The 72089-nt window shown below is 42.6% G+C and overlaps 1 protein-coding gene across 2 annotated transcripts; it reads left to right on the top strand.

Annotated features, from left to right (window-relative positions):
* The first annotated feature begins 32638 nt into the window (after window positions 1-32638).
* On the top strand, window positions 32639-68651 carry CNMD (chondromodulin). Of its 2 annotated transcripts, none has more exons than XM_009191987.4 (7): window positions 32639-32934; window positions 33389-33529; window positions 39224-39364; window positions 47964-48077; window positions 59199-59352; window positions 63355-63521; window positions 68133-68651. In XM_009191987.4, the coding sequence occupies exons 1-7, from the start codon at window positions 32782-32784 to the stop codon at window positions 68343-68345; spliced, it is 1083 nt and encodes a 360-aa protein (XP_009190251.2). In that variant the 5' UTR covers window positions 32639-32781; the 3' UTR covers window positions 68346-68651. The 2 variants fall into 2 exon arrangements, with proteins under 2 accessions (XP_009190251.2, XP_003913966.2); XM_003913917.5 differs by having other exon boundaries at window positions 68130-68651.
* Window positions 68652-72089: the final 3438 nt, after the last annotated feature.

The raw sequence follows: 72089 nt of genomic DNA, 5'->3' as shown, positions 1-72089 counted from the left end.
GAATCTAAAATAAAAGTTGAAATTACACACACACACACACACACACAGAGAGAGAGAGAGAGAGAGGAGAGAAGAGAGAAAGAAAGATTTCTTTTAAAAGGAGAGTTCTTGTCTAGGTTCCCAAGTTTGCATATTTAATTTTTTTTTCTCCAAAAGCAAACCAACCTCTTATGTTCAAAAAGAGAATTCTTGTCTGAGCCTGGGGAAAATTTGAGGCCAGAGATCAATCACTAAAGTCTAATATCATACCTGTTTGTATTGAAGAAAAGAAAGGACAAATCCTTACCCATGAAATGTGGATAATTCCTCCAGACAAATGCGCTGTCCTTAAAGAAGTCATATGCTGATGAACAGTCAGCCCCATCCAACCCCACCGTCAGCGTTCTCTCTCAGAGCCAGGCAGCTTGAAGGCTTCCTTCGGGTAGAAAAAATTACATTGGCCTTGGTTCAAGCCTCCTCATTTTCTTTAGCTGACGAGTCTTAAAAAGAAATCAAGAACCAGAAAGAATTAAAGGTTTGCCTATTTTTCCTCACAGTCAGAGGCGGTGCTGCTTCTAGAATTCATCTTGAAGCTCCATTTTCAATCTCTTTCTCCCTGCACAAACACATCAATAATCGTCCCATTATACACACACCTGAACTATATTTACAGAATGCAAGTAGAAATTATCCTGCAAATTGTATTAACACTGTGAATAAATTTAAGGATGTTCATGCGAGACAGAAAACCAGCCTGTTTCTAAACAACAAATACCAATGTAAAATCTATTCAAGTCAGTTCAGTCAAGAGCCTGGCTAGGTGCTGAGTGCTGAGGAGACAGCAGGCTAGGCTCGGTTGAACTGCTGTTTTTGTAGGAAGAAAAAGGTCAGATATTGGCAATTTAATGTGGTCAGCCTTATACAAAAATAAGTCACACAAACCCTGGGTGCAAGGAGTTTACAGTTCAGGAGAGAAGACTAATATGTGAAACAACCGAGGTTGAAACAAGGACCTAAAAACGTACAGTGTGCTAAGGAGCTGAGGGAGGTAACCAGGGCAGGTGCTTTCAGGAAGACTTTTTGCCTTTTATGTTAACAAAAAAATCAAATATGATACAAGTATTTTATTTATTTATTTATTTATTTTTAGATGGAGTTTCTCTCTTGTTGCCCAGGCTGGAGTGCAATGGCGTGATCTCAGCTCACTGCAACCTCCGCCTCTCGGGTTCAAGCGATTCTCCTGCCTCGGCCTCCCAAGTAGCTAGGATTACAGGCATGTGCCACCACGCCTGGCTAATGTTGCATTGTTAGTAGAGATGGGGTTTCTCCATGTTGGTTAGGCTGGTCTCGAACTCCTGACCTCAGGGGGTCCGCCCACCTCAGTCTCCCAAAGTGGTGGGATTACAGGCGTGAGCCACCGCACCCGGCCATACAAGGATTTTAAAAAGAAAACTTCCCCAGAGTCCTTCCCTCCAGAGATAATTTACATTATCAATAGTTTAGTGTATTTTAGATTTTTTCTTTGTCTACACTTTTATTTCTGCTTCTTTAAAGAAAAGTTGGGGCTAGGCATGGTGGCTCATGCCTGTAATCCCAGCACTTTGGGAGGCCGAGGCAGCAGATCACTTGATCCCAGGAGTTCCAGACCAGCCTGGGCAACATGGTGAAATCCCATGTCTACAAAAAATACAAAAATTAGGGTGTGGTGTGTGCACCTGTAGTCCCAGCTACTTGGGGGGCTGAGGTGGAAGAATCACCTGAGCCCCAGAGATAAAGACACAGTGAGCTGTGATCGTACCAGTGCACTCCAGCCTGGGCAGCAGTGGAAGACCCTGTCGAGAGAGAGAGAAAGAGAGAGAGACAGAGAGAGAGAGAGTGAGAGAGAGGGAAGGAGGGAAGGAAGGAAGGAAGGAAGGAAGGAAGGAAGGAAGGAAGGAAGGAAGGAAGGAAGGAAGGAAGGAAAGAAGGAAGGGAGGGAGGGAGAGAGGGAGGGAGGGAGAGAGGGAGGAAGGAAGGAAGGAGGGAGGGAGGGAAGGAAGGAAGGAGGGAGGGAGGGAGGGAAGAGAAAAATTCCTTTATTTCCTTTACTTTCTTTTTTTTTTTTTTTTTTTTTTTGAGAGTTCCTTTACTTTCTTAATAAACTTGCTTTCACTTTCCTCTCTGGACTCGCCTCAAATTCTTTCTTGCGTGAGATCCAAGAACCCTATCTTGGGGTCTGGATTGGGATCCCTTTCCAGTAACAATACTGCTGATGTCATAAACGCCCCTTCACCAATACACTTACACACATATGTCTCTTCCATGTCGTCAAAGGGTATTAACTCCCTGGGCCTCTCTAAGGTAGCAGACGGAACCAAAGTCCATGTTGGATAATCATTTAATCATTTATGAAGTAATAGAGCAGAAAGCGCTTCAAGTTGACAACTGTAGTTTGGAAATCAAGGAGGCTGTGATGGGAACGGAAGTGGAGGTGGTAAAGGCTTCGGCAATGGTGATGGAATTGATAAGGACTGGTAGGTGGAGGCCTACCGAGGCCCCTTTTTTTTTTGCTTGGCGCTGTCTTCTCTGAAATTTGAAGGTAGAGAAAGTGTTGAGAGAGAAAAAAGTGCATCAGACGCAGATAAGAATTGGAGAGATAAAGGATGTGTGAAGAGCAACCACCTTCAGACCGAAGAACTGGAGCCCTGGGGTTATGCAGAGACTTTCCTAAGGACACAGGACACAGATGGTTCTGGAGAATTAAGTTCCACATCCTCCATTTCCACGCATTAATTTGCCTCGGGATGTGTCTGCAGCCAAAGGTCCTGGAGATTTGCCTTCCCCGCCTCCCCCTTCACAAATCCAACTCCCACTGCTGGCTGTTATTTGGTTTGTTGTTGTTAACCATTTCCTCAGTGCATATATTTTCTATATTGTGGCACAATTTTGCTCAGAGGAGAGTCTCACAAGATGCCCTAGGGAAAGCAAGGGAAGGATATGATCTATAAATGTCAAGAAACCAGGAGCGGTTTTCCGACATCCTGTGTGTGATGAGAGATAGCCAGATCAGGGCTTTTATTACACTCTGTCTGATCAGTGTATCAGATGGGATCCTACCACGCGCCGGGCTGCATTCTGTAATCGATGGCAAGTTGTCAAAAATGATTTTTTTAATGAATTGCTTAGACTACACTGTGCCTTGAGAAAAATGGCCCTGTATTCAGAAAATCTCATTTTTTTAGAGAGGCAATTTTAGTAGCTAAATATTTGAAAGTAGTTAAATATTTATGGATTCACAATGTTAAATATTCACATTACCTCTGGTAGGCAGATGTTTCTTATCATCAGTCATAGACTCACAGATTCATATGTCTCTCATTACCCGCTTCTTCAGTTATTCTTCCAAGTCCTTTCCAGTGATCTAATTGCTCCTGCAACCAGGACATTTTTATCGTCTTCTGTTAATTAAAAGGCTCAACTTCCAATGTGCCATGCCTAAACCAGAATTAGTAGTTGAGAACTATAATCCTTCTTGGAGTGGCTTGGCCATTCACCCACCCTGCTCCCTGCTTCCACCATCATAACCAGCCATCTCCAGCTCCAGCTCTCTGATACTTGTTCCTTGTGACTCTCTTGTCTTAGTCCCTTTGAGCTGCTAAAACAAAATGTAATACCTTAGACTAGGTGGCTTATAAATAACAGAAATTTTGTGCTCACAGTTCCAAGAAGTCCAAGATCAAGACACCAGCAGATTTTATGTCTGATAAGGGCCCATTTCCTGTCGTCCTTCATGGAAGAAGGACTAAGCCAGCTCTCTGGGGTCGCTTTTATAAAGGCACTTATGCAATTTATGATTAATTAACCTAATAACCCCTAAAGGCCCCATCTTTTAATACCATCACCCTAGAGGTGAGGATTTTAACATATGAATTTGGAGGCAGCACAAACATTCAGACCACAGCATTCTGACTCTTCTGTCCATCTGCAAAAGGAAAAGTGAGGCTGCCCCTGTGGGTCTGCAGGAGCTACAGAAAACAATTAGGGTCAATATGGCTGGATGTCTTCTCATAAATCTCACAGTTTGGGCCAAAAGCACTAAGACCAAGCTTGTTCATTCACTTAATCCCCTTATTTGGTCATGTATGACCCAGGCAAGCCCACTCCGTACTCATTCATCCTTCTCACTACTCATTACCTCCACTATTATCTTAATGCTAACTCCCAGAGAGAAATCAGTAAGAGATGCAAATAAGGTCTGTGCAACACACAGCACTGTTGGTTCTAGTCCCTAAGGTTCCCTTTCTCTTCAATTCTGCAAACTCAGGTCCTTCCAGTGAGTCCCTTTCTTGATTAAACTAGTTTGGGTTGGATTTCTGTTTGTACATCCCAGACTGCAATCATGAACAATGTATGCAATGTATGAACTACTGTTGCTTTACCATCACAATGGTAGCTTATCTAAAGGGTCTCAGTTCTATCAGTTCTATTTTTCCACAAAACAAGAAGATCCATATGATATGTACTACATGCCAGGAATGCGCAGATGGATGAGCTGCTCCTTCCCCAGAGTCAACAGACATTATCTGGGTTCCTGATGTAAGTCACTGGCCTCATGAGCTTGCTATCCAAAGAGAGTGCTCCCCTCTAATTATGACAATTGTCATAAGAGAGGGACAAAATACTTGCTATGGTGGCTCAGGTGGGAACAATGATACCACCATTGTGGGAGCAGGAAAGGCTGATGATTGATGACGCATTTTAGCTGGGTCTAGAAGGATAGGTAGGGTTTCAGCCGGCAAAGATCATGAGAAGGAACTTTTCAACCAGAAAGCCAGGAAAAGCAAAAGCAGAGAAGCAATAACATGCAGGGCAAGTTTGCAAACCAGCAGTACCCAAGCTGGCTGGAATGTCGGGTGTATGAGCATGAGCTATGTGAGAAAATACAGGGAGGGAAGACGTAATCACGTGGTGGAGGGGGTGCCTACCTTGTGCTAGGCCAAAAGTGCTAGGCCATTTTTTTTATTCAAAAAAATGAATTTAATTTATTAAATTAAATTCTCTTAATTTAATAAACAATGGAAAGAACTCTCAGAACGTTTCTGAGTCAAGGAATGATGCGATCTGAGCTCTACTTTAAGAAGATTAATCCAGCAGCATTATGTGGGATGATTTCAAAGACAGAGAGAATGGGGGCAGAGAAACTAGTAAGAAAGCAGATGCAATAAGCTTAGGCAAGAGATAATGAGGGATTGAACTAGGACGGTAGAGATGGGAAGGGGGAAATTGATGGACAGGAGAGATACTGCAGAGGTAGAAAACCGACATGATTTGACAATTTTTAGTATGAAATCCTTCACAAACGTGTGTATCATTCTTATTTGGTGTTACTTAGAGTAGTCAAGATATGCAGACCATCTGTCACTGATGCTAATGAGGAAGTCAGATTTTATCCTCATTTGAAGCAGGCTGTCAGAAACCGAGAGACCCCAGGCTCACATGACTGTGTAGTAAGGGAATATCACAGGGCCAGTATTACAAGGACCAGTCACCTATTTAGTGCAATGCCCAGAACAATACCAGGTTCCTACACCCCTAACACCTCCCCAGGTAGAACACCTTGACAGGTACCTGAACTATCACTACCTTCATGAACTTTCCCAAGGTCCAGTAGGACTGTGTTACACTTGGAGGCAAACCTGCTTCAGAGCACCTCCCAATCCCCCAAGCAGGCCCAGGGCTCCAGGTAGGGACAGAGAACAATCTTTAGAGTCAGGAAGTAGGACTGCCTGTTTCTCACCTGCATCTGCAGCACCCAGCACAAAGTCAGCATGTAGCATTGCACAGGAAATGGATGAAAGAATGATTCAACAACGAAATGAGGCTGGGGATAGTGGCTCACTCTCATAATCCAAGTGCTTTGGGAGGCCAAGGCAGGAGGATTGCCTGAGGCCAGGAATTCAAGACCAGCCTGGGCAACAGAGTGAGACCCCCATTCTAAAGTTTTTTTTAGAGACAAGGGTCTCACTCTCTTGCCCAGGCTGGAGTGCAGTGATGCCATCTCAGCTCACTGCAACCTCTGCCTCCCAGGTTCGAGAGATTCTCATGCCTCAGCCTCCTGAGTAGCTGGAATTACAGGTGTGCACCACCATGCCCAGCGAATTTTTGTATTTTTAGTAGAGACGGGGTTTCAGCATGTTGGCCAGACTGGTCTCAAACTCCTGACCTCATGTGATCCACCTGGCTTGGCCTCCCAAAGTACTGGTAGTACAGGCATTAGCCACCATGCCCGGCCTACAAAAAAAAAAATTTTTTTTAATTAGCTGGGTGTGGTAGTGCACACCTGTAGTCCTAGCTACTGGGGAGGCTGAGGCAGGAGGATTGTTGAGCACAGGGATTTGAGGTTACATTGAGCTATGATCACAACACTGCACTTCAGCCTAGATGATAGAATGAGGCCTGTCTACAAAAATAATCTTAATAATCATGATCATAATAATTGACCGAATTACAGGATTTCTAGAATGTCCAAGCATCCTATGGAGGCCCCAGCAGCTGCCGCCCCTCTCCCTCCACCAACATCATATCCCTGCATATCTTCTGAAGCACCCCAGAAAAGCTGAGTTCTCCGTGGCTTTCGGCTGTAGCCTGCAAGGTGGTGGAACATGACCCCAACTTGCAGGAGACAGGGGTGGGTGAGGAGGGCTTTGCAGAGTTATGAATCCACTCCTGCTCCACCTTCACCGACTTGGAAGGCCATAATGTTTGTTCTCTCAAGGGTGGGCGAAAGAGTTGAATATATTAAACAATCATTTTTTAATTTAAGTTGGTGAAGCATTTGGGAATATCAATGGTGTGAACAATTCTCACAACCAAATAACATTCAAGGCACCCACCACAGTGACTACTTATGTCTCAACACTTGTTTCTTTCCTTATCATCCCTCTATTGCTTCAAGCCATGATTTGATGAATCTCAGTGCCAGAAAAAAAGCAAAACTTATTAAAATTGTGCTATCAAACTGTTGTGATTTTACTTCATCATGCGTTTGACTGTTTAAAAACAAGGTTCCCTCCCCAACCCTTGAGCCCTAAGCTTGGAAACAATACCCGCCTCACGTTCTTCTGCTTCTTTCTTGCACAAACAGAAGTTTCTCCTGTAATATTGGGGTCTATAAAGGTCCAGAAAGGGAAATCTCTTGTTGTTCCCCCTTCCTTTAACTACATGTGGGTTGTCATTATTGTACACATGTGGCATTTTGAGATTGAAAAATTACAGCAATCAGAATTCTGCCATGCCATGCCCCAGGAGGATCCCCTGGAAAAGGTCTGAGCAAAAGGCCCTGATCTCTATTAGATTTTTGTTTGTTTATTTTTTTGAGACAGAGACTCGCTCTGTCACCCAGGCTGAAGTGCAGTGGTGCAACCTTTCCTCACTGCAACCTCCACCTTCTGGGTTCAAGCAATTCTCCTACCTCAGCCTCCCAAGTAGCTGGGATTACAGGTTTCTGCCATGATGCCCAGCTAATTTTTTTATTTTTAGTAGAGATGGGGTTTCACCATATCGGCCAGGCTGGTCTCGAACTCCTGATCTCTAGTGATCTTCCCACCTTGGCCTCCCAAAGTGCTGGGATTATAGGCGAGAGCCACCACACTCAGCCATCTATTGGGTTTTGACCACATCAAGGACCTGGGCCCTGCAAATGAGCTGAATGGGGTAAATTCAGCAACTCTCGAGGTGATCCTACAAGATCCTAGACCTTGGAAGGTATGGGATCATCCAGTCTTTTCAGGTGAGAGAAGGCCATTATCAAGGGTGATGGCTCCCTTCCTGGAGACCTAGTGGCCACTGGTGAGCCTAGGCCTTTGTGACCAACTACGCTAAACCTACCCTTCTTGAATCAGCCTCAAAAAGAAGCTGGTGAAAGTGTCTCTGTGAAATCATACCAGGAAATGCTGGGGAAAAAAACAAGCTGTTTGGGGACCTGGCCAGCAGTGGCACCCAGACTAACTGGTGACAGAACTTTCGTGAAACTAAAGTAAGGAATCAGCACTCTATGATCACAATCATTTCCTCCCTCTTGTATTTCTGTGTTGTCTGGTTTGGATTTGTTTTTCCAGTGCATTTTCTAGTAAGATTTCCTTGGGAAAAATTCAACTTTACTTCAGCTGAACCATGGGCAGAAAGGATGCAGACACCTGGACCCAAGTAATGAACAAAGATCAGTCCACCTCCCCGCGCTGGTGCTTGGAGGAGTGGTGACTAAAGCTCAAGTGGAAACGGGAGGGCAGGCAGAAGACGGTGGGGTAACCAGGAGAGAAAGCAAAATGTCAGAATCAGGAGCTAGAGACCCTCCTGGGCTCCTCCTGGGGCACTCTCTCTCACCCTCTTTAGCTCCTCCAGTCTCTCACCTACACTGACTGCACTGAAGAGCATGGGCTGCCGGCAGGGGAGAGAGAAGAATATTAAGAGCACAGACTTTGCACTCAGACATGCTTGGGTTCAAGGACTCGCACTGCCACACTTGGCTGTATGACCTTGAATGTGACATTGAATATCCCTAAGCCTCTTTTTTTTTTTCATTTGTTAAAACAGAGTAACTAAAGTACTGCTACTGCATGATAGGTTGTTGCTGGAATGACATGAGATGACACATGCAAACACTGAGTGGAATCGTGTGGCTCACCCAGCCCATCACCTCTGCCTCTTCTGGGAAAGCATCCTTCTTCTCTTGGGGAATTACCCTTCCTCCCCCAACTTCACCATAGCAATCCAAATGGGAGTTGCTGCCTTTTTACATGACCTTGAAGGCAGTGACAAATCAAGAGGTGATCACCCATTCCAAGTTATGCCAAGCACGGTACACACCCCATAACTACCCTCACTGGTCGAGGGATGGGTGTGTGTCCTAAGCAAGTCAATGAGACTCTTCCAAAGGAACCTAGACGGCAGATATTGAAGCCCCTGGCTCCAGTCACCCGGACCTTCTGTAGTTGGCTATATGCTAATTCGAATTGTGGTTATGCACCATACAGGCAAAAGGATCCTGTAACAGCCAGAAGGGGGTATTTAAAGTAACAGAGCCTGAAATGTGGAACTGGCTGAATTAAGGATGTGGGGGTTTTGACAAACATCTGCAAACTCTGTAACACCCCTTCCATCAAGAGGTAGAGTCTCTGCTCCTTCTTGAAGTTGGGCAGGTCTTGGTGACTGCCTGGATTAACAGAATGTGGTAGAAATGACACTGTATGATTTCTGAGGTTAGGAAAGAAATAAGCCATGGGGCTTCTGACAGTTTTCCTTGGGACTCTCACTCTGGGAGCCTTCAGTCACCACAGAAGAAATTCACATCCCCGAGGCTGCCATGTGGACAGACTGCGTAGAGGGGGTTGCCTGAGAAGCCCCAGCTGTTGGAGTCTTCCCATTTCAGTCACCGCCTTCATGGGATGAAGTCTTTGCAAGAACCCCTTAGCTTCTGTCTGATACCATGAGTAACGCTTCCCTCGCTGAGCCCAGTCAACCCCCAGAATCGTGAGCAAAATACATGATTGTAATTGCTTTAACCACTGTTTTGGGTGATTTGTTGTGCAGCAACAGATAACCAGAATAGCAAGTGAAGGCAGTCAGGACTCCTTCTTTCTGATAGCAATCTTTGGTAAGAGTCAGTTAAGCTCTTTGTTAAGTGATTACCTGCCGTGTCTGGGGACTCAGCCCACTGAGACTAGAACTTTAGAGATTCGGGCAAATTGAGAGTACTTAAATGTATCATATCATCTATAAATTGCAAGATCCTAAGAAGCTTCTCCTGGAACTGATGAAAAGGAATGAACGTCACCAATGATGTGGTTGGGTATACAAGATATATATGAGTTAGATATGACTTTGAAATATTTCAAGATGCTGAGGAAATAAGTAAGCATGTAATCTTTCCATGAGATAGTTGCATTAAATTGGACGAGACATTTCTGGAAATGCCTTGAAAGGGCTGTGAGAGTGTGTGTGTGTGTGTGTGTGTGTGTGTGTGTGTGTGTGTGTGTGTATGCACATTCATACCCAGGCACTGAATAGCCAAGGGTATGGACTGTAATGGATCTATTTTTCTCTTTACCCTGCATTATTCCCTTCTAAATACAACCCTTTCTCTGTCTTCTCCTCAGGTTTACCCTCAGGAGAGCCATCCCTCCTGTCCATTCACTAGAGGATCTGAAGCTGCCATTATCTTAACATGATGGGTTAGGAGGTAAAACCTGGCCCATGCTGGGCCTCCCAGAGGTCTTCCCAGCATTGCTGACCTGAGCAGGAAGGCAAATAGGGGGGTGAGAGGGAGAGACCCTTCGCGCTCTGCACTTGAATCTGTAATAATGAAAGACCAAATCTGAGAGCGGAAATGCTCCTAGCCTCATGCAGGATGAAGCCAACACAGAGAGAAAATAGTTGGTGGGAGACCAGAAAAGCCCATGTGGTGCTTGAGTAGCTACCTTTGCCACCACTGACTTACAGCAGCCAAAAATTCACGGCCAACACTGTTTGATTTAATCATCAGCAATCAACAGAATCTTTTAACACAGTTCCAGGGCCATAGAAAGCACCCAATAAATGCTTTTCAAACCTGTTTTCTACTGTTGTGCTTCAGCAAGAAGGAGAAAAGTCAACTATGCATGAGAAATGTGTTCAAAGCCACACTCCATTGGGGCTCAGTGGGCCACGAAGTCAGCTCACTCCATCAGCCTCCTGGAGAGCCGTTAAAATATAGCAGTGCCCAGATCCCACCCCGGATCCCTGAATGAGAATCTTTAGGGATGGGGCCTAGTGCCTGTGTATTGTTAAAAATTTCATGGGTGGATCCTGACTAAGTAAACACAGGTGCTTATCTCCACTCCTTCCTAAAACCACATAAAATGACAGCAAAAAGAATTAAGGAGCTAAAAATATACAAAAGCAAAAAGAACAGAAGTAGAGCCAACAGCAGATGAGAAATGTCAATAACATTTTGTACCATGGAAACTGCATGGAAGAGTCAACAAAGAAAACCGAATCTAAATGCCCACGGGAAGATAAACAGAGGCAAGCCTGTTTGCACACAGGACCCCAGAAAGGCCCAGAAATTGATCATATGTACCAGGTACCCTGAAAGACAGAGGGGCAAAGTTGGGTTGAAAACAGGAGGATTGGTTACAACCCTGTGCAAGAAGCAGTTTGTGCCCCGATAAATGTCCCACCCACATTGCCAGGCAACAGCCCTTCCTTCAACAGGCAGAAGATAAGGTTCGTTGTCTAGGGAGGATCAACAAGCCAGGTGCTAGAATCTGGGACTCAGGCACAGGTGAGGGCAAGAGGAGATGTCCCTAAGATTAGGAGAGTTAAAATATCGCAGGCTGAAAGGAGAGAACCTCCATCCCTCTTCCCTTCCTGCTTCCCCAGTGCTGGAACTAAACTTAAACCTTCAAGACAAGAGCATAGAGGAATCCTCCCAGAGAAAATTGATAGGCCCTAGAGAAAGACCCACAAGTAAAGACGTTTGGGTGTCCCCATCAAAAAGCCAAATCCCCACCCATTGACCATATCAGGTCATGATCCTACCCATGTGCTCCAGGCTTCCATTTAGCTTTTCAGAGGCTTACATCTAGATATGAATGACAGCCGATGATCCCCAACACGTGAGGAAAACTACTTCAGGAAAAGAGACCAAAACCGTTACATGGGACAAAGATGCCTGGAAGAAAAAAGGCAATGCAGGGAGTAAAAGAAAACTTCTTTAAAAATTGTAATTAATCTGCTCACAGACAGAAGATATTACAGCAATGAAACTAAAATAAAATGCTATTTTTAAGAACCATTTGAGAACAAGAAAGATTATGGCAGAATAAAAGAAGTAAAAGATAAAGTCGCAAAAAGCTCACAGAAATTAGAATTTTTAATGGAAAATAAAAGAGAAAAGATGAGCGGCCATTCAAAAAATATTCCAAAAAGTGAAAACTTAGAGGAAAAATTTAACCCCCTCAAAAAAAACTACAAGAAAAATTATTAGAACTAAGGACATGCATTTCTCTTTTATGATGGCAGGAGGTAGAAACTCCAATCTCAAAACCCAAAACCACTGGTTAACTGCTCATTTTATCTCTACAAACTTACATTCACAGGAAATACATGGGGATAATAAAATAATTACTACTTACTGAGAACTTACTCTATGCCCAGTGCTTGCTGTGTCTTACATGCCTTATATCTCATTTAATCTTCATAGCAATCCTATGAAATTGGTGCTATTATTTTTCCTGCTTGCAGGTGAAAAAAATAAAATTCAAAAAAGTAAAGTAATTTAGAGGCTATAATTCAACCCAAGACTGCCTGTCCTAACCTATTCTGCTTCCTGCCTGTTAATACAAACTGCATATATGCACACACACACACACACACACACACACACACAGATCCTTACCGGTGCCGCCCCTTGCTCTTACCTCTTGGGTAGCTGCTAACCAGTTTTGTTACTTGCTTTCTTTTGTTATTTTACTTTTCATAAAGACTTAATCCTTTTTGCCACTTCACATTCTCAATTTTTAACTAAATTGGCCATTTTCTGCTTTTTCATTTGGGAGCTTTGCACACAGAAATGTGAAAAATAGCTCAGTCCTTGGGCTTGCTGTACCAGCTCATATGGCCCTTTAACCTCACAGTCATTCTTCAGAAGTCAAAATCCCCTGAAAAAGAAAAATCTTCCTTTTGTCCCTATTTGATTAGGTAAGAGCCTGCTAAGGAAGGACTTTGCAGAGATGCAGAAGAGTTCACATCCCTCGTGAAATGCAAAGACCAGCTGGGAGACAATATTGATAGATCTTGGGATAGGAACAAGACCGCCTTTCACCAAGGACTGCTTTATTTGAAAGTGTGAAGATAATGTCAACAGTGTCTGTCTTTGGGCTCCTCTCTAAAGAAAGGGTATGTATTCAGCTGGGCTGAGCCGGCCCACTCCGAATAAAGGCAATGACAGAATCTTTCAAGGCACGTTGGCTCTTATGTGAACATTATGGTACATTGGCACTGAAAGCTTATAAAATACCTCAAAGGCTACAATGTTACTGCACAGCAAGGAGAGATTTCTCTTCAAGGATGCACACATGCAATTTCTTCAGTCCTATCTGTCTATCTAGGTATTCTTTTATTTTTAAATTTTATTTATTTATTTGTTTTTGAGGCAAAGTCTTGCTCTATTGCCCAGGCTGGAGTGCAGTGGCATGATCTCGGCTCACTATAACTTCTGCCTCCTGGATTGAAGCAATTCTCCTGCCTCAGCCTCCCAAGTAGCTGGGATTGCAGGCATGCACCACCACGCCCAGCTAATTTTTTGTATTTTTAGTAGAGATGGGGTTTCACCATGTTGGCCAGGCTGGTCTCGAACTCCTGACCTCAAGTGGTCTGCCCGCCTTGGCCTCCCAAAGTGCTGTGATTACAGGCGTGTGCCACCACGCCCGACCTATCTAGGTTTTTTATTTATTTATTTATTTATTTTTGAGGTGGAGTCTCACTCTATTGCCCAGGCTGGAGTGTAGTGGCACAATCTCCGCTCACCACAACCTCTGCCTCCTGGGTTCAAGCGATTCTCCTGCCTCAGCCTCCTGAGTAGCTGGGACTACAGGCACATGTCACCATGCCGGCTAATTTTTGTATTTTTAGTAAAGACGGGGTTTCACTATATTGGCCAGGCTGGTCTTGAACTCCTGACCTCGTGATCTGCCCCCTTCGCCCTCCCAAAGTGCTGGGATTACAGGCATGAGCCACCACGCCCAGCCCTATCTACATATTTTTAATGTATCTGTTTCCATAGTGGGTCAGAGGCTCTTCTGTTCCACAAAAACTGTGTGACTAATGCTGACTTTTTAGCAGGGACCATCTCTTCCAGATTCACAAAGGGCGAAAGGAATAATGAGGGAACTAGGGTTAGCTCCCTAATATGTGTCATCACTGAAGCAAATAGAGAGGTTAGAAAACAGATGATATCCACCACCAAAAGGAGAAAAGGTAGGTACAGTGACGGGTCGACTTTCAAGACGGGATTGTCCTGTGAGTCGTTGAAAACAATTCCATAGTAACAAGAGAACATCATTTTGCTAAGCCACCAATATAATTATGCCTTTGGCTATTTACGGGATTATGAAAATCTTGAAAATCACCTGTAGATCAAATTAAATGAATGGCAGCATTTGACAAGATATAAAAATCATTAAATTATCCCAAAGTTTATAATACTTAGGGCATTCCACTTAAATATTCTTAAATTAATTTGAAAAAGAGGCCAAGCATGTTGGCTCATGTCTGTAACCGCAGCACTTTGAGAGACCAAAGTAAGAGGATCACTTGAGTCCAGGAATTCCAGACTAGCCTGGGCAAAATAGCAAGACCCTGTCTCTATAAAAAAAAAGTTTAAAAATTAACCAGACATGGTGGCACTTGTAGTCCCAGCTATTCTGGACGCTAAGGTGGGAAGATTGCTTAAGCTAGGTGGTCAAGACTGCAATGAGCTGTGATCACATTGCACTCCAGCCCAGGGGATAGAATGAGATCCTGTCTCAAAAAGAAACCAAGAAGAAAAAGAAAAAGTTGTTAAAATAGTATTTTGCAGACTACCCAGTGTTTTTCACATCATTTTGTTTGGAGCTTTAAGATACATTTTTGAGATGGATATGTCTTCTGTTACTCTCCTCATTTTACAGAGAAGGAAACTAAGGCTCAGAAAAGCTAAGAGATTTGTCCAAGATCACACAACTAGTAAGAATAATGGCTAAATTACTATAGTACTTTACAAGACACTAAGTGCTTTTAAATTCACCATATCCTGTGGAACTCTCCCTATAGTCCTATTAGAACAATGTTTACTAGTAGGCCCATTTCTCAGAAGTAAACTGAGGCTTTGATAAGTGAGAAAGTTTTCCTTTTCAAGGTCTCACCATTGGTAGGATTGGTCAATTCAATACCCACATCCCAGATTCCAAATCTCACTCTCTATCTACTAGAATTCAAATCCAGGTCTACTGACTACGAATCCATTGCGCTTTCTGCTGAACCACCTGGCCTTGAAGAGAATAGAGAAATAAATATTCTCCCCTCTTAACTGGCATTTGTTGGGCTGGATATTTTGAAATCCTTAGCGTCCTTGGGCTCCATGTTGATTATTTCAGCTCATTGGGTATTACAGCAATTGTCTACCCAACAGCACTTTTAAACTGATTTACGAATAGAAGATGCCTTAGAAACTACAGAAGTCTTAACATACGGAAGTACGGCTATAGTACGGCTATAGTTTGGATATTTAACCCTCCAAGCTTCATGTTGAAACTTGACTTTCAGTGTTGGAGGTGGGGCCTATTGGAGGTGTTTGGGTTACATGAAAGGCTTGGTGCTGTCCTCACTCTATTATTCCTGTGAGAGCTGACTGTTGAAAAGAGCCTGGCACCCCTCTGTGTTTCTCTCTCCCTTCCTCTCTGGCCATGTGATCTCTACACATGGGCTCCCCTTCCCCTTCTGCCATGAGTGGAAGGAGCCTGAGGCCCTCATCAGAAACAGAGGCTAAGGCCATGCCTTTTTTTTTTTTTTTTTTTTTTTTTTTGAGGCGGAGTATCATTCTGACACCCAGGTTGGTGTGTGCAGTGGCATGATCTCAGCTCACTGCAACCTCCGCCTCCCGGGTTCAAGTAATTCTTCTGCCTTAGCCTCCTGAGTAGCTGGGATTACAGAAACCCGCCACCACACTCGGCTAATTTTTGTTTTAGTACAGATAGCATTTCACTATGTTGGCCAGGCTGGTCTCGAACTCCTGACCTCAAGTGATCCACCCACCTCGGCCTCCCAAAGTGCTGGGATTACAGACACGAGCCACCGCGCCCAGCCCGGGGCCATGTTCCTTGTACAGCCTGCAGAACTGAGAGTCAAATAAACCTCTTTCTTAAATAAATTACGCAGCCTCAATAATTCCTTAATGGCAGCACTGAATGGACTGAGGCAAGTACATTCATATATAGCATGATATTTGAAATTTTACATTGAAACCAAGACCTATGATTTTAGAAGACCTAAGCATGCCTCAAAATGCCATCACTAAGCCCTCCACCAGGTCAATGTGTTGAATTGAAAGCATGCAGTAAGGTAGTTTCAAAGCAACACCCACGCGGCCACCTACAAAATACCCTGTTGTTCTGAAGACCCTAAACACTCCTCTTAGAGTAATCTAAATCTCACCAGGTCCAACTGGGAGACAACAACGAATCTGTTAACAAAGTCCAAAGGTTATTAGTCCTAACATAGCGTTCTGTCACTTTTCTTCTCTTTTTAATTCAAAATTAACTTTATTTTGGCATTGATTTTGGTGTCTGGTATAATTTCATTTTTCAAGCAAAATTTAAAGACTGTCATTTCCACACACTTGCACCCAATGAGAAACAGCTTTGGTGACAACTTTTTTTATTAAAGTTCCTCATGACCAAACAATAGTGCTTCATTCATCTGAATTGAAAGACAAGGTTGTCAGAAAATCTGTAAACTGTTTCCACACAAATCCCCAAGCACTATGAATAGTGCCTCTGTCCAACTTTTTTCAGAGGTCTGGCTTCAGCACAAAACTTGGCTCAGTAGGTTTCATAAAACCAATCTTCAGATGCCACAAATACCCAGCGGGTTTTCTGTTGACTCTGAAAATATCATATACTGTATTTAATCTCTTCATGGGGCACGTTCATTAGTTTAGTTTCCACGTTTCTGATCTATTCGAAGGTTCTTACATGCTCAGGGTATAGTTTTAAGAAATCAAAATGGTTTATTGCTTTTTATGTTTAATACAAAATAATAGGTGTCACTTTTTCTTTTCAACATTTTTACTTTCCTAAACAAAGTGAAGGTAGGGATGAGGGGGAAAAAAAACTTAATAGTGTGTTACAAAAGTCCATCATTTTTCTGTTTTCATTTCTGTAATTCTTATGTAACTATGTAGATAGTCTTTGAATTAATACCGAATCTCAATGTCAGTGGAAATCTTGGTCCCGAGAGAACTGCCAGGGATTTAAAACAGAAAGTAGCTCACATGATATATGTAGCTGGCATCAATCTAAGAAACCAGCTTATTAGGGAAGCTTTTCTTTGAAATGCAGCACGAAAGGCTTAACTCATTGCTGCAGATGAGATCTTTCTTGGCTTCGCAAGAGAAGGTAGAGCAGGTGCCTATGGTGATTCTCAGATTACGTATTTGATTTTTTTTGCAATTAAATTGAAAGTTAGGAACCTCTTGATTGTTCACATTTGTTTTTGCTACAGTTGCTCCCAGGAGAAACAGTATTTCTGCCATTTGTAAATTGGCAGTAACTCCCAGCTTTTCCTTTATGTCGTGGCATATGTTATCAGCAGTCTTCTGTTTCTATGATATTGATATGTTCTTTTTAATCCCTGCTTAAAATTCACTTTTCCTGTGCTTCCATTGCGCCACTCTGCTACTACTGTGCATCTTCATTTAACTCAGCACCTATTACATGCTGGCCACTCTCACTGGGCATCTCCACACGTTAGTTCATTTCTATGCTCTCAATAACTTTCAGGGATAAGTGTTTTGTTTTTTTTTTGTTTGTTTGTTTGTTTGAGACAGAGTCTCATTCTGTCACCAGGCTGGAGTGCAGTGGTGCAATCTTGGCTCACTGCAACCTCTGCCTCCCGAGTTCAAGTGATTTTCCTACCTCAGCCTCCTGAGTAGCTGGGATTATGGGCATGTGCCACACGCTCGGCTTAGTTTTGTATTTTTAGTAGAGATAGGGTTTCACCATGTTGCCCATAGGGATAAGTTTTGATGTTCTGATTCTACAGATGTCAAACCTGACATTCAGAGATATAAAAAGTAACTCGTCAGGCAGGCTCAGTGGCTCACATCTGTAATCCCGGAACTTTGGGAGGCCAAGTCAAGCAGATCACTTGAGGTCAGGAGTTCAAGACCAGCCCAGCTAACATGGTGAAACCCCATCTCTACTAAAAATACAAAAAAATTAGCTGGGCGTGGTGGCGCACGCATGTATTCCCAGCTACTTGGGAAGCTGAGACAGGAGAATTGCTTGAACCCTGGGGCAGAGGTTGCAGTGCGCCGAGACCGCACAACTGCACTCCGGGCTAGGCAACACAGCCAGACTCCGTCCCAAAAAAAAAAAAAAAGTAGGCCGGGCTCAGTGGCTCACGCCTGTAATCCCACAACTTTGGGAGGCCAAGGCGGGCTGATCACCTGAAGTCAGGACTTCGAGATTAGCCTGGGTAACATGGTGAAACCACATCTGTACTAAAGAAAACCACAAAAATTAGCCAGGAGTGGTGGCGCGGTAATTCCAGTTACTCGGGAAGCTGAGGCAGAAGAATTGCTTGAACCCAGGAGGTAGAGGTTGCAGTGAGTCGAGATCGCTCCATTGCACTCCAGCCTGGACAATAAGAGTGAACCTCCGTCTCACAAAAAAAAAAAAAAAAGTAATTCATCTACAGTCACAAAGTTCATCCATAGGAGAATTGGGATTTGACCCCAGGGCTAGTGTACTCCAGAGCCTGGCCAGTCCATGTCAGCATGTTGTTCCTTAGATGATGTGTTACATCTGCCTGGAGCAGTAAAAGAGCTATGAATACTGACAGCGTCTACATGTGTGTATAAAGGTCACATGGATCATGACTTAGATTCCGCAGGTCTTTGAGATCATCTCTTTCAAACTTCTACACCCTAATAAGCAATTCCCTCTACAACATTCCAAGTAAATGGTTTCTCAGTCTGTGCTTGAGCTGTTTTTAAATGAAAAAAAAATGTAGTAAATGGCTGTGAATATGATCACACTTACATATAAATATTCATCCCGTGGTTGAGTTTCTGCAGCAACGCTCTACTTGGGAGCAATTGTGCAAACAGCCATGCTCAGGGTGGATCAGAGAATTCCCACCAGCAGAGCCAGGCACCCAGGAGAGACCCAGCAATGAGGTATAATCAAGAACTACAGTCCTTGTTGTTGTTTATGTGCCTTCCTGGGACTGACAATCTTGAAAGTTGTCCCCAAAAGGGCCAAACAGCATCCTTTTAAGATGGCACAAACAAGATCAACATAACACAAATTCAGAAAGAAGGGGGATCCCTTACAATCCCACCGGCCGAACTCATCTGTTTCCATTCTTCTTGCTTCCAATCCTTACCCACATGTAAACATGATTTTTAGAGTTATAATCAAGTATACTTGCAATTTGCTATTCCACTCTGCATGTTTAACATTATATCATCACATTTTATGACGCTACGCAGCCTGCATAATTACAATTTTTAGTGACTATATGGTAGTCCATCAAATTGACACAATGTAATTTACTTAACTACTCACTCTTGAGTAGTTTCTGGTTTTTCTTTATTATGAATTACTCCACAATGGTCATTTTCATTGTTATTGATTTGCCTCTTATTTTGGATGATTTCCTTGGAGCCAAAAATCGGTATCTTCTTTTTTTTTTTTTTTTTTTTTTGAGACGGAGTCTTGCTGTGTTGCCCAGGCTGGAGTGCAGTGGTGCAATCTCGGCTCACTGCAAGCTCCGCCTCCCGGGTTCACGCCATTCTCCTGCCTCAGCCTCCCAAGTAGCTGGGACTACAGGTACCCACCACCACGCACAGCTAATTTTTTGTATTTTTAGTAGAGACAGTGTTTCACCGTGTTAGCCAGGATGGTCTCAATCTCCTGACCTCGTGATCCGCCCACCTCAGCCTCCCAAAGTGCTGGGATTACAGGTGTGAGCCACTGCGCCTGGCCAAAATCCGTATACTCTTTAAAAAATAAATGTAAATGGATTCTGTTTTAAATTTTGTAACACACCAAAGATCCAAGGCCTTAGTGGAATTAACATCATGTGTGGTTATTTTTTTGCATTTTATTTAGTTTAGGTATCTAACAGATTTGTGCTGTAAATAGATAAAATCCTGTTCTCGCGGAGCTTACTTGCTAAGAGAAAGTACAAAGAGAATTTTTTCAAGAGTAAAATAATTTCTAAGTCTTCCCAAAAGAAAGGGTTTGTTTTTTTTTTTTTCACTTTTGTTATCTTTCTGCCTTTTGTTATCTTTTCTCTCTTTTTAAAATTTCAACTTGTATTTTAGGTTCAGGAGTACATGTGCAGGTTTGTTACATGGGTGTGTTGTGTGATGCTGCAGTTTGGGGTACGAATGATTCTGTCACCCTCGTAGTGAACACAGTACGCAATAGGTAGTTTTCAGCCCCCTCCCCTCTCTCCCTCCCTCCTCCCTTGAGTCATCCCCAGTGTCTATGGTTCCATCTTTATCTACCAACACTATAAAAATGCTAGAAGAAAATCTAGGAAATACCTTCCTGGACGTAAGTCTCAGCAAATAATTTATGATTAAGTCGTCAAAAGCAATTGCAACAAAAACAAAAATTGATCAGTGGGACCTAATCCTTTCTATTTTTAAAGTCTGCCACATTCACCTCACATGGCTCAGCAAACATTGGTTTTTAAGTAGGAGGTTTTTGTTATTGGACTTGTTGCCAGAGAGGGCCCCAAGGTGAGAGGAGGCCTGGACAGGGTGGAGGTGTAGCAGGGGTCCAGTTAAGAGACCACAGCAATATCCATGCTCACAGGATGAAGCCCTGTGAGGTATATGTGGAGATGTGAGGACAGGAAGTAGGGATGGTCAGAAGGGTGCAAATGCAGGTGACATTTCTCAGAATGGTCAGGGGTTGAAGATCAACTAGGTGTGCAATTGGATAAGTATGCTTGTTTGGCAGTTCATTTTCTTTTCTTTTCTTTTTTTTTTTTGAGATGGAGCCTTGCTCTGTCACCCAGGCTGGAGTGCAGTGGCGCGATCTCGGCTCACTGCAAGCTCCGCCTCCCGGGTTCACGCCATTCTCCTGCCTCAGCCTCCCGAGTAGCTGGGACTATAGGCGCCCATCACCATGCCCGGCTAATTTTTTGTACTTTTAGTAGAGACGGGGTTTCACCGTGTTAACCAGGATGGTCTTGATCTCCTGACCTCGTGATCCGCCCCCCAAAGTGCTGGGATTACAGGCATGAACCACCGTGCCTGTCCTGGCAGCTCATTTTCAAATGATCCTGCCCCAGGCTTAGGAGCAAGAACAATAGATACCTGCAAACTCAGGTTCATCTGAAGTATTTCCAAATCTCTGAGCTCACCTGCCAAAAATGCTGCCCCAAGGGAGTCATTTGTTTAAGGTGACATCCCACCTCCCCATCAGCCTCTAGTTACACTGCAACCCACTCCTGAGTGAATGACATATTATTATATCATCCACAAGGTGGACCTGAGGAAGAAGCCACTAGGCTAGGGAGTCAGGGGACCTGAGTCCTAGTCTTTGCTATATTGTTGTGGTAAGTCCCTTGATCTTGCCCAAATTCAGTTTAGTATCTGTACAATGGGGGTAGTAATGACTATCTGCCTGTTTGACAAGGTTTTGAGCTTCATGTGAAATCTTGCATGTGAATTCTCTTTGTAAACTCTGATGTACTACAGAGATGTTGGAGGCGTGAGGGAGCAGAAAGGGGAGGCAGGAAGCTGGTCATATCCCCAGCTGGATGGTGGATGGTAGAAAGCAGAGTCCTAAATGAATAAGATACAGGATAGGTAAATTCTGATGAGTGAGCCTGAAAATTTGCCTTAGTTTGCTCAGGCTGCTGTTATAACAAAATTCCATGGACTGGATAGCTTAAACAGCAGATATTTCTTTCTCACAGTTCTGGAGGCTATAAAGTTCAATGTCAAGGTGCCAGCAGATTCAGTTCCTGATGAGGGCTCTCTTCCTGGCTTGCAAACAGCCACCTTCTCACTGTGTCCTTACATGGTGGAGAGGGTGGGCTCTGGTTCTCTTTCTCTTCTTACAAAGACATGAATTCCATCATGGGCTCTCCACCCTCGTGATCTCATCTAAACTTAATCATCTCCCAAAGGCCCCACCTCCAAGTACCATCACATTGGGGGTTAGGGCTCAACATATAAATTTTAGAGAGACACAAACATTCGGTCTATAGCAAGGGCTAACATTTGAGGACAAAGCACTGAGGGAAACAGACCTGAATGGGAGGCTGATGGGGCTTCAAGCACCCAGGACAAGAGGATGCCTGAGGATCCTCTTGGTGGTGAACAATGTTGTGAATCCTGCTTCTGTCACTTTCTATAGTTGTACAAGCTGGACAGGTTACCAACTCTGCCATACCTCAACTACCTGTTCTAACATGGAGACTCATTTATTCACTCACCAGATATTTATTGAGCAGCTACTGTGTACCAGAAACTGTTCTCAGTGCTGGGGATTATAAAAAGGTGATTAAGACAGACTAAGTCCCTGCTTTTATGAAGCAAACATTCCCATGAGATGTACCAGTGCCCTGCGGGGGTCTCATGCAATCTACATGGCATGGGCATAGTAAGTGCTCTAGAATTGCTAGCTGTTATTATCATCTATTTCACCATTTTTCCTGGGGCTTGTCCTGTTAAGATGCTACGTGAATAGAACAAATGCATAGAAAGCCAGGGTATTAACCCAGAGGTCCATTCATATATTGCATCTGTTTGTATTTGCTTTGTGGATAGAACTTCCAGGGTCACCCCCGCACTGCTCATCTCACTGGGTAGCCAATATCTGTGCTATTCAACCACTCTCTGGGCTCTCTTCTCCAATGTGTCCAGAAGGGCATCGCTTATTTAGGAAATGACATGTTCCGAGTTATTAATACATTCCAAATATTAAAATTTCAGCCGAAGCACTGGGAAAATCATGGCAGGATCATAATTTAGGGAGGCCAGGTGGCTAATGAATGCTTGGTGCCCAGGAATATCTTGATTCCTCTGCCCCTCTCTCTCAATTAACAAAAGCGCTGATGATCTCGGGGCTGTTTCTGGCCAGCTGGGATAAATCAGCCCTCTGGCAGCTGCTCAAATGATGTATTTTAAGGGCACAGGCCATGTGGCTCACGATTGCAAAGCAATTGGGGTCACTGTGTTTGCATATGGATTAACTTGCTGTGCAGGGATCCTACCCGCTTACTGTGCCCGCTGTGGGTTGACACTCAGTAACTATTCAACAATGATAAAGAGGAGCCGGACCTAATGACCCTTCAGAACGCTCCCCATCTTCATTTCTCTCCATTCCTCTTTTTATTACTTGCAGTACAGAGAATTCAGTCGGCTTTCCTATTTTCACAGTCCTTATTCTTCTTAGAAGTTTTCCACATTTGACAGGAAAAGGTATCTGGGTGACTATGGTTGGGAAAAAAACATACTGATAGGTTGAAAATTATCGGCCTGGCCCATTCTCCTTGGTGATTCCAAGGCAAGTTGCAAAAGTTAGAGTCGTTTTGAATAAACTATTAATTGGATGTGCTGTTCTCTGGGGAAATCCAGGGTAAGTCCCATTGATGGGCTTAGGTGGTAATTGCTCTGTTGTGAACAGTGTCTAGAAGTTCCCGAATAGTCTGCCTCCAGTCCCCTGAGCAATCATCTGTGGCACCAAGGAGGTAACTGACTTAGTCCCTATTTAGCCATTTAGTAAACATCTACCAGCAATCTACTGCATTCAACACACCATATTAAACATGGGAAGGTTCCTACGATGTAGAAGACAGTCCCCAGCAAGCCAAGAGCTTGCTGTCTTACAAAAGGGATCACGAATTCACAAAATAAACACAACACAGTTCATACAGTTTAGGCAACAACAGTTTCATGATCATTGTGATGTGTGATCACAGGTCCTGGATTTTCTGAGCTCATTCTAATACTTCATTTTCTCTGTTATTATCCCCATAAATCATTGAAATATTCCAAAAATTCCAATCGTTAAAAATCCAAACTACATTTCTCAGACTACCTCTACTATTTGAAAGCAAGACAAAAATCCTCTGTTAAAGCAGAAGTTCTGGTTTTTACCTAAAATGATGGCCACTGGCCACCTAAGTATTCTTACCATAGGTGACTGGCCCATTGATGATTCTGCGGTGGTGATTAACAAGGAACATGAGCCTCTTCAGCAAGCTCTTCTGTACAATGACTTGGCACACGTTTTCAATGGTCCTTGTCCCACTTTCTTTTCTTTTTCTTTCTTTTTTTTTTTTTTTTTTGAGATGGAGTTTCACTCTTGTCACCCAGGCTGGAGTGCAGTGGCGTGATCTCAGCTCACTGCAACCTCCGCCTCCCGGGTTCAAGTGATTCTCCTGCCTCAGCCTCCCGAGTAGCTGGGATTACAGGCGCCCACAATCACACCCAGCTAATTTTTGTATTTTTAGAAGAGACAGGGTTTCGCCATGTCAGCCATGGCTGGTCTCAAACTCCTGACCTCAGGTGATCCACCCACCTCGGCCTCCCAAAGTGCTGAGATTACAGGCGTGAGCCACCGTGCCCGGCCCACTTTTCTCTTCATGTATTAATTTACTATCCTTCTGCCCAACGAACAACAGTAAATAAGACGCAGACCTGAACTCCCAGAAGCTTACTTGATGGTCTAGTGGGGACAACAGGCAATTAAACAGGTCAAGAGGAAAGCAGGGAAGGGACCGGAGCTTCAGATGTGCTTCAAAGGCATTTGGACTTGACTCTGATGGAACTAGGAGACACAGAAGGGTCTTGAGCAGAGGTGCGAGTGGATGTGAGTTGCACTTCAGAAAAGGTGATGTCACCACAGGGGAAGAGATGAAAAGGAGCAGGACTGAAGACAGTGAGGAGGTTCTTGTGTCATCCCAGAGATGACTGCCTCATAAAGCTCCACTGAAAGCGGTTTGAGTTCTTGAGAGCGGAAGGGTGAGATGGAGTCCACAAGCCAAGATACAGTCGCCGTGAGGGGTGCAGGGGCAGAGCATAGCTCCAATTATTTATACATAGTCTTGTATCACTATGCTCTGTGCAGGTCCTGCACACTCTGGTATTTGAATGAGAAGGAGGAAACTTAGAGACACTCGGTAAAGATAACTTGAAAATACCTATCTGTGTGGACTAATATACTTTTAAAAGGCTCAAAATTTGCTAAACTAAAGGGAAGAAACCCTGTTTTGATGATTCCAAAAGGCAGATAATAAATGAATACCTGGTATTTGGCTTTAGAATATGACATTATTTTTTCTGGAGTGTATCTGTCATCAGTGCCATTTTTTTTTTTTTATTTTACCAATGTAAAAATATTCCCTGCAGTAACTCCAAATAGGCTAGACAACAGGAAGTAGAAAAGGAAAAGCAAATAGAGCCCGTGGGCCACAAGGATGTAGGGTCTGTAATAATGCACAAAAAGTTAATTGCCGGGCTGGGCGTGGTGGCTCACGCCTGTAATCCCAGCACTTTGGGAGGCCAAGGCAGGTGGATCACCAGGTCAGGAGTTCAAGACCAGTCTGACCAACATGGTGAAACCCTCTCTCTACTAAAAGTACAAAAATTAGCCAGGCATTGTGGTGGGCACCTGTAATCCCAGATACTCTGGAGGCTGAGGCAAGAGAATCACTTGAACCTAGGAGGCAGAGGTTGCAGTGAGCTGAGATTGTGCCACTGCACTCCAGCCTGGGAGACAGAGTGAGACTCTGTCTCAAAAAAAACAAACAAAAAAAACCAAACAAACAAACAAAAAAAGTTAATTGCCTATGACAGCCAGACATCAATGCCCTCTCACCTCCCCTCCACCTAGGTTGTAAACATCAGTATCATCATCAGAAAATTCTAGAGATGCTTCAGTTGCTTGACTGGAGTAATTATGTTAGTGACATGGTGAAATTCCCTTAAAGGCTCTCCTTTATCTTTAACCACTTGTCCCTAAGCACCCTCCTTCTCCTAATCTAAACGCCGAGGTGTTCAGAAAGCTGTAGTGATGGAAAGCTGTATGTAAATGTAACTACAATAATAGTGCCATGAATTGGAGCTCTCCACTGCTCCCCAACCCTTCTGGAAGACAGAAGCTCTATATGGATTCCCAGGAGACAAGGGACTGTTTCTGGTTCTCCACTGTCCATTCCAGGACTTTGTTCCAGCACCCTCTATCTGCAAAATCTCTTCTGACATTCATGCATCCATTCGTACTACCTTCTTCTCTCTCTCATCTCTGGCTAGGGAGTTCCACATAGAACATACTGCCACTCTGTCACAATTTCTGCAACTCCCTCACAGGTTTTTTGGTTTTATCCCTGTCGGGTCCCTATCATGCCCACAGCAACTGCTGTGGTGTAAATGTTTGTGTCCTCACTGCCACATTCATATGTTGAAACCTAATCCCCAATGTGGTAGTACTGGGAGGAGGGACCTTTGGGAGATGGTGGGTCATACGGGCTCCTAGAATTAGTGTCTTTTTAAAGAGGACTGAGGGAGCTTGTTTGCTCCTTCCTCCGTGTGAGATGCAGTGAAAATGTTCCATCCTGAACCAGAGACTGAGCCCTCATTAGACACAAAGTCTGCTGGTGCCTTGGTCTTGCACTTCCAAGCCTCCAGAACTGTGATCAGTAAATTTCTATTGCTTATATGTTACCCCATTTAAGGTATTTTGTTATGGCAGCCTGAATGGATGAAAACAACAACTTCAAAATGCACGCTAATTTCAACACCTTTCCTTCAATATCCTCAACTCCTAGATGTGTCATGATCTCCAAACCTTTGTTAGTAAGTCCACACTTTAGACCACATTTTTACGCAAAATTGGTCCACCCCTAAAATCTCAAAGTCTGAGTTCTCCTTCTCTGATTACAGACTTCTTAATTTCTCCCTCTCCTGTCCCATCCAGACACCATCATCATGCCAGTCCTTCCCTATTCCTGGTTCATGAACCTTTCCTTACTTCGTGGACCTACCTTCCCAGCCCGTGTTCTAGAATCACCTAGCCCCTGACTCTCTCTCCTTCTCAAGACAGCCTTCAATATCCAATACCCCACTGGGCACGGTGGCTCACACCTGTAATCTCAGCACTTTGGGAGGCCGAGGTGGGAGAATCACTTGAGGCCAGGAGTTGGAGACCAGCCTGGCCAACATGGAGAAACCCCGTCTCTACTAAAAATACAAACATTAGCCAGGCGTGGTGGCATGCACCTGTAGTCCCAGCTACTCGGGAGGCTGAGGCAGGAGAATCGTTTGACTCCGGGAGGCAGAGGTTGCAGAGAGCCAAGATCACGCCACTGCACTCCAGCCTGACAGAGCGAGACGCGTTTCAAAAAAAAAAAAAGGCCAGTACTCCTAATATCTTCCACGTTCCTCTAACCTGCTCTGTCCGTTCAGTGCTGATGGGGAGTCTTGGCTCCTTCATGCTCTCCAGCCCCAAATGGTTGCTGCTCTTATAAATTCTTATTGTATTTCTCATGCAACTGATATCAACTTCTCCCACACTCCCTAAACCCTGCTGGCTGCTCCAGCCTCTTTGTCTCAGCAGATGGTCTTCTTGGCTTATTTACTGACACTATCAAGTACAACATCTGCACTTGAATTTTCACAGCTCTTCAACTTAACACGTCCAAAACTCATCCAGTCATCCTGACTTCCTCCCTCACTCACCTCACACTCAGCCAGTCTCCAGAGCATGTTGATTCTACCTCCTGCAGCATGGATCTGAAATCCTAATGGACTCCTTCGGATTAATATTTCTTCCCATCTGTATCACTTATAATTATTCTAGTTCAGACCAACATCATCTCTTGCCTGGACCACTGCAAGAGCCTCCTAAAGGGTCTACTCTTGGCCAGGTTCAGTGGCTCATGCCTGTAATCCTAGCATTTTGAAAGGCCAAGGGAGGAGGATTGATTGAGGCCAGCAGTTCAAGACCAGCCTGGGCAATGTAACGAGACACTACCTTTACAAGATAAATATATGTGTATATTAATTAAATTAATCAGGCATGGTGCATGCCTGTAGGAAGCTGAGGCAGGAGGAACACTTGAGCTCAGGAGTTCAAGGTTACAGTGAGCCTTGATCCCACTACTATACTCCAGCCTGGGCAACACGGCCAGACCCTGGCTTTAAAACATTAAAATAAGGCCAGGCACGGTGGCTCACTCCTGTAATCCCAGCACTTTGAGAGGCAAAGGCGGGCAGATTACCTGATGTCAGGAGTTCCAGACCAGCCTGGCCAACATGGTGAAACTCTGTCTCTACTAAAAATACAAAAGTTAGCCAGGTGTGGTGGCGAGCGCCTGTAATCCCAGCTACTCGGGAGGCTGAGGTAGGAGAATTGCTTGAACCCAAGAGGCAGAGGTTACAGTGAGCTGAGATCGTGCCACTGTACTCCAGTCTAGGCAACAGAGAGAGACTCCATCTCAAAAGAAAAAAAAAAAGTAAAATTAAAAAAAACTACCCCTTCTATTTCACCCACTCCAGTTTGATTATTCTACTCCACAGTGGCCAAAATGATATTTTTAAAATGCAAACCAGATCATATCATTCCACTGCTTTAATCCCCTTAATGACTTCCCAATACTAAAAGGAAATTTTTCAAAATTCTTAACATAGCCTAGAAGACTTTATTAGCCGAGGTAACTGTCTCTCTCTGTAGAGTCATCTCTGGCCACTCTTTCTTTTATTCTCTACAATCTAGCTTTCCCTTTTTCCAATGCCAAACTACCATTTCATGGCCTTCTAATACACTGTCCCTCCACATTTCCCACACCCTTTCACCCATCTCCTTTCCCATTTGGAAAATTCCATTTCCCATCTGGAAAATTCCTCTGCTCTCAGTTTTCAACCTAAATTACACTTCTTCAGGTACTTTCCCCCTTCCCCACTCAGGGTAAATTAGATGTTATATGATCTTAGTGTAGCCTATGTTTTTTCCTCATACTGTGTGTCACAAATGCAATGATATCATATTTTGTGATTACCTGCTTAATGACCATGTTTTCCACTATTCTATAAGCTCATCAAGAGCAGGAGCCATGTCTCATTTGCTCAATACTGTGTGCCCAGACCTGGCACAGTGCCTGAGAGCAGAGTTGGGTTATAACCTCCAGAGAATGAGCCTATGGGTGGGCCCAGCAGCAAGGTGGGTGGAGGAAAGCAAGCCTGTGAAAGGGGGCACCCCTTTGATTTCATTCTTCACGAGTGTCTAAGTTCATTTTGTGCTGCTAAAACAGAATACCACAGGCCAGTTAATTTATAAACCAAGCTTATTTGGCTTATGGTTCTGGCAGCTGGGAAGTCCAAGAGTAAGGTGCTGTACCTGATGAGGGCCTTCGTGGCAGAAGGTGGAAGGGCAAGAGAACACATGCCCATGTGAGAAAGGGAAAGGGGGCCGAACTCCTTTTATCCTTTTATCAGGAACCCACTCTCACAATAACTAACCCACTCCTGCAGTAGTGGAATTAATCCTTTCACACAAAGGCAGACCCCTCATGACCTAATCATCTCTTAAAGGTCCACCTCTCGACACCTGCATTGGGAATTCAGTTTCCAGCACATGAATTTCGAGAAACACATTCAAACCACAGCAGTGAGCCTCCCAGTCTTGCTCCCTTACTGCTTTTCCTACTGCCTTTTCATTATCTATAACCATCATCATGTGAACACACCACCTTAAAGTTGTTGAAAATATGCCACTTTAGGAGAATGTGCTCAGAGGAGGCAACTGATCTCCATACCCACTCGTCACCCCTCACGCCCTGATCAGCTACTTTCTGTATATTATGTGTTAAAAATGTATGAATGAGACAAGGTCTTGCGTTTCCCCTGATTCCTCGACCTCTCGTCAATGTCTGTTTGGCCCCAAAGTATCCACTCACCACTCATTCCCTCAAGTCCTTCTCTCCTTCTCAAGGTTCATCAAGGGAAGGTGGTACCTTCCTTGATCCTCTAACTCCCCTCATCTAACCTCCTTAGATTCATCCTTCTTCCCCTCAAGTTGAAAGTTCTTGAAAGAATTGTCTCCATTTGTAGCATTCACTTCCTCCCCACCTACTCACTGTTATTTAGTGCTTTATTCACACAATTCCTGAGTAGCTAATACGTGTTCACAACATAGAATTCAAAACATTCCAGAAGGTTCACAGTTAAGCATCTTCTTTCTACTGTTCTCCCCAAGCTTCACATTTTCCTCAGTGGCAGCCCCCACTACCAGCATCTCGTTTGTCTTTCCAGAAAGCATATACTTATATTTATTCTTGTTTGTGTTTCTTTATACAAATGGAAGCATTTCTATGCATTTTCTACCTTTTGCTTTTTTCACTTAGAGAGTGTTTTTATCTTAGAGAGTGTTCTATCTACATCACGATATCCAAAGCTGCCTCATTCTTTTAAAGGGCTGCCAAAGCCCCATGGTGAGAATGGATCATAAATTCTCTACTCTGGACATTGAGGATATTACTCATGCTTTGTTCTAACAAACATGCTGCAGTTAGCATCGTTGCACATACAGGATTTTTCCACCCTTGTGAGTGCATCTGTAGGATAAATTCATAGAAACGAAACGGCACTTTGCATTTTGGAATCAAATTGCTCTCCATAGAAGTTGTACCAATTCACCCACTACAGTAGTCCATAAATTCACTGCCCCTCATATTCCTCAACAGATTGTTTTAACAAGTGTTTTTATGTTTTTCCAGTGAACCAATCTACTTTTAATTTGCATTTCCTTGTATGAATGCAGTTGTTGCCAGGCGTGGTGGCTCATGCCTGTAATCCCAGTATTTTGGGAGGCCAAGGTGGGCGGATCACTTGAGGTCAGGAGTTCAAGACCAGCCTGGCGAACATGGTGAAACCCCATCTCTATTAAAAATAGAAGAATTAGTCAGGCATGGTGGCTGGCGCCTGTAATACCAGCCACTTGGGAGGCTGAGGCAGGAGAACCACTTGAACCCGGGAGGTGGAGGTTGCAGTGAGCCAAGATCGCACCAGTACACTCCAGCCTGGGTGACAGAGCAAGACTCTGTCTCAAAAAAAGAAAAGAAAAAATAGGCAAAACAATGCTGTTGTGCATTCTTCTTACATTTAAGAGCCCTTTGTACTTCTTGTTTCACCAACTCTCTGTTTCCATTCTTTGCCCATTTTTTTCTACTACATTTTTGCTCTTTTGGTTTTCCTAGGAAAGCACTATACAAGAAAACTAGTTCCTTGTCTGTGGTATAAGTTGCAAATATTTTTAATTACTCTGTAATCCTTTGCAATGTGTCTTCTGTGTCCAGGGAAGCAAATGGAACTATTGTCTCACTGGTTCCCCATGGCCTCCTGGTTGTGCCCTTCCAAGGCCTTTCTCTGTGCTCATTTTTTTTTTTTCAGCATTTGACAATGCTGACCCACCCTTTTTGAATGTGCCTTTAAAAATTACATGTACTACTTTATATTGCACCATCTCCCACCTCTCTGACAGTTACTTCTCTTATTCCTTCACCAAAATTCCTGTGAAGAATGCCCTTGTGAAGAGATCTTTGAACTCTGCCTCAGCAGTTCCCCAGGGATGAGCCCTGGCAGAAGATCTTGCTGGAGTTTTTTCTAAGCACCTTAAGTCTAGTGTGATGCGCAGACAGCTATTTCCATAGTTGAGTCCAAGGCAGGCTCAGCATGTTTCCTTGGCTCTTTTACTTTTCATCTCCACATCAAGCTCAACATGTCTAAAACTGTTCCTTCCAACTTTTTCACTTCCCTGGGGTTCCTATCACTCTCCCAATCCTCCTAGGTCTGAATCCTCCAGTTCCCACAGCCCAGGAGTTGCCAAGTCCTATCAATTCTTCTGTGAAAGTCATCTCCTCCACTTCTGCCCTCCTTCCCAGACCCAAGTCATCATGCTTGTCACCTCACTCTTTATCATGTGTCTTGGATGATTCTTCAACACTTTTTCCTTCTGCAGTCCTGCACATGCAATCTCCCGCTGCCCTTTGGGGAAGCCTCAATCCCTCCCATGCACCAGTGCTCCTCACTTACACCTCACCAGAGGGCTCTGCACAAAGCTAGAATCGAATGTGAATTAAGGAAGCCTGGATCCAAATGAAGTACCATGTATCCTGGAACTGGAAGATGGCATTTCCAAAAGTGAAAATTTTATATATATATATACACACACACATATATACATATATAACATATAGATATATATACACACACACATATATATTTGTGTTATTCCTTTGGACACATCAGTTCTCTGTGTGTGTGTGTGTGTGTGTGTGCGCGCTCGCGCGGGCGCTTTGCCATTGTTGCTTTTGTTTGCACTTATTTAATTTATTCAACCAACCAGGGTGTACTTTTATTCTGGTCTCCCAAACTCCTTCCCTCCAGCCCGGCTCTACTTAGCTCTCACTTTTGCTGCAGGTGTACCCACCCCCTAGAAAAATTGGTGGCAAGGAGCCATCTCCAAGACCCTGCTCCGTTTTCCAGTCCCAGGGGCCATCCAGCAATGCCAGGCCAGTGAGAAGGTGGCCTAACCCTGACACTCTTAGGCCAGTGTCTCCTGTCCACCTGCGCCACTCTGCTGTCTTCTCCTTCACCTTCCATGAGCCATCTTTCCCCCACCCCCACCCCAGCACACACATACAAAGACCCTGCAGGAAATGGCCTCCAGCCAGGTGTCACAGCAGAGTCCGCTGACATTCTAAGACATCCTCGGTGCATGGCTAGTTGCTCTGGCACTTGAGTATTTCTTTGGGTCCCAGGATTCAGCATCCTGCTCTGAGGGACGCAACCACCCTCACACATTCAGAGTCACCGGGATGCTGTTTGGGGGTCAGTAGACAGGATAGAGTGAGGAGAAAAGGGGGCATCCGGGAGTGCAGGACGAGCTGCCCGCGGCAGGAGAGAGAAGGGAGGAGAGAGGTGAGGCGCTGGAAGGGGTGGGGACGGCTGGGCTGGCCCAGGCGGGACCGTGCACCCTGTGTGCGCGCGGCGTTGAAATGCCCTGCACGTCGGGGCAGCGGGACAGAGCTCAGGGCGCCCAGGGAGTCTGCGAGTGCCTCGCTCCTCCTGCTGGAACCATGACAGAGAACTCCGACAAAGTTCCCATTGCCCTGGTGGGACCTGATGACGTGGAATTCTGCAGCCCCCCGGTGAGTACCGCCAGGGATTCCACACGCAGGGCCCGGGGTGAGTATCTCGTTCCACAGTTCCGACTCAGGGATGCGTGCCACCGAATGAGTATGTTGGCGGGGGGGATACATTTGGGTTCCAAATGTGTGCGTGGGGTGTCGGCCCACGCGTATGAGTGTGCAGGGGGCACGGCATCCACAGGCGGGTACGGAGGGGCGTCCCGTGGCCGATGGAGGGTGCAGGTCCTGGGGCGAAGGCCCCGCGCTGCGAGGTTTGCTCACCGCACTTCCTCGCCCGATTGCAAAGGACCCTCGGGAGCTAGCGCGGCGAAAGGGGCACCCGTAGGAGCCCGGGCCAGCTGTTTCCCGCCCGACTCCCCACTCCCTGGGGGCCACTGCGTGGGCCCGGGTGCGCGCGGGGCCGCAGGTGCGGGCGGCACAAACGTGACGGTCCCTCTCCCGCCCCGGTCCGCAGGCGTACGCTACGGTGACGGTGAAGCCTTCCAGCCCCGCGCGGCTGCTCAAGGTGGGAGCCGTGGTCCTCATTTCAGGGGCGGTGCTGCTGCTCTTCGGGGCCATCGGGGCCTTCTACTTCTGGAAAGGGAGCGACAGTCACGTAAGTCCAGAGGGCGGCGCGCGGGGACACCCGTGTCGCCCACGGTGCCCCTAGGGGGAGCCCGAGCGCCAGCCGGCGAGGTTGCGCGCGGCTGCCGCAGGACTCCTCGGGCCCAGCGGGAGCTCCCCTCTCCAGTCCCACTCTGGCACGCAACTTTCCGCCTTAGGTCAACTTTGTAGAAGAGGAAGTGAAGGTTTCACGGGAGAAGACTGAAGCCTAGAGTAGGGGAGAATGCAGTAGACGGTCCGAGAAAGGCCGTTTTCGGCCATCTCCCGCTAAGCAGTGGCGCGACAGTGGGGAAGGCATGTCACCTTTCGGCCTCAGTGTACTCCTCCTTACGGGAAGAAATAGAACTGGATGATCTCTAAGGCCTCTCCCTGCTGAGAAAGGCTATGGATGTAAAATCCAGAACAAAGATAGTGGAGGAATATTCAGACCCATATTCAGACCCATTGGGAAGGAATTTTTGCCTTTCAGAAGGTTTTTTTGTGACCTAGCCATGAACATTCCCTTCTCTCTCTGGAAAACAAAAACAAAAACAACAAACAAACAAACAAAAAGTCTAACTTCCTTAAAGGTGGAAAATCTCTTTAACAATTAATTCTGGCCTAGTCATCACATGTGATTTAATAGTAGGTGTTTTACTGACTGCTGTCCTACTTTCTTTGTACGCCACTATTTATTTTAAAGCTCCATGGCTCTCTAGGAGTATAAAGACTGCCTCTAAGTTGACTGGGCAGAGCTCCAGTGTGTTCTCTAAATACTCTGAATGTGTTCACCTATGTAAAAGGGGGCATTTTATCTTGATGACCACTGCCAGGTCTGGTATAAGCTTATTTAGACTAATGGAAAAGAATTCCATCTCCAGGGCACACACAAAGGGTTCTTTCATAATCACTATCCTCAGAGGATCGGTGATTGCTGTTTTTTCCTCTCTCTCCTACCATGAAATGCAAAGCATGAACGAATTCCAGTACTTACAGAAAATGGTGCTGAAAGCAATTCAACCGTTTTACACATCACATCTTCTGCAGTCACTGCATAATTTGTATTTTTAACTCAAATGTCTAATGTAGATAAGCATGCCATTTAGCACCGAGTCTGTTTTAGAGACTATATCAAATTTACAAGCATCGATTTGTAAGATCAGAGTTGCACTGTATTTTGTGGGTATTTGAAAAGTGCCTTAATGTATTTGTATTTTAAATATAGAAGCTGGGCCAGATGCTCATGTTTGAAACAGCAAATGTGAATAAGAGAATGATTTCAATATCTACATCTCCATTAATAGCGGGGTTTAGATTGTCATCTCTTTGGGAAATGCTGTGGTTTTAGAATGTAAACGATATCTTTTTTTTTTTTTTTTCTTTTGAGACGGAGTCTTGCTCTATCGCCCAGGCTGGAGCGCAGTGGTGCCATCTCGGCTCACTGCAAGCAAGCTCCGCCTCCCGGGTTCACTCCATTCTCCTGCCTCAGCCTCCCAAGTAGCTGGGACCACATGCGCCCGCCATTGCGCCCGGCTAATTTTTTGTATTTTTAGTAGAGAAGGGGTTTCACCGTGTTAGCCAGGACGGTCTCGATCTCCTGACCTCGTGATCTGCCTGCCTCGGCCTCCCAAAGTGCTGGGATTACAGGCGTGAGTCACCGCCTGTAGATAGCTTTTAAAATGCTATCTTTTAAATAACAAATTCTCAGTGGTATAGGTCAATGGGGGATAAAAATAGCTATGCTTTTTTTGGGTAAAGATTCTGGACATGATATATATTTTAAAATGAATACCACTTGGCATTTAATTATTCAAGGTAAACTTCACTAACTGACAAGCTTCTAAAAAGAGAGATTAAACAATCATACTGAATAAGCACAACTCCCTTTTTCATATCTTTTACTTTACTGCAAGATGATTGGTTGTCTGGTTCAAGAGAGCAGTATTAAATTCTAAGAATTCAGAGGAACAGTGACACACATTTTATTGCCAACAATCAAAGTTATTACTATATCCTATACAGACAGGAGAATGAAGAAAATCACGATAGTTTTTTTCTCCCTGATCCATATGACTTAAGTATGAAAAACAAATCACAAAATACTAAATAGAGTAACTTTGGCACCATCTAGGCATAGCACATACACAGGTCTCTTTGCCTGAATACAAATCTAGGTAGCTCAGACAAAATGTAATCAAAAAAGGTAAGTCTCTGTCAAACAGAAAGACTTGTCATACCAGATGGATTATCCACTCTTTGGGGATTTTCTGTGCCTCGGTTCCTCTGTATTGGTTTATAGAGGAGAACCAGCTGTAATTCGCCACCTATGCCTTTCATGTGGGTAAATCCCCTTAGGACAGGTTTACTGAAATTTAGTTGGAGGACTCTGAAGCACCGGAGTACTAATAATCAGGGTACAACTGAACTGGTCTCCAATATTGAGGCCATTTTTCATCCACATTATTGTAAATGGAACAAGTCACTGAAATATGGGAAATTTCCACCAGTATGAGATAACTGACAACCCCACCCTGTGGGATGAGGGAAGGAGATCATTGCTTGGGGCCTTTCCTCTCAGACTAATTTTTCTAGACATTTTCCCAAACATGTAATTAATCTTATAGAACGTAGGCCTTGTTAAAAACTCATTAGCAAATATCCTTGGCTGTAAAAGGCACCATATTGAGCAGAATTTTGGGAAATAATAAATTTCATCTTATTTGGATAAAAATATCCTTGGGTGTCCACAGTTCCACGGACTTAGAGCAGATAAGGTAAATGCTGCTCCAACAGCCCAGCCTCGTCCCCAGCTCAGAGTCTAGTCTGTTAGAAACTGGACTGCCTCCTCCCCCTCCAACCTCCCCCAGTAGCTTCAAGAGGGCATGAGCTTTTCACTGCTGTCCCCATGCAGATGGCGCGGTGCACATAAAAGGTGGGCTGCAGGCTGGGCATGGTGGCTCAGGTCTGTAATCCCAGCACTTTGGGAGGCTGAGGCAGGAGGATCACTTGAAGTCAAGAGTTCAAGACCAGCCTGGCCAGCATGGGGAACTTCCATCTCTATTAAAAATACAAAAAAATTAGCCAGGCATGGTGGCGCATGCCTGTAGTCCCAGCTCCCTGGGAGGCTGAGGCAGGAGAATGGCTTAAACCTGGGAGGCAGAGGTTGCAGTGAGCCAAGATTGTGCTACTGCACCCCAGCTTGGGTGACAGAGTAAGACTCCATCTCAAAAAAAAAAAAAAAAGGTGGGCTGCAGCTGCACAACCAAGATGCCCTACGTCGTCAAGCTTGTCCTGCATGTGGCCCAGGGCGGTTTTGAATGCAACCCAACACAAATTCGTACTTTCTTAAAACATTATGAGATTTTTTTTTTAGATTTTTTTAAAAAACTCATCAGCTATCGTTAGTGCTAGTGTATTTTATGTGTGGTCCAAGACAATTCTTCTTCTTCAATTGTGGCCCAGGGGAGCCAAAAGATTGGACACCCCTGCACCTAGTTAGGGAGGCTTTGTTGGGGAGAAGACAGCCAGAGGTAGTGGTGGAGGAATGTGAAATTCAGACCACAGACCACTCTTCTAGTGTGACAACCTTGTCTCCTTAAGAACTGCTAAGAATTTAGAAATGGTTATGTTCTTAAATGTTGCATTGCTTCACTAGTAAAAGCTTATGTGCAATGTTCTTAAAAAAAAAAAAAATCAAAAAACTGAACCTCTTGTCACATGAGTGGAAGATACTCACATGGGTGTTGCCTGCCAGGCTCCTTCTGACAGTTGTCACTGACCCATATGAACACTGGCTGCTCAGAGAGCACCGGACAGAACAGAGCCTGCTTTCCAAACCTCGCCTGCAGGAGTCTCACAGCCAAAGAAAACAGGTTTCCCAAACTGGCTGATCATAAGGGCCACCTGAGGGGCAAGGGGAAAAGAGACTGGTGGGCTGTGCTCTAGCTCCACTAAATCAGAACCCCTAGGAGTGATTCTTGTGATCAGGGAAGCCTAGGAGACAGTAAATTGCAGACATCTAAGTTCCTCCGAAAGAGACAGGGAAGGAGGGGCGATGAGGGATGGTTGAGCTGAAACAGGACACTGGTATTTTCTGTCCTGCTGAATGAATGCTGTTCCTAAAAGGGTGCTGGATAGCAAAGCCATTTCTGTATCTCTGCTGATAATAAAATAGTGCACTGTGGGTCTTGTAATAATGAGTCTTCTGCAAGAAATAGATCCAACAGTAACAGATCCTTTTTCCAGTGTTTGTGCACGTAGCAGTCACTTTTCATAATGAGGAAGAAAAATCAGACTTGAATTGGATGTGAGCTATTTGCAGTTTTGACTGGCTGACCTGACATTAAGTAGCAACAGTTTTTCATCAGTTCTCACTCCTCCCCTTTAAGGATTTATATATATGTGTACATATACATCTACAATTTATATATAAGATATGTAATATATCATATGTAAGATATATAGATATACATCCATATGCATCTAAATCCAAAAAACAAACCCACCTCCTAGCCCTGACACACAGAAAGGTCTACCAGGACAGCAGCACACCGAGCAGGAGCAGCATCTGAGTTATTTTGAAACCAGTGCAGTAATCAGGTGTCTGAGCCCTTTGGGTCGGCTAATTAGTGGCAAACTTAAAAAAAAAAAGTTTTAAGTGTTGAAATTTGTCTTTCTAACAAAATGTTACTCAGAAATGCAACACATAAGACAGAAAAAGCAGAGCCACTCTGGTTAGACTGTGGATGGACAGGAGAGAACAGAGTGCTACAGTGCCATCCTCACCTCTAAGTCATGCCCGTGAGATCCCAACAGTTCTAAGTACACGGATGAAAGCCACCTATGAGGTCCAACTTCATTCTACACTTGCGGCAACTCACAAGATCCAGAGATGAGTGGTGTGGCCACCTGTTTTCCTGATTCCTGGACCGGTGCTGTTCTGCAGTGTCAAGTCCCTTCCCCTCTTCCACACACCCCACACATCTCATAACAAAATGCCCTACAGCACCATGGGCCTGCCCCATAGAGTCGTTCAGGGAGTACTACTGTTTTGAACTGAAACAAACGTGCACATTGGCCTTCCTCTCCACACATGCTGCTCTATATCAAGCATACCCTGGTCCTGTCTGCAGTCCTTTTCATATACCTAATACCATATACCATATGCCTAAGGCACTCCATGCCTAATCTTGACCAAAGGATGAAAACAACTTGTGAAATTGAGGTGCCACTGCAGACGTATTCAGCTGGGAGTCCAATTAACCTTCTGCCTCCTCAATTTCCATTTATCCATCAATAGTTCTCAACCCAGTTGCATAATAGAGTTGAGCTTTAGAATAAGAAAGACCTATGCCCACGCGCCCTCCCCACAGCTTCTGATTTGATTTGTCCAGGGTGAAACCCAGGCATGGTACCCAGAGAGTCTACCCAGATGCTTCTAAAGTACAGCCAGCATTGCAAATTACTGAGCTATTGGAATAGGTGTCAGAGACAACCAAAGGTTTTACTCATAAGGTGTTTTTAAGGAAATCATTGCATTAACTGATTGCTGTATGAATGAAGTCTTCGTATATAAATGTATTATTATTAAGGACTATCCCAAGTATCTCTGAAACATATGGACGCTACCTGATACGCTGCCGTTCTAAAGATAAGCCCTGACTTGCTCAAAAAAGAAGACATCACTAACTCTTATGCTCACTTTCAGATTTACAATGTCCATTACACCATGAGTATCAATGGGAAATTACAAGATGGGTCAATGGAAATAGACGCTGGGAACAACTTGGAGACCTTTAAAATGGGAAGTGGAGCTGAAGAAGCAATTGAAGTTAATGATTTCCAGAATGTAAGTATATTTCATGCATTTACAGAGTTTAACCAGGCAAGCCTGGGGGACTTTTCTAATTCATGGAGAAGCAGCATTTCTCACACACATCCAAACGGTAACTGTTCTTTATAGCAGCTGTAATGCCACTAATCCACATACGTCATATAGCATATTCTCTTTGAGAAAGGACCAAACTTTGTCCTTCATATTTGCGAAAGAAAAAACAACACTTCAGTTGTAAAATACCAAAAACAAAAAGAACCACCTTCATTGAATTCATGTACATAAGGATTTAGCTGTTTTGAAAAAATTTTTTTACTTCTAGGAAATTAAAGGTATTTCCTGGAAATCAAAATAAAACTTGATTTTTAAATGTGGAAAAAAAAAAAACCATAGCACTGAAAAGAACAAGTTCTTCTTAGAATTATATAAAGTCTTGGCAGAAAGACTTGAAGGAGCTACTTCTTTTCAAGTGAATTTCTGTAACATGATGAATGAAATGCTCAAAACTATCCAAGAATGTTGTGAGATTTGAAATTTAAATTTCTGAAGTAGAGGGAAATTTTAATGACCTAATAATCTCAACAGCAACAAGTGGGATCTATTTACATACTGTTCTCAATTCCGATTTCCTATTTAATCCGGAAAATTACCATGAGCAAATTCTCCTATTATAGCATATGTTTTCTGACCATAGCATATTAGAGATAAAACATGCACACCTCCTTTGAAGAGGAGAGACTATTTTGTTTTGATTTTTTAACAAAAATTTCATTTACAGGCAATTTGAGACATTAAGCTGTGCAGCAATGTTTCAGTGTACATCTGCAAACCAAAGTGTCACTCCAGGCCGAATTTCCTGTTGGTCAACATAAATTTTTTTTTTTTTTTTTTTTTTGAGATGGAGTCTCGCTGTGTCGCCCAGGCTGGAGTGCAGTGGCGGGATCTCAGCTCACTGCAAGCTCCACCTGCCGGGTTCACGGCATTCTCCTGCCTCAGCCTTCTGAGTAGCTGGGACTACAGGCGCCCGGCACCACGTCCTGCTAATTTTTTTGTATGTTTAGTAGAGACGGGGTTTCACCGTGTTAGCCAGAATGGTCTCGATCTCCTGACCTCGTGATCTGCCCGCCTTGACCTCTCAAAGTGCTGGGATTACAGGCGTGAGCCACCGCGCCTGGCCTGGCCTGGCCTGGCCAACATATATATTTTATGCCCTTTCATGTTTTACGATGAGGAAGAGGCATTACTATTTGTGTTTTCCTGTTAAATCTGCAGATGGAGTAGGTGAAACTTCATAATGAAAAAAGGCTCTTGAAAATAATGTCTCTTCTGATAGTTTATTGGTCCACAAACACCTCATCGACCCATCTTCCTCTGATTGATGAGAAAAGCTAAAGATGCTTTTCATTTGAGTGAAAGCACTCCTCTTGTTGGTACCAAAATATACCTCATAAGTCCATTTGAATACCCAACAGATGCTAACATTAGAGCTGCTGTGATGTTAGATATTATTTGATCATGACAAGGACTGACTGACTATGTTCAGAATGATCTCTGCCCTGGGGACAGCCTCTGCAGCTCTGTATGTGCCCAGCTGCACTTTGTTTAGTCATAGCTTTGCAAATGATTCTGGTCAATGCACACGTATAATTTCTCTGCACTTATTAAAGGCTTTTACTGCAAGACACAGGATAGGGTAAAATCATTTTTTCTTTGTACTACTCAGTATAAACTAATAAAATGTGACTCCCCAACACACATTATTCAATCCAGAAATTGAATACCTGTGGTATGCCACAATATTAAGATATGCAAAGGGAGCTACAGAGATGAATAAGAAAAGATTCATCTTTCTTGAGATGTTCATGTATCAAAAATATTCTTTTAACATATTTTAATCCCAAACCTGTATTTCTGTTTTATAATCCTTTGGTTCTTTTCTAATAATGGTATCGATTGTGTTTTGTTCTTGTAGACCAACAGGGCCAGATATTTTATAAACTGATCAATTCTCTTTGATAGCTTCCACATTTCTCTAAGTCAGAACTGGTGAGTAGAACATTTTTTTGATGGATAGAACCTGTTGTGGGTTTAAACAAGCCTGAACTTTTGAAAACACATGAATCAGTCACTATGGTACCTACGCTATTGCTTTCTCCTGTATTTTGAATCAACAGTCAAATTCAAGAAGCATTTATTGAGACATACTGTGTGCAAGGGATGGTGCTAAGCAGGGGGAATGCAAAAATGATTGACCCTTCCCTCAAGGACCCTTTAATTCAGTCCAGGAGGCAGACACACACACAGAAACAGCTTCAGGTTAGCCTGGAAAATGTGTTCCAATGAGCCATGAACAGAGAGGAAACATCCTTGCTGAACAGGGGATTGGAGCAGGTCTTACAGAGGTGGTGATGGCCAAATCAGGTCCTGAAGAATGATTAGGATTTCAACCGTCAGACAGGTAGGGGAAGGTTCTCCAGGCCCAGGGAAAAATAGTGAACACGAATGTGCAGGCTTGTTCCAGGGTTCTAATTCTAAGTAGCCCAGTTCAGCCCAGCTTGGGGAAGGAAAGAAGATGGGGATACAGGTGGGGCTAGATCATAAGAGGTTTTGAATTGTAAATGAACAGTCTCCCCGGTTCATCCAGGACCCCACCAAGATTTTAGTAGAACCCAGTGGGAAAAAACAACCCCCAAGGAAGGATAGCACTGAAAAAAGTGCTCCAGGCTCTCCACCCTGAGAGATAGAAAAGCCAAGTTCATTCAAGCTGTGTGAGTTACACTCCAGTTATACTCTCACAAACACCAGCGCTGTGCTTTAAGCCAACACCCTTAGACTGAATGCCCCATTTATATAACAAAAAGCCTTAGAAATTGAAAGAATAAACTGATGGGTATATGGGTGTTCACTGTATAATTCTTTTAATTTTGTGAATATTTGAAATTTTTTATTTAAAAAGCTAGAGAAAGTAAAGACAGCATAACCTATCAATTCAGCCTCCAACTACAAGGTAAAGGAAAAAGAAAATGAAACTAATTTATATTAAAAATATGGACTTCATATGTAAATGTTCAGCCAGATGCACTAAAAGACATAAAGTCAAATACTTATAGTATAGTAGTAGTTGAATGACTGTCAGTGCCACAGCCCAAAATGCAGACAGACACAAGTGTGTGTTGGCAATTTAAATGCTATGTAATTTTCTCAAACAGTGAAGAAAAGCACTGTTTTCTCTCCATTTCACAGTAATTGCATTCCTAGGAAATTTGTTGTACATTAAGACTATGCCAAAAAGTACTTTGTGTATACATATAAAACAACATTGAGTGCTAGGCACTGATATTTACAAACAGGTTTTTTTTCCTCCAACCCAGGACAATTAGTTCTTCAGGACTGTCCCAGGCTCTGCAGGACCTGACGTCCCTGGGCCCTGTGCAGTAAAGGTCAGGAGTGCCCCCAATCTTTGTGACAACAAAAAACTCCTCAAAGGATTTCTAAAGTGCTGTCTTGGGGACAGGAACTCCTACCATCCTTGGGAACCTCTGGTTTAAGCCATAGAAGTAGATAGATGAGATACTTTAGAAAGAAAAAAACGTGCAGCCAAGGTAAGATTACCTCACTCTTTTGAAAAAAGAATGTTAGATTCTTGGACTCTTCACTCATCACCCTTGCTAGCAAATTTCTTCATTACCACTAGCTTCTAAAGCCTGTTTGTTTGCAAAAACAGAAGGTTTGCTTGGCTTTCTTGTGCTTCTTTCAGTTCCCTCTATTTAATCTCTTAATATATCTGGCTGCTTGATGTGGAGTTTTAGCTAGACATGGTGGTAAATATGTGTGAATTCTTTCCCACACTTCCCACCCCATGGGGGTTTCAGTTCTCGCTGAGGTGTGTCGACTGTCAGAACCAACTTAATACGAGATTCCCATTCAGGGCTGTGAATCCTTCAGTAGAATCAGCTCTCCCCTTTGGGGATATCGTGACGGTTGTATAGCGTTCCCTCCACACATGTCACATTCAGGGGATGTGTCTGAAGTTAAGAGAAAATGTCACATAAGGAGAATCATCTCTCTCCCTGCCTTCTGTTTTTCAAACTATGAGTCCTAAATTTACATGCCAAATAAGAGCAGTGGCCCTACAGGAGGTAGCATAGAGAAAGCAGTTATTCTCCACGTGTATTCCTCAGGCTGCCAGTGGAGCATCACTGGAAGGCTTGTTAGAAATGCAGATTTTAGGCCCCACCCCAGACCTACTGAATGGGAAACTGGGGGTGGGGTACAACACTGTTTAATTTAACAAGTCCTCCAAGTGATTTTTTTTTTTTTTTTTTTGAGATGGAGTCTCGTTCTGTTGCCAGGCTGGAGTGCAGTGGTGCGATCTTGGCTTACTGCAACCTCCGCCTCCTGGGTTAGTGATTCTCCTGCCTCAGCCTTCTGAGTAGCTGGCACTACAGGTGCACGCCACCATGCCCAACTAATTTTTGTATTTTTAGTAGTGACGGGGTTTCACCTTGTTGGCCAGGATGGTCTCCATGTCTTGACCTCACGATCCTCCTGCCTCGGCCTCCCAAAGTGCTGGGATTACAGGCATGAGCCACTGCACCCCACCCAGGTGATTTTTTAATTTGCCTTTTTAAAATTGTTACATAATATTTTATATATTTATGGGTTATATGTGATATTTTGTTACATGAATAGAATGTGTAATGATAGGGTATTTGGTTTTCATTTCTATGTGTTGGGAACAAGTCCTCTCTTATAGCTACTTCAAAACATATAATAATACATTGTTGCTAACTATAGTCATCCCACTCTGCTATTGAACATTAGAACTTACTTCTTCTATCTAACTGCATGTTTGTACCACCCATTAACCAACCTGTCTTCATTTCCCCAGCTCCACCCATATACCCTTCTCAGCCTCTGGTGTCTATCATTTTCTGCTTCCATGAGATCAACTTTTTTAGCTCCCACATAGGAGTAAGAACATGTGACATTTGTCTTTCTGTGCCATTTGTTTTTCATTTAACATAGTGACCTCCGGTTCCATCCATGTTACTGCAAATGACATGATTTCATTCTTTTCTATGACCAAATAGTATTCCATTGTGGATATATAGATATATATACCAGTGATCCTTCTCCCTTCCAAGTAGCTGGAACTACAGGCACACACCACCACACTTGGCTAATTTTTAAATTTGTTTTGTAAAAATGGGGTCTCACCATGTTGCTCAGGCTGGTCACGAACTCCTGGGCTCAAGCAATCCTCCTGCCTCAGCCTCCCAAAGTGTTGGGATTAGAGGCATAAGACACTATGATTGGCCCTTTTTAAATCTTTTTTCTTTATTTTTGTCTGACTGGGTTATTTCAAAAGACTTGTCTTCAAGTTCTGAGATGCTTGAAATAGTCTATTGTTGAATCTTTTTTTTTTTTTTTTTGAGACGGAGTCTGGCTCTGTTGCCCAGGCTAAAGTGCGGTGGCGCCGTTTCAACTCACTGCAACCTCCGCCTCCTGAGTTCAAGCAATTCTCCTGCCTCAGCCTCTCGAGTAACTGGGATAATAGGCATGCACCACCATGGCCAGCTATTTTTTGTTTGTTTTTTTATTTTGTATTTTCAGGAGAGACAGGGTTTTGCCATGTTGGCCAGGCTGGTCTCGAACTCCTGGCCTCAGGTGATCCACCTACCTTGGCCTCCCAAAGTGCTGGGATTACAGGCGTGAGCCACTGTGCCTGGCCTCTATTGTTGAATCTTTTAAGTGTGTATTGTATTTAATTCAATGAATTCTTCAGTTCCATAATTTCTATTTGGTTCTTTTTTATAATATACATCTCCTTATTAAATTTCTCATTCATATTCATATTAAATTTCTCAATCCTAAATTTTCTGATTTGTCATGTTTTTCAGTATTCTCTTGTATCTCATGGAGCTTCTTTAATATCAACATTTAAATTTTTTTCTGGGATTTAATAAATTTGTTTTTGATTGCAATCTGTTGCTGGAGAATTATTGTATTCCTCTGGAAGTGTCCTATTTTATGGCTTTTTCATGCTTCCTGTGTCCTTGTGTTGATATCTGTGCATCTGATGTAATAGTTGCTTATTACAGTTTTTTAAATTTGCTTTCATGGGGTGGATTTTGGTGTTGGGTAGGTAGGGCACTTAGGCTTTGATTCTGGGTGCATGCAGTAGTATACTCTCTGTATTTTTTTTTTTTTTTTTTTAGCTGTAAGCAGCATCAGTGGTGTCTGTGATTTTCCTTGGTGGCTTAAGGTGTGGTTGTTAATGAAGACTTCTGAAGTTTTGCTGGGGACCCAGGGGATTTTTGATACAAGGGAAGGTTTGTGAACCACTGATAAAAAGAAACTTGGGTCCAAAGGTTATTGCAATCATGTTAAAAGCTTTGTTACCTTGAATACCTTTCTCTTTCATATGGTAGTCTTCAACCCTGGCATCAACCCTTTAAATGATAAACACCTGGGGAGTTTTTAAGACTACCATTACCTGGGCCCCAAAGCAAACCAATCAAATGGGAATCTCTGGGAAGGGGCACAGGCATCTGTGTTCTTAAAACCTCCCCAGTGAATTCAAGTGCAGTGAGAGCCAAGCCTCAGCAGTGAGCCTCGGAGTTCCTCCCCTTCTGTAAAGTGGGGATAATGCCCCTGTCTCTCTCTCTGAGTGAGCAGTAGTGCTGGGAGAAATAGGTGAAATGAGTTACATATGTATGCATGATTAATGAAGCCACAAGACAAATAATAAAGAGCTTGAGGAAGAATGAGCCTTGTCTTCTGTGTTCTGCAGTCCTTTACTCACCAGCTTCTGTAGGACTCCTGGCTCTGGGACTGCATAAGGTAGAGCTATCCATGAATCCCCTCCAGCATGACTTACATTTAATTTTCTTCTTCATTGTAAAGGGCTGAATCTTGAGCCAGGATCCCTACATTTTAAGTGTTTTCTTCCCCCATTCCTTGTCACTGGACCTGGTACCATTTCTATATCATCCCAACACTTGCCTCAACTCAACAGAGGACTGATAAGGTTCAGATTTGTGCTAGTATCTCCATTATTATACCATAAAAATTGTAGGCCTTTAATATTATTTTAGGTTCACTACTCCTGAAACTAATAGCAGCAGGGGAGAGTAAACATTCTTGGGACAGAACGTCCTGTTACCCATCATGTCCTCTGTGGGTAGAACCGGGGCTGTGCTGTCAGCCAAGACTGGAGCTTTGAGGTTGATGTTTCCCTTGAGGCAGGTTTTAGGCAGACCAAGAGAAGATATTGTTTATATCTCTCAGGAGACAAAAAAAAAAAAAAAAAAAAAAAATCCGAGTCCTTGGGTAAGGTATAGAAGGAAAGTTCAGGACCAGGCGCTGTAAAAAGTTTTACTGTTTACTCTGGGTTCAGTAATTTAGGAAAATTCTGAATTCATAGAATTAATTAATTTGACCAACATCTTTCGAGAACCTTTGTGGGGTCACCAAAAAAGAAAACAAAAAAGATTCAAATACTGATCTCAAGAAGCTTATAACTAAGTAGGCTATGTATAGTTGAGTAATTATCCCAGCTGAGGAATGAAGAGGGGAGGACTTATGGGAAAGCAGAGGAAAGATAGCTGCTTAGGCCGAGATGTTCAGAGAAGGCTGCATGGAGAAGGTGGCATTTCATCTGAGCTTGTGAATATAGATGGAATAACTAACATACTCTGTCCCAGCTCAAATATCATCCCCTCACTGAGTCACCTCCCCTGAATATGCTGTCTAAATTACCACCTCATCATTCCTGTCTTATTTTTCTTCATAACAGTTATTACCTGACTTTATCTCTGTTTTTGTTTGTTTCTGTTTTTTTGAGACAGAGACTTGTTCTGTCACCCAGGCTGGAGTGCAGTGGCTATCTTGGCTCTCTGCAATCTCTGCCTCCCAGGTTCAAGCGATTCTCCTGCCTCAGCCTCCCAAATAGCTGGAGTTACAGGAGCTCGCTACCACACCCCACTAATTTTTGTATTTTTACAGAGTTTCACCATGGTGACCAGGCTGGTCTCAAACTCCTGACCTCAGGTGATCTGCCCACCTCAGCCTCCCAAAGTTCTGGTGGCATGAGCCACCGTGCCCGGCTGTTTTTGTTTTTTTGTTTTTGTTTTGAGACGGAGTCTGGCTCTGTCGCCCAGGCTGGAGTGTAGTGGCGCGATCTTGGCTCACTGCAAGCTCCACCTCCCGGGTTCACGCCATTCTCCTGCTTCAGCTTCCCGAGTAGCTGCGACCACAGGCGCCCGCCACCTCGCCCAGCTAATTTTTTATTTTTTATTTTTTGCATTTTTAGTAGAGACGGGGTTTCACCGTGTTAGCCAGGATGGTCTTGATCTCCTGACCTCGTGATCCACCTGCCTCGGCCTCCCAGAGTGCTGGGATTACAGGTGTGAGCCACCGCGCCTGGCTGCTCGGCTGTTTTTTATTATTGGTAAATAATGCTAAAAGGTAAGTTCCATCAGGGCAGTTTCATCTCTTTTGTTCATCCCTATCCCCAGCACCCAGAAAAGCATCTGGAACACAGTAGACACTCAATAAATGGAATAAATGAACAAACGGATAGATAGATGGATACACTTTTGTTTCATAGGGCATCACAGGAATTCGTTTTGCTGGAGGAGAGAAGTGCTACATTAAAGCGCAAGTGAAGGCTCGTATTCCTGAGGTGGGCGCCGTGACCAAACAGAGCATCTCCTCCGAACTGGTGGGTACCAACATGCCTGAGACAGTGAGACTGCTAGGCAAACATTGTTCGAAGGCACAACCCTTCCGGTTTTTATTTTTATTTTTATTGAGACAGAGTCTCACTCTGGAATGCAGTGGCGCTTTTGGCTCACTGCATCCGATTCTCCTGTCTCAGCTTTCCAAGTAGCTGGGACTACAGGCACGCCACCACGTCCAACTCACTTGTATTTTTAGTAGATACGGGCTTTCACCATGTTGGCCAGGCTCTTCTTGAACTCCTGGCCTCAAGTGATCTGCCCGCCTCAGCCTCCCAAAGTGCTGGGATTACAGGACTGAGCCACCGCGCCCAGCCTAAAGGCACAACCCTTTTGGTTTCTAGTATCTGGATAGGTTCATGACTAGATCGTAAATTCTATTTCTTCTCTGCCAAAGGAATTTAAACTGTTTTTGTCCTACTGGGGTCAAGGGATTCTTCTCACATGATATAGCATATTTAAACGTTTTGGGAAGCCACATTTTAAAGTGCATAAAGGGGCTGGGTGCTCATATGGCCTTATTTGCCTGCGGTTAGGGAACTATCTGGTCTGTGGTTAAGACTCCACAATAGAGGCAGGCATGGTGGCTCACGCTGGTAATCCCAGCACTTTGGGAGGCTGAGGTTGGCAGTTCATCTGAGGCCAGGAATTTAAGACAAGCCTTGACAACACAGCAAAACCATGTCTCTACTAAAAACACAAAAAATTAGCTGGCCGTGGTGGTGCGTGCCTATAGTCCCAGCTACTCAGGAGGCAGAGGTGGGAGGATCACTTGAGCCCAGGAGATTGAGGCTGCAGGGAGCTAAGATTGCACCACCGTACTCCAGGCTGGGCGTCAGAATGAGACCCTATCTCCCAAAAAAACCACAAAAACACACAAAAAACAAAAAACAAAAAACAAAAACCCAAAAGAGACTCCACAATAAAGACAAAGGACTCCACAAGATAGAGTCTTCATTAAAGGGACCCACGATAGCGAATCACACAGCCTCCACTGGAAAGCAGCCACAGGGCACTCATCCCCCACCCCAATGCCAGCCAGCTTCACTGAGGGTAGTTCTAATTGTTTTGCCCTACATTAAGCTGAGATAGCTCCTCCTACAACTTCTTCCCACTGGTTCAGGTTCAGCCCATTGAAGCTACACAACATATATCCAATTCCTTTTCTATGTGTCAAACCTGTGAGGTTTTAAAACATGTTTCTTTCATTTATTATTAATAACTTGCCTTTGAGCTTGATTTTTTTAAAAATTTACTTTAGGAATTGCATACAGTGTTCTAAAGACACATTTAACAATAATACCTTTCTTTTAATAGTGGTTTAGGGCTTACAAAGTGGTCCCATTGATTATTGTCTTTTATTTGAGTTGTGGCAGGAGAGGGTGGAGAGAAAATGGGCTTTGAAGTCAGAAAGACGTGGATTTACATCCCAGCTCTCATACTCCCTATGGATATTGTCATCTGCAAGCTGGGGGTATGCACACAGAACCCATGGCCCTGAATCTACCTGATGGTTGACAGATGGCTGCTGCTCATTGTTAATTTTATTATGATCATCTTTGATCCTCCCAGTATCCCTGAGAGGAGGTAAAGTAAGTATCAGCTCCCTCAAGGCAAAAGAGGAAAACTATGGGTAAGCAAAGGTGCCTGGAAACTGCCTGATTGTTTGCCCCCATAGGAGCAGCTGCAGACGGTGTCTCAAAACAGAACAAAACAAAAGCTAAAAAACAAACCTGTGAGTTTGTAAAGCTGGCTACCATTCCTCTGTTTTCTCTTTTCTACTGTTTCCCATCCATCCTGTGAGATGTATTCCAGACCTTCCTTGCTCTGGTCATTCTCTCCTGATGGTGTTCCAGCTGGTTCCTTATGAGCTGTGCTGTTCAGAATCAAAGACCATCTTCTCGGTGCGAATATGTTATACTAAGTATAAAAATGGGACCAAGACCTCCTTTGTTCAGACCCTTGAACTTCTCTTATTGCATTACCATTTTTTATAGTCATATCCCTCAGTTTCTGTCATGAAGACTTCAGTGAACTATAATCCTTGCCATTTTCCCTATAAATGGACCCAGAACTTGTTCTCTCCTGCCTTCTACAAGGACCAATTCCCCAACAATGGCTGACCCAAATTTAATCATAAGTTTGCAGTATATTTTCTGGGTTTTTAAATATCTTTTCCCTGATTTTTTTTAAAAAAAGACTTTGTTACTGTAGGAAATTTGAGAGATACATAAAAGTATATATACAGATGGCCAAATAGGAACAGCTCCAGTCTGCAGCTTCTAGCATGATCAACACAGAAGGTGGGTGATTTCTGCATTTCCAACTGAGGTACCTGGCTCATCTCACTGGGAGCGGTTAGACAGTGGGTGCAGCCCACAGAGGGCAAGGCAAAGCAGGGTGGGGCATTACCTCACCCAGGAAGCTCAAGGGGTTGGGGAACTAACTCCTTCCCCTAGCTAAGGGAAGTTGTGAGGGACCATGCCATGAGGAACAGTGCCTTCCGGCCCAGATACTATGCTTTTCCCATGGTCTTTGCAACCTGCAGACCAGGAGATTCCCTTGGGTGCCTACACCACCAGGGCCCTGGGTTTCAACTGGGTGGCCATTTGGGAAGATACCGAGCTAGCTGCAGGAGTTTTTCTTCATACCCCTGTGGGGCCAGGAACGCCAGCATGACAGAGCCATTCACTCCCCTGGAAAGGGGGCTGAAGCCAGGGAGCCAAGTGGTCTACCTCAGTGGATCCCACCCCCATGGAGCCTAGCAAGCTTAGATCCACTGGCTTGAAATTCTTGCTGCCAGCACAGCAGTCTGAAGTCGACCTGGGACACTTGAGCTTGGTGGGAGGAGGGGCGTCCACCATTACTGAAGCTTGAGTAGGCGGTTTTCCCCTCACAGTGTAAACAAAGCTGCCAGAAAGTTCAAACTGGGCGGAGCCCACTGCAGCTTTTCAAAGCCGCTGTAGCCAGACTGCCTCTCTAGATTCCTCCTCTCCCAGCAGGGCATCTCTGAAAGAAAGGCAGAAGCTCCAGTCAGGGGCTTATAGATAAAACTCCCATCTCCCTAGGACAGAGCACCTGGGGGAAGGGGCAGCTATGGGCACAGCTTCAGCAGACTTAAACGTTCCTGCCTGCTGGCTCTGAAGAGAGCAGTGGATCTCCGAGCACAGCACTCAAGCTTGGCTAAGGGACAGACTGCCTCCTCAAGTGGGTCCCTGATCCCCCATGCCTCCTGACTGGGAGACACCTCCCAGCAGGGATTGACAGACACTTCATACAGGAGAGCTCTGGCTGGCATCTGGTGGGAGCCCCTCTGGGACAAAGCTTTCAGAGGAAGGAACAGGCAGGAATTTTTGCTGTTCTGCAGCCTCTGCTGGTGATACCCAGGCATACAGTGTCTGGAGTGGACCTCAGCAAACTCTAGCAGACCTGCAGCAGAGGGGCTTGACTGTTAGAAGGAAAACTAACAAACAGAAAGGAATAGCATCAACATCACCAAAAAGGATATTCACACAGAAACCCCATCTGAAGGTCACCAACATCAAGGAAAAACCAGTGCAAAAAGGCTGAAAATTCCAAAAACTAGAATGCCTCTTCTCCTCCAAAGGATCACAACTCCTCGCCAGCAAGGGAACAAATCTGGACAGAGAATGAGTTTGACAAATTGACAGAAGTAGGCTTCAGAAGGTGGGTAATAACAAACTCCTCTGAGCTAAAGGAGCATGCTCTAACCCAATGCAAGGAAGCCAAGAACCTTGAAAAAAGGTTAGAGGAATTGCTAACTAGAATAACCAGTTTAGAGAAGAAATTAAGTGATCTGATGGAGCTGAAAAACACAGCACGAGAACTTCGTGAACCATACACAAGTATCAATAGCCAAATCCATTAAGCGGAAGAAAGGATATCCAAGATTGAAGATCAACTTAATGAAATACAGCATGAAGACGAGATTAGAGAAAAAAGAATGAAAAGGAATGAACAAAGCCTCCAAGAAATATGGGACTATGTGAAAAGACCAAACCTACGTTTCATTGGTGTACCTGAATGTGACAGGGAGAATGGAACCAAGTTGGGAAACACTCTTCATGATATTATCCAGGAGAACTTCCCCAACCTAGCAAGACAGGCCAACATTCAAATTCAGGAAATACAGAGAACACCACAAAGATACTCCTCGAGAAAAGCAACCCCAAGATACATAATCGTCAGATTCACCAAGGTTGAAATGGAGGAAAAAATGTTAAGAGCAGTCAGAGAGAAAGGTCAAGTTACCCACAAAGGGAGGCCCATCAAACTAACAGCGGATCTCTCGGCAGAAACCCTACAAGCCAGAAGAGAGTGGGGGTCAATATTCAACCTCTTAAAGAAAAGAATTTTCAACCCAGAATTTCATATCCAGCCAAACTAAGCCTCATAAGCAAAGGAGAAATAAAATCCTTTACAGACAAGCTAATGCTGAGAGATTTTGTCACCACCAGGCCTGCCTTACAAGAGCTCCTGAAGGAAGCACTAAATATGGAAAAGAAAAACCAGTACCAGCCACTGCAAAAACATACCAAATTGTAAAGACCATCAACACTATGAAGAAATTGCATCAACTAATGGGCAAAATAACCAGCTAGCATCAGAATGATAGGATCAAATTCACACACAACAATATTAACTTTAAATGTAAATGAGCTAAATCCCACAATTAAAAGACACAGACAGGCAAATTGGATAAAGAGTCCAGACCCATCGGTATGCTGTGTTCAGGAGACCCATCTCACGTGCAAAGACACACATAGGCTCAAAATAAAGGGATGGAGGAATATTTACCAAGCAAATGGAAAGCCAAAAAAAAGCAGGGGTTGCAATCCTAGTCTCTGATAAAACAGACTTTAAACCAACAAAGATCAAAAAAGACAAAGAAGGGCATTACATAATGGTAAAAGGATCAATGCAACGAGAAGAGCTAACTATCCTAAATATATATGCATCCAATATAGGAGCACCCAGATCCATAAAGCAAGTTTCTTAGAGACCTACAAAGAGACTTAGATTCCCACATAATAATAGTGGGAGACTTTAACACCCCACTTTCAATATTAGACAGATCAATGAGACAGAAAATTAACAAGGATATTCAGGACTTGAACTCAGCTCTGGACCAAGCAGACCTAATAGACATGTACAGAACTCTCCACCCCAAATCAACAGAATATACATTCTTCTCAGCACCACATCGCAATTATTCTAAAATTGAACACATAATTGGAAGAAAAGCACTCCTCAGCAAATGCAAAAGAACAGAAATCATAACAGTCTCTCAGACCACAGTACAATCAAATTAGAACTCAGGATTAAGAAGCTTACTCAAAACTGCACAACTACATGGAAATTGAACAACCTGCTCTTGAATGACTACTGGGTAAATAACGAAATAAAGGCAGAAAGAAAGATGTTCTTTGAAATCAATGAGAACAAAAACACAATGTACTAGAATCTCTGGGACACACCTCAAGCAGTGTTGAGAGGGAAATTTATAGCAGTAAATGCCCAAAGGAGAAAGCAGGAAAGATCTAAAATCGACACCCTAACATCACAATTAAAAAGAACTAGAGAAGCAAGAGCAAACAAATTCAAAAACTAGCAGATGACAAGAAATAACTAAGATCAGAGCAGAACTGAAGGAGATAGAGATATGAAAAACCCTTCCAAAAATCATTGAATCCAGGAGCTGGTTTTTTGAAAAGATTAACAAAATAGACCACTAGCCAGACTAATAAAGAAGAAAAGAGAGAAGAATCAAATAGACACAATAAAAAATGATAAGAGGGATATCACCACTGATCCCACAGAAATACAAAGTACCATACTATAAACACCTCTAGACAAATAAACTAGAAAATTTAGAAGAAATGGGCAAATTCCTGGACACATACACCCTCCCAAGACTAAACCAGGAAGAAGTCGAATAACAAGGTCTGAAACTGAGGCAGTAATTAATAGCCTACCAACCAAAAAAAGTCCAGGACCAGACATATTCACAGCCAAATTCTACCAGAGGTACAAAGAGGAGCTGGTACCATTCCTTCTGAAACTATTCCAAACAATACAAAAAGAGGGACTCCATCCTAACTCATTTTATGAGACCAGCATCATTCTGATACTAAAACCTGGCAGAGACACAACAAAAAAAGAAAATTTCAGGCCAATATCCCTGATGAACATCAATGCAAAAATCCTCAATAAAATACTGGCAAACTGAATCCAGCAGCATATCAAAAAGCTTATCCACAATGATCAAGTTGGCTTCATCCCTGGGATGCAAGGGTGGTTCAACATACACAAATCAATCAACATAATCCATCACCTAAACAGTACCAATGACAAAAACCACATGATTATCTCAATAGATGCAGAAAAGGTCTTCAATAAAATTTAACACTGCTTCATGCTAAAAGCCTTCAATAAACTAGGTATTGATGGTATCTCAAAATAATAAGAGCTATTTATGACAAACCCACAGCCAATATCATAGTGAATGGGCAAAAACTGGAAGCATTCACTTTGAAAACCAGCACAAGATAAGGATGCCCTCTCTCACCACTCCTATTCAACATAGTGTTGGAAGTTCTGGCCAGGGCAATCAGGCAAGAGAAAGAAATAAAGGGTATTCTAATAGGAGGAGAGGAAGTCGAATTGTCTCATTTTGCAGATTACATGATTGTATATTTAGAAAACTCCATCGCCTCAGCACAAAATCTCTTTAAGCTGATAAGCAACTTCAGCAAAGTCTCAGGATACAAAATCAATGTGCAAAAATCACAGGCATTCCTATACACCAATAATAGAGAGCCAAATCATGACTGAACTCTCATTCACGATTGCTACAAAGAGAATAAAATGCCTAGGAATACAACTCACAAGGGATGTGAAGGACCTCTTCAAGAACTACAAACCACTGCTCAAGGAAATAAGAGAGGACACAAACAAATGGAAAAACATTCCACGCTCATGGATAGGAAGAATCAATGTTGTGAAAATGGCCATATTGCCCAAAGTAATTTATAGATTCAATGCTATCCCCATCAAGCTACTACTGACTTTCTTCACAGAATTAGAAAAAACTACTTTAAATTTCATATGGAACTGAAAAAGAGCCCGTATAGCCAAGACAATCATAAGCAAAAAGAACAAAGCTGGAGGCATCATGCTACCTGACTTCAAACTATACTACAAGGCTATAGTAACCAAAACAGCATGGTACTGGTACCAAAACAGATATATGGACCAATGGAACAGAACAGAGGCCTCAGATGCCAAACATCTACAACCATCAGATCTTTGACAAACCTGACAAAAACAAGCAATGGGGAAAGGATTCCCTATTTAATAAACGGTCTTGGGAAAACTGGCTAGCCATATGCAGAAAACTGAAACTGGGCCCCTTGCTTACACCTTGTACAAAAATTAACTCAAGATGGATTAAAGACTTAAATGTAAGTCCTAAAATCATAAAAACCCTAGAAGAAAACCTAGGCAATACCATTCAGGACATAGGCATGGGCAGAGACTTCATGACTAAAATACCAAAAGCAATAGCAACAAAAGCCAAAATTGACAAATGGGATCTAATTAAATTAAAGAACTTCTGCATAGCAAAAGAAACTATCATCAAAGTCAACAGCCAACCTACAGAATAGGAGAACAAATTTTTGCAATCTATCCATCTGACAAAGGGCTAATATCCAGAATCTACAAGGAACTTAAATTCACAAGAAAGAAACAACCCCATCAAAAAGTGGGTGAAGGATATGAACAGACACTTCTCAAAAGAAGACATTTATGTGGCCAACAAACATATGAAAACAAGTTCATAATCACTGGTCATTACAGAAATGCAAATCAAAACCACAATGAGATACCATCTCATGCCAGTTAGAATGGCAACCATTAAAAAATCAGGAAACAACAGATGCTGGAGAGGATGTGGAGGAATAGGAATGCTTTTACACTGTTGATGGGACTGTAAATTAGTTTAACCATTGTGGAAGACAGTCTGGTGATTCCTCAAAGATCTAGAACCAGAAATACCATTTGACCCAGCAATCCCACCACTAGGTATATACCCAAAGGATTATAAATCATTCTACTATAAAGACACATGCATACGTATGCTTACTGCAGCACTACTCACAATAGCAAAGACTTGGAACCAACCCAAATGCCCATCAATGATAGACTGGATAAAGAAAATGTGGCACATGTATACCATGGAATACTATGCAGCCATAAAAACGATGAGTTCATCGGATTTGCAGGGACACGGATGAAGCTGGAAACCATCATTCTCAGCGAAGTAACACAGGAACAGAAAACCAAACGCCGCATGTTCTCACTCATAAGTAGGAGTTGAATAATGAGAACACATGGACACAGGGCGGGGAACATCACACACCGGGGCCTATCAGGGAGTGGGGTGCTAGGGGAGGAATAGCATTAGGAGAAATATCTAATGTAGATGATGAGTTGATGGGTTCAGCAAACCACCATGGCATGTGTATACCTACGTAACAAACCTGCACATTCTGCGTATGTATCCCAGAATTTAAAGTACAATTTAAAAATTAAAACAGTTGAACTCATGGAGAGAGAGAGCAGAAGGATGATCACCAGAGGCTGGAATGGTTGGGGGAAGGGAGGATGGTAATGGGCACAAAAAGTAGTTATAAAGAACAAAAAATAGAAAAACTAAATAAGACCTAGTATTTGCTAGCACAGCAGGGAGACTGTAGTAAAAAATAATTGTACATTAAAAAAAGACTAAGAGTATAACTGAATTGATTGAAACAAAGAATAAATGCTTGCAGTAATTACCCTCATGTGGTAATTATGCATTGCATGCTGGTATCAAAATATCTTAGGTAACCCATAAGTATATATCTACTATAGATCCACAAAAATTAAAAATAAAAAAAGAAAATAGGTGTAAGAATCTTAACTAAAATATGAGTAAAAGGAATATAGCAATATGTTGAATAAGTAACATGTCATGACAAGGTAAGGTTTATTTCAGGGCTGTACAAATGGTTCAATACTGGGACATCTTAGGGAAAAAAAGTATAGATAATAAAATTACATACAATTATATAATTCACAAAAAGCTAATGCTAATGTTTTGGTGAATTTTCTCCGTTGTGTGTGTGTGAGAGAGAAAGTGATAGTCTTTCCATAAGTGAAATTATACTGTTGTATGGCTTATTATTGTCATAACTTTAGTTCTTCTAAAATGTAGATTATAATGGACATAATGCTTTATCACATGATTATAATTTTAAAAGTCTTTTATTCTTAAATACTTTAGGTATCTTCAATTTTTCATTAGTTTAAATAATAACAACAAAAATTACTATTTTTAAATAACATCATTTACCATGGTAAATAAATTCTCCATGATGGTGAATGCTTTTATATTTAAATCTTTGTCTGCATCTGATTCTTAGGCCAAAGAGGTAGATTATTTGTCGTGTGTTTCAGTTGTTTATGTCATGCATAATGGATCCTCTAGTGGACAGAAACAAATTCAGACAATACATTTGTGTGAATTAGGAATATATTTGGCTGTCAGTAGTAGAAAACTACCCTTAGAATAACTTACACAAACTGGGATCTGTTTTTCTCCACAGTAAGCAATGCGGAGGCAAGTGGCTGCAGGCATTGGCTCAGTGGCCAGCATTTCTGTGATTTTAAAAAATCTTGCCTTCCAGCTCCAATCGGTTGCCACTGCTCAACCTCTTCCTAACTTCCTTAGTTGGCATTCAAGTAAAAATGTCAGGAAAAAAGAGGTTGAGCAATGCCAACCACGACTTCCCTTTAATCAGGAAAAGCAGAAGGCCTCCCAGGCCCTCAGCATACTCTGGATCTCGCTGGCTAGCACTGGTCACCCAGGCATCCCAGATTGCTGGAGAACTAGAGAAAGCAAGTGTCTCTCCTGGGGCTGGGCTCACTGCTGCTTCCAATAAAAGGACTATGTTACAAGGCAGGTGAGGGAGGAAGGAGATTGGGTAGGCAACCGAAAAGTACATACTTCAAGATTTATTTAACATTCTTAGCGTGGAGGATGCATCTATATGCATTATCCCAATCACCCCACTCTTCCCCACACACTTTAGACTAAGATGGGGTAGATTTATGTACCACTTGCTTTCATAAATTTTTCATCAGTTTTGTATAACTTTAAAAAGCTACAGTACTCAAAGAGCATTCGTTTCCTGGATGCAGCCATTTAATTTAAGGTAAATAACTGGATTACCTGACTGTTAGCTTCCTCCAATAACTTTAAGTTGTTTTAATGCAGCCATAAGCCTGAGGGAGGAAGCATAAATGAAGTACCGCTTTTAGCTAAAAATTAGGAGAAAACATTTTAATTTCTCCAAGCTATTGCAAACTAATAAATACATGAAAGGAACAACCTGGCAAGATAAATTTGTCTCCTGGGTTATCAAACCATTCTCAGCATCTCACTGTGGAAGAAAATCCAAGGTTTAACTTTGAAATCTCAGTGGTGTGCTTGATGCAAGGAACATCTGAAATATGTGTTGTTACAGCTGGGAAATGGAGAAATGGTTTATGTTAAATAATACTTTGAACCGAAGACATTAAAGAGGCAATCACTTGCTTTTTCCATTGTTGTTCAGAAGCTGCAGAACAAAACCCCACAAGATTTTCACTTCAAATGAAGGCTTCCTCTATCCTTTGTAGGATTCCAGGGTTCGTTCAATTGCTTTTCCTCAAAAACATCTTTGATCAAAAACATCAGATTAACCTAAATCTCAAAGTTGGTATCAAGTAATTTTCACTTCAACTCAGGGCACTTATGTTCACATGGTACAGCTATCCAGAGTCAGGGCAACAGGAGGAGGCGTGCTGAATATTGTGAAAAGAGCTACAAAGAGAAGAGATTAGAACCGTAAAGTGCACGACTGTACACACGCACACTCGCACTCGGAATTCTCATTAATTTTTTATAAGGCAAAATAACCTTTTAGCAACACGTGACTCTTAATATGCAGCATGTTTCACTGTCCTCTTTGCTCAAATGCAATCGTTTTTACTTTCAGGAAGGCAAGATCATGCCAGTCAAATATGAAGAAAATTCTCTTATCTGGGTGGCTGTAGATCAGCCTGTGAAGGACAACAGCTTCTTGAGTTCTAAGGTCTTAGAACTCTGCGGCGACCTTCCTATTTTCTGGCTTAAACCAACCTATCCAAAAGGTAACATTTTAAATTATCTTAATGCTGTTTACAACTCTCCCTGTTCATGCATGTGAGGTTCCTCCAAGCCCCTCCACAGGCCTGAGCATGTAACAAGGAGGATAAATCAGGATGCATGTGGCAGTGTCTCAGTAATTAGCATGAGAGATGAAAGCAGGAAAATAGCCCATGACTATTGTAGGGAAGGGAGGGAGCAGTGGGGTTAACAGGAGGCAGATTGGGAAGACAACGCCAAGGCATTACCTGCAGCTTTTGTTTATGACACTCTCACTTCTTTCTGCTCTGCCCCTTAATCTCAGTTGTTTGCACCTTCCAATTTTACATTTTTTTATGTCTAAGGCATAGAATCAAGGGACTAAGAAACTGTCATACTGCCGAGTCTTTATTGTGTTCAAACCTAGAATTATGGGACAGCCAAAAGCTGCTGTGGGTATTGGCTGAGATTCCTCAAATTCAGAGCTTGAATATTAGCTTCCAAGTCCAGTGAAAATAAATGCAGACTCCCTGGAGTTCACAGCTAGGCTGGAGCATATCTTTGAGCTATTTCTGGGTGATGAAGGGCAGGTGAGCTCGGTGGACCTCGCTCTGCCTCCTGAGTTTCTCCTGTCCCCCGAGTTCTCTCACTATTTCTACTGCAGTCACCACACTGGCCTCCCAGAGGCCTATTTTGTAGCTCTGGTTCAAGTGTGGGAAAAAAAGGCCTTTCTCCTAGCACAGCTGAGATAGGCTAATGTTTTCTGAAAGATTTTATGGAACACTAGCAGACAGCAGCATGGAAATAAAGAAAATATAGGCCTTTAAAAGCACTAAGCTTGGTGGGCACGCAGTGAAAAGACTGGGCAGTTAGTGTTTAATAGGTACAGTTTCATGTTTTGCAAGATGAAACATGTTCTAGATGGTGATGATTGCAGAGCAATGTGAATGTGCTTCATGCCACTGAACTGTACACTTAAAAATGGTTAACGTGGTAAATTTCATTATGTATATTTTACCATTTTTAAAAGTACCCACCAGGCTTAGGAAGTACAGGTCGCTGATTCTGCCATGACTAACTTATTCTTATGGTTCACAAGTCCCATTCTGTCCCAAAGCTGGAGAAGATGGCTCCTCTCTAGCCTGGGTGAGGCAAATAGGATTCAGTGACAAGCCACTGGCAGTAACTGCCCGGCACAGTGGGCTGGGAAGGAGCTCGAGACCATATGCAGGCTCAGTAAGAAAGAATTCCAAACTCAGTCAACACGGGCTGGCTGGCTGAAGCAGGCAGGAGAGGGGCTGCCAAATGGGCTGTGCTGTTGCCATTCCTGCTCTTGCTCCTGTGGGTGGTCACAACTCACAGTTCTATGATGGCTTGCCAAGTTCTGGCTTTCTGTTCCACACCTGCCGCCACCTGGGTGGGCCTTCTTACTTTCCATCGCCCAGGAACTCCCACCTTCTCCAGTTGAGGACGAGAGTCTGCAGTGCGCTACCAGTTAGGGCTCTCCCTGATCACACTGAGGACAAGCCTCTTACCCAGAGAGTTCATTCACTCATTTGACAGACATTCATGAGGGCCTAGTATGTGCCATATACTTGTCATAGGTACTTGAGGTGCATCCGTGAATAGAATAGACAAGAACCCATGCCCTCAAGGAGTTTTGCATTGTAGCAAGGGGAGACAGCAAATAAACACTAAATTAAAATAAGAAAATTGTATAATATGATACAAGGTGCTATGGAAAACACCAGTGCAGGGCCATGGGGTGGGCATTGGCGATCAGAACACAGCATTATCGGCAATGCTAAGACAACTGGTATGATGAGTAATTTCTCACTTGGGGAAAGAGCTTCTTCCCTACACATTCAAGATGTGGTTTGGTCCCTCCTAGCCCAATAGCATGAACACATTTTAAGTATTCAATCACCACAACATCCATACAAGAATCACACATATTATGTACACAAGAAAAGTGGAAAACACCTCAATGCCCCCAGATTAGAAAGGTAAATGTTGATATATCCATAAAATGGAATATCATAGATATGAAAAATGGATTCCCCCATCTCTCATAAGTACAGTTATATTTTACAATACAATCAAGAAACTAAGTCCCCCTCTGATGATGCCAGGCTTCCTACCACCTAATTCTAATAAAAGCACCACACTCCAGGGTCCAGTGGCCCATGTCCTTGGATCTTGAAGCCAGCAGGTCATCAGTGTCACACAGCTGTATTATCAGAGACACTGGGAATGACAGCTGGACAAAAGTCAGAAGGGAAGGGGGAGAGCTGACGCCTGCTGAGCTCTATGTGTCAGGCATGACACTAGAGCATTACGCTTTGTCCTCATTTAATCTTCGCCAACAACTGTGGGGGTAACTACTCGTTCCCATTTTATAGATGAAGAAACTAAGGTTCACAGAGGTAAGTAATTTGCCTAAGGTCATTTAGTTAGTTAAATGAAGCAGAACTGTGATCAAATCCAGGTCTCACTTGTGCCTCTCCAACCATGCTATCTGTGGAAGCTACCAATGGCTTTAAAGCACATCTGAGTTCTCCTAAATAACAAAGCATGATATAATCCTCATCACCTAATAGTTCAGTGCTTATTATATGCAACACACTGTGCTTAAACCTTTAGACAGATTCTCATTAACCCTATCACTACCCTATGAATTAGATACTATTATTATCCCCATTTTACAGATAACGAAACTGGGTCTCAGAGAGACACCAAAATCCAAGCTGTGTGGTACTTTCTACATTTTTTTGAGATGGAGTTTCACTCTTGTCACCCAGGCTTGAGAGCAATGGCACAATCTTGGCTCACTGCAGCCTCTGCCACCCGGGTTCAAGTGATTCTCCTGTCTCAGCCTCCCGAGTAGCTGGGATTACAGGTGCCTGCCACTGCGCCCGGCTAATTACTGTATTTTTAGTAGAGATGGAGTTTCACCATGTTGACTAGGCTGGTCTCGAACTCCTGACCTCAGGTGATCCGCCCGCCTCAGCCTCCCAAAGTGCAGTGAGCTACTGCTCCTGGCCTGTATTTTTTGTTAATTGGCAGCCATCAGCCCCGCTGCAGGACCCATGAGGCTGTGTGGTAAACTAGACCCAGGGTGTTCACGCTGGGCACCTAGCTATGCCAACCATTCTGTGATCTTGGCCAAGTCACTTGGCCTTTCTGAGGCTTGATACCCTCATATATAAAAGCATTTGCTTTTTCTATCCCATAGGATTTTTAAAAAGCATAAGCCAAGATATTTCCCTTGCAAACTGTAAAGCTTTATACTGATATAGTCAATCCATTCGGAATACTTAGGGCTACAATTAACGGAATATTTGATCAACAGTGGTTTCAACAAATACAGGTTTATTTTTTTCATATAGCCAGAAGTCTAGAGAGAGGAGGTTTTTGACACTACCTGCTACTCAATGATACCATCAAGTCTCTTCCCAGTTACCATTTTACTACCTGTAGCATGCTGGCTTATGATGCCTATCACTTCACAGTCACAAGTTGACTCTTATAACTCCAGATATCACATCTGTGTTCAAGAAAGGAAAAACAAGACAGAGAAGCCTGTCTGTCCCCTTTTACCGAGAAAGCAAAAGGCTTCCCAGAAACTGCACTAGCATATTCTGCTGATGTCTCCCTGGTCAGATATGTCTCACCTGGCCACTTCTAATTGCAAAGGAAGCTGGGGAAATGAGTGGTGTTTTACTTTCTCAGCCCCAGTAGTGAAGGCAGACCAAAAGAAAGGGGGGAGGTGGTGTTGAGGTTTGCCAGGCCATCTTACAATGTCGTCCTCAATTAGTATTACAAAACCAAATTCAGATTATCTGTATGTTTAACTATTAGCCCAAGACTCTAAAACATGCTTTATTATTACAAACATCAGTACAAAAATTTTAAACCATCTGGTTATGCACAAACTTTGATATCCTTATGTTTTTCACCCTGATAAACACAGATCTAATTTCCTTAATTATTCAAATAAAGGGATTAACTTACGGAAATTTTTGCAGAAATCCAGAGGGAAAGAAGAGAAGTGGTAAGAAAAATTGTTCCAACTACCACTAAAAGACCACGCAATGGACCACAGGGCAACCCAGGCGCTGGAAGACTGAATAATGAAACCAGACCCAGCATTCAAGAGGACTCACAAGCCTTCAATCCCGATAATCCTTATCACGTGCGTTCTGGTGCTTTATGACATGATTAGACAAATGCATTAAATATAGTGCCAAGGCCAGGTGCGGTGGCTTACACCTGTAATCCTAGCACTTTGGGAGGCAGAGGTGGGCGGATCACAAGGTCAGGAGTTCGAGGCCAGCCTGGCCAACATGGTGAAACCCTGTCTCTACTAAAAATACAAAAAATTAGCCAGGCATGGTGGCACACGCCTGTAATCTCAGCTACTCCGGAGGCTGAGGCAGGAGAATCGCTCGAACCCAGGAGGCGGAGGTTGCAGTGAGCCGAGATCGGGCCACTGCACTCCAGCCTGGGTGACAGGGCGAAACTCCGTCTCAAAAAAAAAATAGTGCCGAAATGGTGTTTGTACATGAGGTTTCAAACGAGCATTTAGGTATTCAACTTAGACTTTTATTCAATTATTTTAAAAATACATTTTCATTTGTTGCAAAGTTTTTTTTTTTGTTGTTGTTGTTTCACTGCAACCTCCGCCTCCCAGGTTCAAGAGGTTCTCCTGCCTCAGACTCCCAAGTAGCTGGGATTACAGGGGCCCACCACCATGCCTGGCTAATTTTTTGTATTTTTCTTTTTTGGTAGAGACAGGGTTTCACCATGTTGGGCAGGCTGTTCTCGAACTCTTGACCTCAGGTGATCCACCTGCCTCGGCCTCCCAAGGTGTTGTTGGGATTACAGGCGTGAGCCACTGCGCCCAGCCTGTTGTAAGGCTTGTAATTAAGGGTAAGAACACTTAAGCATTACCTCTGTAGTGTAAAATCCTGATTGGCTGGTAACCCTTATTCAGTTGTTTTCTGTGCTCTCTTTTTTGAGTCACAGGCAAATTCATGAAAACAAATTCATATGAGAAATTTGATTATTTGAAAATGTTTCCTAGAGTGCTCCCTGGAGGAAACATATGGAAGTATTCTCCTTCCCCCTTTATACCCACTTTATTCATTCATTCAACAGACAGTCATTTAGGCACCTGCTCTTTCCCAGGCTCTGTGCACAGTCAGTCAGGAGAACCTTCTGCCCTCAGGGGCTCTCAGTCCAGTTAGAGGATAGACCCACAGTTAGATGTAAAACGCTTTACGCTGAAACACTAAAAAGTGATGTTTGTGAGGATGACACAAAGGTGCTAAAAACTCAAATCTTCCATAAAGTATTTACCATTATACTTTTCAGGGAGTGAAAAAGTAGAATAAGTATTTATTTGTAGCTAGCTTTTAAAATAAAAAATACGGGTTGGGCGCGGTGGCTCACACCTGTAATCCCAACACTTTGGGAGGCCGAGGTGGGCAGTTCACCTGAGGTGAGGAGTTCAAGACCAGCCTGGCCAACATGGTGAAACCTCATCTCTATTAAAAATACAAAAAATTAGCCAGCACAGTGTCGCGCACCTGTAGTCCCAGCTACTCGGGAGGTTAAGGTAGGAGAATTGCTTGAACCCAGGACACTGAGGTTGCAGTGAGCCAAGATTGCGCCACTGCACTCCAGTGTGGGTGACAGAGCGAGACTTCAACTAAAAACTAAATAAAATTTTAAAATACATGCAGAAATTTTTTAAAAAACAGTACAAAAGATATATTATGAAGTGTTTTCCTTCCACCCAAGACACCCTCCCCAAAGCAACCTATTAACAATGACTTATTTGTCCAGTGTCTTTGCTTAAGTACACACAAAGCACACACACTTTTAACACAAAAAAAGTTTTAACACAAAACTTTTATACCTTGCTCTCTTTCCAGTTACAGTATTTTGGAGACTGTTTTCCTACATAGTACCTCATTCATTTAATGACTACTATTCATTTAATAGTAATTCATTGTATACATAAATGTACAGAAATTTAGTTATGCTTTCATGACTATAAATTATTTCCGTCTTTTGCTGTTTGCAAATACTGCTACAGGATACAATCTTGTATATGACTTACAGGATTTGTACAGGATTATCAACAATAAATCAAGGTAATGCAGGTGGAGCTCTTAGCACAGGGCTTGGGACACACAGGTGAGCAGTAACTTTCTCAATGTTAGCTATTAGTATTGTGCCGCTTTGTACACACACGGAAGTCTATGTTTAGCATAAATACTGAAGCATGAGTCTGCTGCACTGAAGTAGATTTACATTTTAATGGAGGATACCAAATTGCCTTTCAAGAAATTACATCAGCTATATGTCTGCAAACAGTAATGGAAGGACCCACTTATTATCAAACTTAAAAAAAAAACTTTCACCAATCTCTTGGGTGTAAATTTTATCTCCTGGTTGTTTATCCTGCTTGTCTTTAATTATGCGTAAGGGTAAGCATCTTTTCATATACTAAGTCACCTGCACGTTTTTCTATGTAGCCTATTCAGTCCAACACTATTTCAGGTGTTGCCAATATATTTCCTAGTTTATCATTTTAAAAATATTTTAGAAAACCTTGGAGCAAAAAGTATTTTCTAAATAACCAAAGGCTTATCATAAAATTCAGGACACCATAATACTACCTTAGCTTGAAGAAGAAAAAAAAAAAGAATCTGAATAGATGAACAAAATTTAATATTGTTTATTCCCTGGGGAGCTGGGCTGGCTGAATCTGGCTCAAGGGGTGAGGGCATCAGTCCCTTTACAGATGGGCAGGATGTGACTTTGCCTTGGATCCAGTCTTGAGTGACCTGTATCCCTTGAAAAACTCCAATTATATCAATTTTTTCCTTTATTATATGTTGGACTTTAAGCAGAAATGTTTTCAAAGCATTTATCTCCATGATCTCAGTCCTTCAGTTATTCCTTTAAAAAAATGTATCTTAGGGTAACAACATGAGATTTCCTCCCAACCTTTCAATCCTAAAACTTTGTCAGACCCTCAGATAGGGAAGTGCCTCAACCGACAGGCCTTTTAACTCTCCCTGCCCCATAATTAATAAATGAGGTTGTTGTCTTTTTGCTGTCCCAGATTAACCTATTCAAGAAATAAGGAAAAGAACAGAGAGAGTCTGATGAATTAAAAAACGAATGCTTTAAGAGTAAGATAATAAATATTTTGATGACATAATTTGAATATAGGTTGTATCAGATCATGTTAATTTTGTGATAATGGCAATCTGGTTGTAAATTTAGGAAAACATCCTTATTTTGGGGGGCACATTCTAATTATTTATGGATGAAATGTCACAATTCCTCCAATTCTCTTTAAACTCACTTCAGAATTCACTTTAAAATACTAGTTTTGTTTTGATGGACATTATTTCCTTATCTTTTGCTGTTGCAGGAAGGGGAAAAGTAAATTTGACAATAGGTTAGCAATTGTCCAATCTAGATGAGTCTACTGGTGTTCAATATATTTTTTTTCCTGTACTCTCCAGTATGTTTGAAATTTTTTTTTTTTTCCAAGACAGTTTCACTCTTGTTATCCAGGCTGGAGTGCAATGGCACAATCTCACTTCAACTTCCGCCTCCTGTTTCAGAAGATTCTCCTACCTCAGCCTCCTGAGTAGCTGGAATTACAGGTGTCCACCAACCACGCCTGGCTAATTTTTTTGTATTTTTTAGTAGAGATGGGGTTGGTTTCACCATGTTGGCCAGGCTGGTCTCAAACTCCTGACCTCAGGTGATCTACCTGCCTCAGCCTCCCAAAGTGCTGGGATTGCAGGCGTGAGCCACTGTGCCTGGCTGAAATTTTTAATAACTTCCTCCCCATCCCAAATTATGATTAAAGACTTTTTGTTTCAACACCAGAATCAGCTAACTTTAGGAAAGAGGCTTAAATTGAATCAAGAATTTTAAGATAAGGGCTTCTTGGGAATGTACTTCAATACTATATTAAAAATAATGCAGAATCTCTACCCTTAGAAGTCCCCTAAAAGGAAAACCAGATATGTAAACTGGGCAGGGTTAGAGGGATGGGAGTTCCTTCCAGTTCTGTAATCTCACCAGCAGTGAAGATGGAGATTTTTACTTCAATATAATCTTGTGTTTATATAACTATACTTACATAAAAAACTAGAAGGTAAAGTTTAAGGTCTTGAATTTTACATGTTTTTGTGGAGTCTTTTCCTGAGACCCCTTTGTCCCTATAGAGATAACATCCCCATTCTGTTACTGAAATGAAAGCAGGAGAAACTAAATGACTTGACAGTGTTCTCAGAGCCAGCGTAACTGGAACTGAAATCTGTCTTTAGCCTAGATTGATGAGTTTCAAAATGTGCTTCTAAAGAGCCTGGAAGCCATTACTGCAAGAAGTCACAAGCATTCAACTGACTTAGAATTAGCAGTGGCAGAAATGCTACTTTTTATCATAATGCTTCCTTTCTTGCTTTCCTACTTAAAACAAGCTGAGTTACTGAGTGGTAACCATGGTTCATTAAAGGCATGGAGAAACTCCAAGATATCATTTTAAAAGACAAAACAACTTTCTAGTCAGTGACAGGTGAGATAGGTGTAGATTCCTTGGTGTCAAAAGGAATTATGAATGACAGCAGGTAAACAAGATCAAAACTCTTTACAGCAGATTACAGTATCTCGTAGTAGTGAAAAATTCAGAATCTTATTTAAAAATAACATGCATGCTATGACCTTCTCATTATGCAGTTATCACAAATAATTATCTTTTATTTCACAGCAGCAGGAAGGGGAAAGCATGACATTCGACCCTAGACTGGATCACGAAGGAATCTGTTGTATAGAATGTAGGCGGAGCTACACCCACTGCCAGAAGATCTGTGAACCCCTGGGGGGCTATTACCCATGGCCTTATAATTATCAAGGTTGCCGTTCGGCCTGCAGAGTCATCATGCCTTGTAGCTGGTGGGTGGCCCGCATCTTGGGCATGGTGTGAAATCACTTCATGTATCATGTGCTGTAAAATAAGAACTAGCTGAAGAGACAACCAAAGAAGCATAAGGCATGCTGATGCTGATGGGACCACAAAATATTTTTACACTCTGAGCGGTTATTCTTGACACTCTTAACAGAATTTTTTTCCAGAACTTTAGTATGTGCAAATGTACTGAAAGGGTAGTTCAAGTCTAAAATGCCATAACCCCTTTATTATTTGTCATTTTTTGCTTTGCTTTGCCATAAGTCTTCCCTTGCTTATATCTTCCAAAGCTATTTTGAAATAAACATTAAAATTTACAATTTGTCAAAAATCTCAATCGTACACTTGAGCTCCTTTTAATTAAGTCATGATGAAAATAAGTTTGTTGTTTGTACAGAATTCCTCAATTGTTCTTAATCTTTTTTGCTCTTCCTCTTGTAAACGTGCCCCCAGAATTCCCAGATAAAAACACATAAAAAGGAAAGGATATATAATGGAATCTATCTAAAAGTGAACATTTTTAGCCTCAATGTGGAAGCTCATGGGGAATTATTTGAGTGCACTGGCATGTGACCTATGTTAAGAGTCACCTCCAGGAAAAGAGCACTAGGATAAAGAAAAATGCAGTCGAAGATAAATCAGACTTGTGGGGAGGAAGGACTTTATTGACATTCTGAAAAGGTGGTCTTCACACCTTTCTCAATCTGTTTTCAATAAGTGGTCACTGGGCATGAAGCAGCATAATGATTTTTACCTTTGTAGTACAAATCAGACTGCGGCTGTAGTCCAATTACCAATAAGTTACTCTCCTAGTAACAGGGCTGACAGTGTTGCTTGGCAGATACAGCTGAGGAGGAATAGCTTATTTATGTATAATGACATAAAGAAAGTCTCTCAGGAACAAGGACTGCCTTTAGAAATTGAAATATTAGATCAAGAAGATGAGCAGGTGTATTTTTGACATTTCAGTTTTGCATCCCACAGTTTGAGAGATAAACAAATTTTCTAAGGAAAATAAAAGTAAGTTTTCCAAAACACAAGATTCTGAGATGACAGAAAGGTCTTGATGCCATGATCTCACTACACACTCATATTCAGAATACACCTTATTACTGTGTATTCCACAGTAAATCCCTAATACTGGTGTTTTCCAATTAAAGTCTATAATGATACAATTTTAAAAACCTGGTTTTCAGGTGAACACTCAGATCCCTCCATTTAATGAAATACCCAGCAAGCCTAGGTCTCTGGAGAAAAGAGACGAAGGAAAGACACTGCAATGACATGTAATGGTCACACTGTTCTCAGGAAGCAGCTACTTCCTACAGCTACGAATTTAACATGTTTAGTCTTTAAAACTGTTGTTACTCTATTAACTAAAGAAATATGCGCCAATGGTTATGCATATCATCTCCCACCCCCATGGCTCAGCAACCTCTACTGGGTTCTAAAAATAAAGAGAATGATTTAGTGATCCCAGCCCAGAAGAGCATATGGTCTTATGAGAGAGACAGATAATCAGGGTTCAGCACACCAGACAAAGCCTTGATAAAGATGGAGGCAATGGGCTCCTTGGAGAATGTCTACTCTCTAGATTTTCAAGGATGAGCAGGAGTTAGCCAAGTGAAGGTGAGAGATTTGCATTCCAGGCAGAGGGAGTTTGAGTAAGACCAGAGCTGTGAAGCTGCATGGTACAAGCAGGAAAACAGCATTCAGGTCAGGGTAGGAAATATCAAGATGGAAACGTAGGCAGAAGCTTTAAGTGGCATGTTAATTTGGGGATATCATAATTTGGGGATATCGTGTGTTTTGTGTGTGTGTGTGTGTGTGTGTGTGTGTGTGTGTAGGAAATAGGGAACCAATGAAAAGTTGCAGGCAAGGAGGAAGCTGGTTAAGTTTTCACCTTAGATGAATCCCCCTTGGTGGCTTCCCATGTGAAAACTGAGCAGGTGCCATACAGTCCAAAGAGGCATCTTAATAAGGACAGCAGGTCATAAGGAAAGGTTGCCTTTTGAAAAGATGCTCCCTTTCAAAGCTTCATAATTAGATGAAAATATAGGAGATGGATAATTTACTTCTAACAGGTAAAGGGACTATGTTATGTTATGAAATGTCACTAAATACCCAAGGACATCAGTTTAACAGAAAAAAAATCAGGATGATTTAAAAACAGGAAAAATTCAAGGTTGGCTTAAGGACAGGAATGACAAAGGAGACTTAAATTGTATTCAAGGATGAAAATAAGGGTCTACTTTGAAAGAGAAGTGGACAGATGAGCATTCAATAAAGTAAGAGACTGCAACAGGGAAGAATTACAAACTTCTTCACAACTTGGTACTAATTTCCCAAATTACTTTTCACCAGGCCAGTCTAAAAGTTGCAAATACAGCTCAGTTTGCTGTGCTGAATCTTGACTGAAAAGTTAGCATGTGTGTATAGACATATGACTTACTGGTACTTTATTACAGGTACTCACTTAATTCTCAGTAGTGGTACAAGCCAATCCTGATGGAACATCTCAAATTAGATTTCAAGGTCCTAGTTTGACTTGGAAAGGAAGGAAAAATGTGACAACTGCCATTTAGTCAGCATACCGAAAATGTTTTCTTTTTGTTTTCTGGCTGCAAAAACTTATGTTTTTACACCTCCCCTTCCACCAACACCTCAAATAACTGTGACACTAAAAAAATAGATATACTAAGAATAACCACTTAACCCACTCAACAGTTTCTTACATCAGATTTTATTATACTGAAATACAAGCTACATTTTTACAAAATAGAAATTCTTTGTGAGAGTGGATTGACTTAATTTTATTTCTGTGTAAGCTAAATATGTTAATCTGTTTTATGAACATGTATTTTATAAAAATGGTCACAATATATTTTTTAAGTTAACTGATTTACTGAGGGAGGAGGAAGGAGTTGACCAAAGTCTACATGCACAGACAGTCCTAAAAGTATATCTCAAACATGAAGATGTAAATTTGAGAGTTAATGATACAAATTTCAGCAAGAAAATTTACAGGCAGAGAGTGTTTTGGTGTTTATAAAAGCTGAACTCCTTTTGAAGGGCTTCTGTACATATATGCATGCTCATATACTATATGCATATATAGGTGTGCTTCATTTTGAGAAAGTCCAGTATAATACTAGCATCAAATTTACAAAACAGGTTTAGTGTTGACTGACTGAAGAACTCACTACAGGTTTCACTTCAACTGCTTACATTCAAAAGTATTCAATTTACAATTTTTAGATACTTACTGTGTAAGGTAAGTACATCTATACATAAATACTTTTATGCATGTATAATCTAAACATAGCAAATAGCTGAGGCTATTTTCTAAGGTGTTTGGCTTAGTGAACCTTTTTTACATCTTAATAGTTTTAAAATCAAATACATAGCAGTCTTTATTTGGGTGTATGTTATCACAGAGGGATAAAAATCAGTAATGGGACTGGAAACAGTATACCCACTAAGTTAAATTAAGTCATTGGTTAAAACACCAAACTATTCAAAACCATTTAAGAGATATGCCCCCACTAAATTCCCTCTGAATTTAGTAATTTACAGATGTTGTGTTTCATATTCCTGTTCTCCCCTTTATGCCTGCTCCTTTGCAAACATTCTTTTCACACCAAATTCTTACAACTGAATCAGAACCACAGAAAATCCAACACCTTTTCTCTCCTCTGCACATGGCTACAAAAACTCTAATAGTAACAAGATAGTTTGAAAGACATACCTCTATATACTTTT

The sequence above is a fragment of the Papio anubis genome, chromosome 15, assembly GCF_008728515.1.
Source record: "Papio anubis isolate 15944 chromosome 15, Panubis1.0, whole genome shotgun sequence".
Lineage (NCBI taxonomy): Eukaryota > Metazoa > Chordata > Mammalia > Primates > Cercopithecidae > Papio > Papio anubis.
This window is presented reverse-complemented; position numbering and strand designations above follow the sequence as displayed.

Excerpts from the sequence above, each read along its gene's own strand:
- CNMD (XM_003913917.5), top strand. The coding sequence starts at position 32,782 with ATGCCCTGCACGTCGGGGCAGCGGGACAGAGCTCAGGGCGCCCAGGGA. Across the intron at positions 39,365-47,963 it reads AAGTTAATGATTTCCAGAAT|GGCATCACAGGAATTCGTTT; the intron begins GTAAGTATATTT and ends TTTGTTTCATAG. Across the intron at positions 59,353-63,354 it reads TAAACCAACCTATCCAAAAG|AAATCCAGAGGGAAAGAAGA; the intron begins GTAACATTTTAA and ends AAATTTTTGCAG.